This window comes from Ictidomys tridecemlineatus, chromosome 4 (assembly GCF_052094955.1).
Source record: "Ictidomys tridecemlineatus isolate mIctTri1 chromosome 4, mIctTri1.hap1, whole genome shotgun sequence".
NCBI lineage: Eukaryota > Metazoa > Chordata > Mammalia > Rodentia > Sciuridae > Ictidomys > Ictidomys tridecemlineatus.
Genome location: NC_135480.1, coordinates 13,321,595 through 13,393,683, shown reverse-complemented (window position 1 = coordinate 13,393,683; position 72,089 = coordinate 13,321,595). Strand labels below are relative to the sequence as shown.

The 72,089-nt window shown below is 38.9% G+C and overlaps 3 protein-coding genes across 3 annotated transcripts; all 3 read right to left on the bottom strand.

Moving 5' to 3' along the window:
- Window positions 1-16,128: 16,128 nt before the first annotated feature.
- LOC101961074 (glycine N-acyltransferase-like protein Keg1) lies at window positions 16,129-37,599 on the bottom strand. Its single transcript, XM_005331561.4, has 6 exons — window positions 37,358-37,599; window positions 30,425-30,535; window positions 27,075-27,182; window positions 25,122-25,248; window positions 23,133-23,304; window positions 16,129-20,757 (listed from the first exon to the last, which is right to left on the bottom strand). The coding sequence occupies exons 2-6, from the start codon at window positions 30,500-30,502 to the stop codon at window positions 20,355-20,357; spliced, it is 888 nt and encodes a 295-aa protein (XP_005331618.1). The 5' UTR covers window positions 30,503-30,535; window positions 37,358-37,599; the 3' UTR covers window positions 16,129-20,354.
- A 13,568-nt stretch (window positions 37,600-51,167) lies between these two features.
- On the bottom strand, window positions 51,168-52,110 carry LOC101967783 (olfactory receptor 5B3). The gene has a single exon (XM_005331658.2). The coding sequence runs from the start codon at window positions 52,104-52,106 to the stop codon at window positions 51,168-51,170; it is 939 nt and encodes a 312-aa protein (XP_005331715.2). The 5' UTR covers window positions 52,107-52,110.
- Window positions 52,111-67,543: 15,433 nt separating this feature from the next.
- LOC101960792 (olfactory receptor 5B3) lies at window positions 67,544-68,482 on the bottom strand. Its single transcript, XM_005331560.2, has one exon. It carries the CDS (start codon window positions 68,480-68,482, stop codon window positions 67,544-67,546), a length of 939 nt encoding a protein of 312 aa, XP_005331617.2.
- Window positions 68,483-72,089: the final 3,607 nt, after the last annotated feature.

The following is a 72,089-nucleotide window of genomic DNA, read 5'->3' as shown; positions in this document are numbered from 1 at the left end:
TTCATCTTGTGCTCTGATGATGTGCTTTTTTTTCTGCAGGGGGCCCAGGGAAGAGCCTAGAACAGCAGCATCCCTGCAGCATCTACAGAGCAAGTCCCACTCTCTGAACAGTGAGCCTGCCCAGGCATTTACAGCACAAGAATCTGCAGCATTTCTGAAGCAAGTCACCCCAGAGGGATGATGAGCCAACTGGAGAGTCCGCCAGATGAGGAAATGTTTGAGTAATTAGGAGAAAATGGAGTAAGGAGCAGGTTGGGAACAAGGTTCTCCTCTGGTGGAAGGTTGAGAGCAGAGTCCAGCCCTCAGGGCAGGTGTAGGGGATAGTCAGTTGATGAGGATGCCAGGGTGTAAGATTTGGGCCAGAGGAGGATATACCTGAGTCCTCACCCCACCCTCGGCCTCTCAATGGAGCATTCATCAGACACTCAGATATGTCTAAATGATATGTTGTTATCACATAAAGCAATGGACAAGGGGTCCCACCTGATGACCTTTGTTTAATTTGAGATTGAATTTGAGAGAGACTGAAACGGAGACTTATGTCTGAAGAACAATTGAAGAATAAAGTAACATTTGATGGACAGAGAACAGAGATTTAATTTAAGATTAATGAATGCTTTGGGGCTGGGGATATAACGTAGTGGTAGGGCACTTGCCTAGTATGTGCAAGGCCCTGGGTTCATTTTTCAGCACAGGAAAAAGAAGAGAGTGAGGCAGGGCGGTGGGGGTGGGAGAGAGAATAATGCATGCTTTAAAATAACACAAGTTGGTGCAACCACTTTGGAAAACAGTAAGGAGATTCCTCAAAAAACTAGGAATGGAACCACCATTGGATTCAACTCTCCTACTTCTTGGTTTATATCCAAAAGATTGAAAATCAACACGCTACAGTGAAGCAACCACATCAATGTTTATAGCAGTTCAATTCACAATAGCTAAGCTATGGAACCAACCTAGATGCCCTTCAAGAGATGAACAGGTAAAGAAATTGTGGTGCATATACACCATGAAGTATTACTTAGCCATAAAAAAGAATGACTTTATGACATTTGCAAGTAAATGGATGGACCTGGAGACTATCATGCAAAATGAAATAAGTCAGTCCCAAGAAACCAAAGATTGGATGTTTTTGCTGAAATGTGGAAGCTAACCTACAGTAAGTGGGTGTGGGGAGAGGGAAAGAATAGATATTCAGTAGATTAGACAAAAGGGAATGAAGGAAGGGAGGGGAATAGGAAAAGAAAAGACAGTGGAATGAATCTGAAATAATTTTCCCTGTGTACATATATGAATACACCACAGTGAATCTCACCATCATTACATCCATAAGAACGGGGTCCTAACTAAAATAAGATATATTCCATGCTTGTACAATTATATCAAAGTGAATTCTACTATCTTGTATAACTAAAGAGAACCAATTAAAAATAGGATTCTCTTCTGCCTTCATTCAATCTAATAAAGTCTAATGCAGAGGTATTATGAAAATTTAAAAAAAGGAGGTTGAAAGAAGAATGACACAAATGTGCAGGCAATGTCTGTAAATCAGAAAATATTAACGAGAGATACTGACATCTAGTTATTTCCTACTGAAAAATTTTAGTTTCAGGGACAAAACTATCCTCAAACCATCTGGGCAGAGTATTATCTGCAAAGAGACCAAAACATGTAGCTTTCTTGGACATCACTTATAAAATAAATATTAGACGTGAAGGAAGCTACATGCAAAGTTTTGAGAAGAAAGGAAGTGATATAAAAATGTCATAGAGCTAAGATGCTGTTGGTGTGTGATGGCTTCCAAAAGACTTTCTACATATGTACAGAATTCAGGAAGTGGATCACTTAGTTATCCTAATTGAACAACTGAGTGAAAGCATGCTCTAGTTAAATGAGAAATAAGTCAAAACACAGAGATGAAAAAGAGACAAATTATGGAAAAAAGATGAGCATTAAAACCAACAAAATACAGAATTAAGTCTAGTTAAGTATCACAGATGGTAGTGAGAAAAGGACCAGGTCAAAATTCAGGCTTGGGGCTGGGCATGGCGGCACAGGCCTGTAATCCTAGGGACCTTGGAGGCTGAGGCAGCAGGATTTTGAGTTCAAAGCCAACCTCAGCCACCTAGCAGGCCCTAAACAACATAGCAAGACTCTGTCTCAAAATTAGAAAACAAATGAACAGACAAGACAAACACACACACAAAATACGGGTGAGGGATGTGGTTCAGTTGTGAAGCATTCCTGGGTTCAATCCCTGGTACCAAAAAGTAAAATCTTTTTGGCTGGGGATACAGCTCAGTTGGTGGAGTGCTTGCCTAGCATGCACAAGACCCTGGGTTCAATCCCCAGCACCACCACCAACAACAACAAACAAAACAAAACAAAAAAAAAACAAAAAAAAAAGAAAGAAAAATAACATTTTTAGAAAAAGCCAGGCTTGGTGGCACGTGCCTGTAATCCCATCAACTCTGAGGGCCAAAGCAGGAGGCTCTCAAGTCCAAGGCCAGTCTCAGCAACCTAGTGAGGCCCTGTCTCAAAATAAAAAAAATAAAAAGGGCTGGGGTATAGCTCAATGGTAAGAGTGCCTGTGAGTTCAATCCTCAGTAGAGAAAACGAAAAGAAAGAGGAAGAAAACTTATATTCAGGATTTCACGAAGTGCAATGTACAGGGGAACTTTCTGACAAAAATGTGGCCCAGATAACATCAAGATCAAGTGGATCTCCCTGATTTGGATCAGAAGGAGAGTCATATATACTTCAAAAATAAGAGCTGTAGTGTACAGAGCACTGACTCCAGTCATTTCATAGTGTGACCTACATATGGGTCAAGCTGTAATAAACCTGGCTTATCTCAAGCTAATATTAGGCACAAAGTCTCACCTCCCACTTGAATGGACCCCACATACCACTTGAAGGGACATTTTTATTCATAGAATGCTGGGAAAACTGAGCAGAGTTACTCAGGAGCAATCAGAGATTATGACTCAGGATGACTGTGGTCAGGTAAAGCTGTATACCTACAGAGTGCTAATTAAATCCAAAATAGAATCTGTAACTTCCAAACTGCTTTGATGACAAAAAAAAAAAAAATCTAGGGAGAGATTATACTGGGGTCTTTTTCTTTTCACTTTCTGCCGTTGCTAAGTTTTTTTCCTTCCAAAGACATTCTCTACATAATTAAAAGCTGGTCATGAGTAGCTTACTGAGCCCCTCTCCACCTGAAGCATCGCTTTTAAACTTAACGGGGCCCTTGACAGTCTGGGGAAGCCTCAGATGTCTTCTCGGGATCATAAGTCATGAATTATCAAATAAATAAAGTAAACCACATGGATTATGGAGAAAACAAAATTATATTGAAATACAGTTATTCAAATTAAAAATGGCGATTAAGTTAAATAAGATGTAGCGGCAAAGTCTAATAATGAATGTAAATGTTCATTACATAATTATCAATTATGTCATCATTTTTAATATAAGAGTGAATGATCTTTCAGTTATCATCAGCAACTGAAATCAGATAGAAAATAATTTCATCACCATTCACGACAGTCAGAGGTAATATAAACTTACTGTAGTTTGGTGCATATATTCATAATTGAAAGAAATGCTGATGTATGGGTAGAAGTTAATCAACACAAAGATGCAATTTTTTTTTTCCTCTTCAATTTCAGAGATTCCCTGAATTTAAATGAACGCCTAGGAAGTCTGTGAATCCAGATCAAAAGTCTCTAACTAAAAAGCCCCATTTCTCATCAGCAAAATTTCTTTTCATCAAAACATGACTTCTAAAACTGGCCCCCACAAGGTTGAACACTCCTTCCAATATTGTAGAGGGGACCTGATTCTCTATCTCTTCTCAACAGCAGATCCGACCAAATGCAGTCACCCTTTATCAGTCTAAAAGAAAGCAGAGGTAAAAGATAATTCCATTATAGTTGTATTTTGCCTTTCCATAATTCTCATTCTGATTCCTTTGTTTCCAATAATTTCTTTTTTAAAATTATCTTTTAGGTATAGTACCTTTATTTTATTTATTTTTATGTGGTGCTGAGGGTTGAACCCAGGGCCTCGCATGTGCTAGGTGAGCACTCTACCACTGAGTTACAGCCCCCCAATAATTTCTTTTATTTTTAATTTTTTAAATTTATTTTTTAGGTGTAGATAGACACAACACAATGCCTTTTATGTAGTGCTGAGGATCGAACCTGGGTCCCGCCCGTGTTAGGCGAGTGCTCTACCGCTGAGCCACAATCCAAGCCTCCAATAATTTCTTAATCACAGAAAAACCTTATTACAACATGTGTCATTGAAAGCTCTCACATTCCACAGATACTAAGTTTTTTTATGTACTAAATACATTTTCATACAAAATGTTTTAACAAACCCCAGAAAATCAAAAGAATACTTCATATTAATTTCATGCATTTGTTTCTTTCGTAAATATTCATCTTTGCTCAGTGATTACTGAATACTCTTGTCTGCATGAAAAACAAAAGCAAAACAAAACAAACAAAACAAAACAAAAAACAACCTCTCTCAAAGCTTCTACACAGAAAATGACACACATTACTCCTGAATGCATTTCATAGGCCAACTTGAGTCTCTCAGCCACTCCCAACTTCTAAAGAGCCAGGAAAGTGCAATCTTATGATGGCAGAGAAAGGGAACTACAACTATATGTTAGAAATGTTTGCAGCCTACCAACATCTGGCCTCTAATCCTTGAATGTTGATTCCTAGTCTTGCCTGCAAGAAGACATACAAAACTCCACCCCAGGGGTGACAACCTGAAAGTCTCACCCAGTTGCTATCCAGCCCTAACATGCCATCCCCAGTCTCCAATCAGAAAGCTTGGTAGTTGCAAGATGGGAACAGCGACCCCAAGCTATAATTTTCATGCATTTCCATTTTCTGCATTAGCATACATTTCCACTCCCCAGCAGACTCATTATCAAAACCTCCTCTTTAGTCCCTGGGTTGTCAGGGTTGTCAGTCCTTGGTTAGAGATGTCTGTGGCACAAGGAGCTCATCTTTAAGGAAGGACAGTTTTACTTTCTTGCCGTGCCCACTTTGAGACCTCTTCCTTGGACAGGATGTCACCTCTCCTTATAATTCTCTCATGTCTGTCGTCACAGCTTTTCAGAATTTAGTTGTAATAAGTGATAGGAGAGATCTATTAGGTACTATGTAGTAGGTTAAGGTCACTTGATACTTTGACAACTCAAGCTGGGAGGTGCTCAACATCTTTCAACAATCTGATGCCTGGGAGCCTGTCTACCAGCCATGGCTTCCTCTGCTGCCCCCTGCTGGCTGACCCGACTCCTCAACGTCCAGCAAGGGACTGCCTCCGTATATGCAAGCCTTCTGCCCTGAAGATGTGAAGGGCTTTCTATAAAGACTGGTTTAAAAATGGACTGTGAGGGCTGGGGATGTGGCTCAAGCGATAGCGCTCACCTGGCATGTGTGTGACCCAGGTTCGATCCTCAGCACCACATACAAACAAAGGTGTTGTGTCCACTGAAAACTAAAAAATAAATATTAAAAAAGATTCTCTCTTTGAAAAAAAAATACACTGTGATTTGTATGAATTTTAAAGTGACCATTTTTTTCTACTTAAGATGTAGCCAAAGAGAATAGCAGAAAAGAAAAAGAGCTGTGGATGTTGAAGTTACTTCTAAGTCAGGGTCATATCAAGGAAATATTCCTCACCCTCAGAGCAGGGGGCCTGTGCAATGCCTGCCCTAGGTAGAACCAGCGCTTCCACATCTGCAACTTCCCCCTTCTTAATTATAGGCTTTTATTATGGTTATTTTATTCCTCTATAATATATTAGGTTCGTGAGAACAAATAGCTTGTTTTTCTCAGTTCATGGGAAGGCCAAGAGAAGCCATATAAAGACTTGAAAGAAACTTTCTAAGGTGTCCAAGATTAGAGAGGCTAATCAGTCATGGCTCTCCAGAGAGACAGAACCAATGGATTGATCTTTGTCTACATATAGATATAAAATATAAATATGTAATTATATACAGTTTAAATATATGTGTGTATGTGTGTGTGTGTGTGTGTGTGTGTGTGTGTGTAGTTTTAAGTAACTGGCTTACATAATTGGAGGGTTAGTGAGTCTGGTATGCTAAGACCAACCAGCAGGCTATAGCAACTCAGAAATTAATGATACAGTTTTGAAGCAGAACCTCTTACTTTCTAGGAAACCTCTTTTTTTTTTCCCTCTTAAGGACTTTAGTTGATTGAATGAGATCCCCAACCACATTATCAAGGATGTGGGTAACGTCTACAGTTAGTAACAACGTCTGTAAAGTACTCTCACAGCAACAGCTGAATTAGTGTCTGATTAAGTAACAGGTCACGATAGCCTAGTCAAATTGGCAGATAGCTCCTCATCTCAAGTAGCAACTGGGTGAGACTTTCAGGTTGTCACCCCTGGGCTGGGGTTGTGTGTGGTCCTCATGCAGGCAAGAATGGGGATCAAAATCTGATGACCAGAAGGCAGACTTTAGTAGACTCCAAACATTGCTAACAGTTCTCTTTCTCTGCTACGATGGGATTGCACTTTCCTGCCTCGTTTGAAGTAGGGTGTGGCTGTGTGACTCACTTTGGTCCACAAAACACCTTCAGGAGGAATATGTGCCACTTCCGGGTAGAAGCCTGCAGGATCTGTGTACAATGCAGGCCAGCTGCAGGTGAAACCCGCCCAGTTTGGGGAGACTTAGGATAGACTCTCCATCTAAACCTCAGAAGTCATTAAGTGAGAGATCCTGTTTGTCATTTGGAGACCCTAGGATTTTGGTGTTACTGCAACACAGTCCAGACTGTCCTGATGAAAATACTTTCCATGATGACTTTCTACAGCCTCCCTCAGCTTTAAAATTCATACAAATCAAGTATCACTTGTAGCCTTTGCGCGATTTGTCCCCTGGGTAGCTGTCAGCCTCCCCTCTCACCATTCTCTTCTCTTTATTTGTACTCCAAGTTATTGTTCTTTGTTCTTTTTTCATATCCTGAATGCTCTTTTGCCTCAGGCCAAAAAGAATACTTCCTATTCCCTTTGCTTTCAGTATTCTCTCCTTGTTCCTTTCTCTGACTTCAAGACCTTAGCGCAGTTCCATCCATTTTCCCACAAATGACATGATTTTGTTCTTTTGTTGTGGCTCAATAATATTTCACGGTGTATACGTACCACATTTTTTTTTTTTGGTAGGTGTAGGTGGACAGAATGCCTTTATTTTATTTGTTTATTTTTATGTGGTGCTGAGGATCAAACCCAGTGCCTCACACATGCTAGGCAAGAGCTCTGTCACTAAGCTACAGCCCCACCTCAGTAGCACATTTTATTTATCCATTCGCCTGTTGATGGGCGCTTAGACTGATTCCTCAAGTTGGCTATTGTGAATTGTGCTTCAATGAACAAGGGTATGCAGGTGTCTCTATAGTGTGCTGACTTTAGTCCTGTCATATACATGGAAAAGTGGTAGAGCTGGATCATACAGTAGTTCTACTTTTAGGTTTCTGAGGAAACTCAGGACTGACTTCCATGGGGGCTTTGCTAATTTACACTTTTAGATTATGTAAGTGTTCCCTGTCCCCACATACTCACCAGTATTTACTGTTTTTTGTATTCCTTATGATGCTAACCATCCTGACTAGAGTGAGATGGAATCTAAATGTAGTTTTGACTTGTATTTCCCTGATGGCTGAAGATATTGAACCATTTTTTAAAATATAAAAAATGGTCATTTATACTTCCTCTTTTGTGCAGTGTCTGTTCAGTTCATTTACTCATTTATATATTGGGTTATTTGTTTGGGGTGCTTTTTTGGTGTTTTTTAACTGCTTTATATATTCTGGATATTAATCTTCTATTAGAAAAGCGGCTGACAAAGATATCTCCAATTCTGTAGGCTCTCTCTTCACTCTGTTACTTGTTTCCTTGGCTGGGCAGAAGATTTTAATTTGATGCAGCCTCATTTTTTGATTGTTGATATTATTTACTCAGCTATAGGAGTCATATTTAGGAATTCATTGCCCGTACCCATGTCTTGAAGTGTTTCCCCTATTTTCTTTTAGTAGTTTCAAAGTTTCAGGTCTTATATTTAGGTCTCTGATCAATTTTGAATTGATTTTTGTGCAGGATAAGAGGTAAGAATTGAGTTTGATTCTTCTCCATATGGCTATCTAGTTTTTCCAGCTCCATTTGCTAAAGAGACTGTCTTCCCCAACATTTGTTCTTGGCACCTTTGTCAAGAATCATATGGCTGTAGCTGCCTGGGTTTATTTCTGTGCCCTCTATTCTATTCCGTTGGTCTACATGTCTGTTTTTATGCCAATACCTTGCTGATGTTATTATTATGGCTCTGAAATATATTTGGACAGTGGGTAATGGAATCCCTCCAGCAATGCTCTTTTGCTCAGCATTGTTTGGGCTATTGAGAGTAGCCTTGGGATTTTTTTTTCCTAGTGCTGTAAAGAATGTTGTGGTGAGCCGTTTCTGCCGCTTATGCAGACTATGGTCGCCATTACAAGATGGCGCTGGCTCCGCTGTGGCATGTGACAAACAACTCCTTATTTGGGAGTTGTTTGTCACATGCCACATGGTTTTTGAGCACCCTATGAAAAAGTTCCACGTGGCAGCTTCGCATTGGGCCTTGAGATGCTCTATTAAGGCTGGGAGGGGCATCCGAGGAGTAGTAGAAGAAATATCAAGGGCCTGAATAAACCGCTGAAAGAAGATTCCCGAGTTGCGTCTTCCTTGTGGGCAAGGGGTCGCGACAAGTGGTGCCGAAACCCGGGAACCAGAACTTTCAGTGGTCAGGGGTGGTGCACCAGTTAGTCCCAGGTAAGTGGGATCCGTGATCAAAGCGGGGCAGCTCCTCTGTAAAGAAAGAGAGAGCGGGGAAAAAATAATAAATAAGACGCTCCTCTGTAGATAAAGAGAGAGCGGGGGAAAAATAATAAAATAAGATGCTCCTCTGTAAATAAGCAGAGAGCGGGGTTTTGTACTTTCACTTTCTTTACACTGCTTGGAACAGTATGGGTGCTACTACTTCCTCAAGCCCAATTTTGCTGGCCTTGGACGGGTTACTGCGTTCTAAGGGACTTAAAGTGAAGCGGAGCACATTACAGAGGTTTTTAGAAGAGACTGACTCTGTAGCTCCTTGGTTTGCTTTTTCAGGGAGTCTCACAATTCCCAGTTGGGACAAATTAGGGAAAGATCTGGATTTCGCTTACAAACAAGGAACTTTAAAGGGCGGTACCATTCCGCTTTGGAAATTAGTGAGGGGGTGTATAATGGATGGTAAATGCCAGAAAGCTGTGAGCGAGGGTCAGGCCGTTCTTGAGCAATTGCATGAAGAAAAATCGGAGGGGTCACATAGCGAGGTAGCAGAAAGTATTAGGAGTAAGAGTGGTGAACAGACAAGGGAGTCTGAAGTTAAACAGAGGAGAAGGCTCTATCCGGACTTGACTGAGTTAAAAACTCCCAAGGACACAAGTAGCTCGGACAGTTCTGAGGAATTGGACAAGTTATTACAACAATTACGTAAGACTAAGATAAAAAAGAAAAAACGGGAAACAACAGATGTAAAAGCCTGCTGTGAGAAGGGTAATAAATCCAGTTCTGGGGAGGAAGTTGAGAACCTAGAGGAGGGCTCTATACCTGATGTTCCACCCATAGATCCACCCATTGCTCTGCCCCCGTACGTGGGAGGAATTCAAAGCTCTGGGAGGACTTTCCATACCCAAGTGTGGAGAACAGTTAATACAGACATGGGACTAGCATACCCAGTTTTTCAGGACAATAATAGGGGAAGGTACCATGAGCTTTTAGATTTTAAAATAATTAAAACCTTGGCAGAATCCGTTCGTACTTATGGCATAGATGCTGCTTTCACCCTTACTCAGGTGGAAGGACTGACTAGATTCTGCATGACCCCCTCAGATTGGGCTGGCTTAGTCCAAGCTTGTGTATCCCCAGGAAAATATCTAGATTGGAGAGCATTCATGTTAGAGGGTGCAGTAGAACAGGCTGCTTAAAATCACAGCAGCTATAGTGACAGCCGTAGCAGTGTCTGTTGCTGCAGCAGTTACGGCCGGAGTAGCCATGGCCAGCCAGGTGCAAACTGCTGCCACTATTAATGAAGTTATTCAACAAACTTCCACCATACTCGAATCTCAAAATAAAGTTAACCAACATATTTTGTCAGGAATTTTAGCTGCCAACCAAAGAATAGATTTACTCCAAGCTCAGGTAAAAGAATTGTCTGACCTGGTACTTTTGGGTTGCATTGACCAACGTGCGCATTTGTGTATAACCTCTGTCAGATTTAATGATTCCAGGAATGCTTCCCGCATCATTGGCGAATATTTGGCCGGAAATTGGTCCATGGCGGCGGAAGACATGATCCAGTCTCAGCTGACTCAGATAGCTGTCTTGAATAGTACCCGTGTTGATCCTGTGACTTTGGGTCAATTCACTAATTGGATATCTTCTGCTTTTTCCTTTTTTAAAGAGTGGGTGGGAATAAGCATTTTTGGTAGTATGTGTTGCTTTGGTGTGATTCTTTGTATGTGGTTTCTCTGTCGCCTCAAGGCCTGCAGTGCTCACGATAAGGCTATGATCATACAAGCTCTTGCAGCTTTAGAAAATGGCAACTCACCTCAAGTCTGGCTTGCGCATCTTAAACAGTAAATCTTTGACATGGACATTGCACCCCAAGTTATTATAACATTGCACTGGGATTGACATGTCTTTCCTCGTTATTCTCTTAGTGTTGGAAAGCCCTTGCACTCTGCAGGCCTTGCTGCCATTGTACACAGATGGGTTTCCACACTAGTGCCTTTGACATGGTCGTTGCACCCCAAGTTATTTTAACATTGCACTGGGTTCGACATGTCCTCTTTTTACCTTCTTTCCAGTGTTGGAAAGCCCTTGCACTCTGCAGGTCTTCATACCATTGCACGAAGACGGGTTTCCACACTAGTGCTTATCTATCGCCTTAAAGTCCGTGCCTTTCTTTCAGGGTGCTGCCAACTTGTTTGTAGCTGTATTTCTAGACAGCCACAGTTCAACCTCAGTTATCCCCTCTTGTTCACCATTCACGATACAGGATGCGAGGCAAGGCACTGCACTTGAGTGATCCATTGAGAAGAGGGACCTCAAGGGGAGCATGTCCTATTCCATGCGGGTTTGACGTCCATGCCCCGCCCCACGAAAAAAGGCGTCGGCTGAAATGGAGTCAGATCTGGGGAAGGCGCCTCCTTAGGACTGAGCCATACTATGCAGCCATTCTGCACAGTGGGATAGGACCTCTACTCTCGCCTGTATTGTTTTAAGAAAACAGAAAGGGGGAACTGTGGTGAGCCGTTTCTGCCGCTTATGCAGACTATGGTCGCCATTACAAGATGGCACTGGCTCCGCTGTGGCATGTGACAAACAACTCCTTATTTGGGAGAGTTGGCGCATGGTTTTTCAGCACCCTATGAAAAAGTTCCACGTGGCAGCTTCGCATTGGGGCTTGAGATGCTCTATTAAGGCTGGGAGGGGCATCCGAGGAGTAGTAGAAGAAATATCAAGGGCCTGAATAAACCGCTGAAAGAAGATTCCCGAGTTGCGTCTTCCTTGCGGGCAAGGGGTCGCGACAGAATGTCATTGGTAGTTTGATGGAGAATGATTAAATCCATAGATCACTCTATAGAGATATGGCCATTTTCACTATATTAATTCTGCCAATCTATGAGCATAGAAGGTCTTTCCCTCCTCTGGTGTCTTTTTAATTTCTTTTTTCAGTGCTCTATGTTTTTTATTGTTTTTTTAATTTTGATTTTATTTTTTATCTCTTTGGTTATTTTTATTCCTAGGAAATTTTAAACCTATAGTAAATGAAATTGTTTTCCTAATTTCTTTCTCAGTGGGCTCACTGTTAGTGTCTAGAAAAATGATTGATTTTTGTGTTGATTTTGTTTCCTGCTACTTTGCTGAACTTGTCCATTAGATCTCAGTGTCTTCCTGCGAAATTTTTAGGGTCTTCTAGTATAGGATCTTGTCCTCTGCCAACAGGGCTAATTTGACTTCTTCCTTTCTGACTCATACCCCTTTTATCTCTCCCTCTTGCCTAACTGATCTGGTTAAAACTTCAAATACCATAGTGAGTAGGAGTGGTAAGGATGAACGACCTTTTCTCCTCTCTGATTCCACAGGGAATGCTTTCAGTTTTTCTCACTAACTAAAGAGAAGAAAGGGGGACGATTAATATAGAATTGGCTAAAAAAATTAAAGACCAATGAAAGTGATATTAATACTAAAATATAAAAATGGGGCAGGGGGAGAGACAGAATATGACAAGGGAAAGAAAAAAGAGAAAGGAATAAAAATGAGAAAGAAGATATATCTATATATAAACATCCAATTAAAGAATTAAAAAAACACAAAATGAGATAAAGCACAAACACACACATCATGGAAAACAAAACAACATATAATAAAAACAAAATCAAAATCTAACAAACACATCAAAAAGTCTAAGATTCCTCCTTTCTAAGAAGATTAAAATGAAGTTGCTTCTTTTAAGGATTCTAATTTAGGAATCCACCAGGTATGGGTGATGGGGGTTGTAAATATGGTCCAGTGTGTTTTTTCTCAGCTCCAGGTAAATAGGCCACTCTAGTTAGGACTGAGCTCTTCCCTGCTTGTTCACTGAGATTGCTACGGAAAACTGTCCACTGCAAGGCTGGATTCATACCTAGGACCTCTGTTCTTGGTACCCCAGGATGGGGGGGGGGGTGCTGGCTATAGTAGGAGCCACCTGCCAACCCTCTTATCCATGGAGGCTTTGAACTGGTCTACACTGAGGAGGGTCCTGAGACCATCAGTCAGTGCACTTTTCTCAGTATGGCAAGTGTCCAAGCCACTGTAATGTATCCTCCAAATGCCTCTGAGCATGGAAGAGGCAACCAGGTCTGTAGAATCAGCACTGGGGCAGGGAACTGCGGGCACCACACTTTAGTTCAGTGCCAGGCCACGGTGCTCTCAGCTCCAGCCCCACTGTGAACCTCCCCACAGCTGGCCTTGCTCCCTATTGCAAAGTTCCAACTATCAATTTTAGATGAAGTACGCTTCCATTTCCATCCACCTGGCAGATTGTCAGAGGCTGCCTCCCACACCCCAGAGTTCTCAGCAGATTGGTATCACTGTCACGCTTTTGGGCCCAGTTGACTCTCAGGGTGGGCACCTGCTGACCCAGTGAAGTAGAGTGGCTGTTAGTCTTGGAGACATAAAAAAAAAGTGCAGGAGTTTTTGATCTTCCATTCTTCAAGCCAGGACAATGAAACCCTTCTTAAGATGACTTCCTTCACTTCAGTGTCTGAATCCACAGAGGAACACAGGGAACATCTTTTCCTGCACTGCCTTGCTATTTGGAATCCTGATAATGGAGTGTGCCTTCCTATCAACCTGTAGAAAGGAAGCCTCCCTTTCCCCACTCTGTTGCCAAGAGTTTAGTGCTAGTGAGCTCTATTTCTCTTATTATTCTAAAAAAAAAAACCACACTATTTCTGAGTTTTACCTGGTCATTGACTCTCTGGTCAAGTTGCCCTCTAGTGCTTTCCTGGGCCCCATCCTACTTACTCATGCAGCCACCAACCTGTTATTTTGGTTCAATCTTTGGAAGGAACCAGTAAATGCTGAGTGCTCTTGTCCACCAACTTTTCTCTCCCCAACCTTGCAAATCTTAAATCTTGAAACCATCTCAGTAACTTTGATCTTGGCATCTTCATCTTTGAAGGGGAAGAGAGAGATTCGATAAGTTTAGAGGTAATTGATCTTGTATTGCCAGTTTCAAACACCTGTAAATGATTAACATGTCTGTGTGCACTGTCCGTAGAGCGGAGATCTGACTCAACGGGTAGCTACAGAATGCTCAGCTGTATGCCCTCCAAAATTAGTAATTTTTAAGTCAGTTGAGAGCAAGTGAAGCTAGAGGATATATTTGTTTTCCCTCGGCTATGTGATTGTTCTCTTATTTGGAAAGAGCCCATCCTCCTGCGAAAATTTGTGTTAGGGTTGGAGTGAAAAATATTCCTATTTGTGCAGACCTCCCAGCATTCAAAGTCCATGCCTTTTCTTTTTCCAACCAATCCAAAGGATGGCAGATGACTGTGACCACTCACTAACCCTTACCAAATCTATTCCCAGAATGCAGGAAATTAACAAGAGGTCCTTGACTTACCAGGGATCGTGGAGGGAAAGTGCTGGGCCTATCACAAATACACCCTCACTACCTAATGAGAGGTAGTGAAATTCTGGTATCAAGCTGGCCTTTGTGTGGTATTTACCCAAGTCAACAATGATCAAGTGCAGACATTATACAAAAATACAAGATGTGACCTTCCTTAACCAGGGAGAAGTAAAACTACTGGCTTAGTTCAAGGACAGATTCTATTTTTTTTTTCTTTTAGATATCATTTAATGGGAAACAAATAATTTTACATAAGATTGATGATGATTGCACAATTATACTTTACGTGAGCTTCTTGACCACTGATAGCCTCCTGTGAATTACCTATCATACCTTTGCCCGTTTTGCCGTACCTTATGTTATGTACCTTATGACATTAGTTTTTAATGTTCAGTTTCTATTGTGGCATAATCCACATTACAAATATTGCCCTTGTAAAGTATAAAATTTGGTGGTTTGAGTTTGTCACCTGTGGCCACTGACGTCTCTGATTGGTTAGCTCATCGATCAACTGCATGGCTTCCTTAAATGCCTAGGACCACCGTCTCCCAGCCTTTGCTGAGGGGTTTTGTTTGTTTTAGATCCTGCCAAGGCATAAGGAAGTGGTTTAAGTGAAGCCTTAACCTTTACTTCCCGTGTGAAGCTTGGAGTCTCAAGGTCAGCCAGAGGAGAGAGCTGAGAGTATTCTTTGCTCTTTCCTGAGCATGTCCACAATGCTAGGGAGTGTATGAAAACATGGAGCTTTCTAGAGTCCTAGAAATAGTCAGAGCTTAAAAAGCCCCCTTTGAACTATCCCATTTTTCCTTTTAATTGTTTTGTACACTTCTGGTTTGCTCCAAAGGCTATGTTACTTCAGGCAGTTATGTTATCTATGCGCCTATCTGGCTGAGCTGAGACATCAATTGCCTCTTGATTGTGGACTGGAACTCAGTCGGAGTCCTGGGTGTGACTCCAGTTTGCAGACTACAGATCTTGGGACTTTTCAGCCTCTATAATCATGTGAACCAATTCCTCATAATCCATCTATGTATTGATGTCATCTACTTCTGCCTCTTACTGATTTTGTTTCTTTGGAAAACCTTGACTAATCCAATAGGTGATCAGGAAATAATTATGACTCATTTAAAAAACAGAAAAGAAAAGGGGTTGAGGAGAAATATATTTGCTGTTAAGATATATATTAGGTCAGGCACAGTGGTGCATGCCTGTATTCCTGGCAATTCAGGAGATTGAGGCAGGAGGTTCCTAAGTTCAAGCCAATCTGGACAATTTAGTGAGATCCTGTCTCAAAATAAAAAGAGTTGGGGATGTAGCTCAGTGGTACAGCATCCTTGAGTTCAATCCCCAGTACCCTCACCCGTCAACAGAGATATATTTCAGGAATATAAATCTCAGGGAAAAAAAAGTTCAGAAAAGAGTATATTTTGCTCCATTTTAAAAAATGGAAGGATAAGCCAAAAATGAATAAATATGCTAATCATGGGCTTGGGGTGTGAAAGAATATAGAAAATAGAAATGAAGGCTAGACATCTTTGAATGTGCCTATCTTGTGTATTTGACTTTGAACTCATGTAAGTAGTTTTCTTAAATACAATATAAGCAAATTAAAAATCGATCCTTTAATATCAAAATGAAATGTTTTTTTAAGTTGGTAGCTGAAACAAATGGAAATAAATTATTGCAATTGACTTTACAGTAATTTAGTGTATGTTCCTACTGTGTATGGATTTGAGGGAAACCGTATGTGGGGCCCAAATTGCTTGGTGGCCACATGGTCTACCTAGCCCAGACCCAGACTTTGACTTGGAGAAGTGATTCTTAAAGTTTGGTTCTCCAAACAACCTCTTTAACAGTACTGGGGAATTTTTAGGCTCCACCTAAGATTGCTCTAAAAATTGAATTTATTAATCTAGAACCAGTGAACATTTTACAATTCAATGCATGTAGGTAAATTTCATCGGTGGCTGCTAAAACAAAAAGGTGAATAGCTGACAAGGAAATTCATAATGATTGGAAAAGTATGACAACAGCTGGACCAAACATAGAAGTCTGAACATGCTCAAAAGAATTTATGCGGCTCACTGATGTGATGCAGTAGGAAGTCACAGTTATGAAATATTCTTCCTAAAAAATTAAATCTGAATGCAAACTTTTACACCTAGAATGTAAAAAATCTAAGCAACATCTATGATGCATAAAAACAGGTTAAACAAATATAGAAGGTTTGTCTAGAAGACAAGCAACATGATACCTTCAACAAATAAACTGAACGGTGATAAAAACAAAAGAGTAAGTTAGAACACTTATTCAAATTTTGGTTCAAACGAGTCAATTATAAAGAGACATGGGTGGGGAAATTAAACACTGACTGGACAGTCTATAATATTAAAGAGTAATTACTCCTTTTAACTGTGTTAATTATATTGGGTATACTTTTTAAAGTCATCTTTTAAAGATACTAATGAAGTATCGACAGGCAAAATGATGTGCTACCTAGGATTCATTTCAATATAATAATTTGTGGTGTTTGTTAGGTGGTGGGAGGTTGGGGGAGTGAGGATAAGGAATGCTGTCTCCTAGAATTTATAATTCTTTTCTAGATATTCAATATTTGAAGGACCTGTTTATATTTGGAGAGTCTCTGCCTTACCATGCCAAGGTGGTTTCCCATATTGAAGTAGTTGAAAATATTGGCTACAGGCCCTCCTAACACCATTTGCAGTTAGGGTATAGGAACAAGACATAGACTACCTCAAACATAGATAAGCACATTCTGGTCTTTAGCTAAGCAGACTGGTGGCAGTGGGGGCAGGAGCTGTGGTTCTAGTAGCAGTACCTGATAGTACCCATCAGAGATGTTGGGGTGTGGCCTCTGGTGTCTGAGCACAGAAGTGGTCAAGGAGTTCAAGTGGACACCTGCAGCTGGGTCATCACTCTGGCTAAGCAAATTTAGGCTATGTCCTCTGGGAGACCCTGGCTCCTCTGGATATTTTATCTGCAAGTCATTTCTTTCTCATCCCTTAAAAAGAACTTCCACGGATTCCCATCAGACGTCTACCTAACCCCCAGCATCTGTCCCTTGCCTCCGCCATCCCCTTCAATTAATATAAGTGAAATTTATTTACTTTATGTACTTAGGAAAGCCAGTCCCCCCTCCACCCTTGTATCCACACCTGCCACAACCATCCCCACTTGTCTTTTCAGTCTCACGTCTCCCTTTTTCCATAATCACCCCTTGTTCATGCTGCCTCTTGAGCTTCAACCAGAATCGTGAACCAAAATGATCTCTTCTCTTTATAATCTAGTTTATAGTATTGTATTATCAGCAACACAAAACAGACTAATACAGAAAATTGGTTCAGAGGAGTGAAGTCCTTACCATAACTCTTCAAGAACATGAAGGCAGCTTTGGAATTGGATAATAGAAGTTGGAAGAATTTGGAGTAGTAGGCTAGAAAAGGCTCGTAAGGCTGGATGCAGAATATTACAGGCAATTCTATGGAGAAGTCAGAAGATGAGGAGACGAAGGAACTTGTCTCAGATGGAAATGAGGATCAATTGGTAGTTAGAAAGTAGGTCATCCCAGTTACACCATTACAAAGAACACAGCTGCATCATTTCCATGCTCTAGAGCTTCATGGAAGGCCACATTTAAAGGATATGACCTAAGATATGTGTGAAAGAAATGTCTGAATGGCAAAGCCTTCAGGCTGTGGCATGGGTATATTTGCTATTAATGGCATTTACAGAGAGACTTGAGAGTGAATACAGAGCAGAAAGATTCAGAAACTTCGCAGCCTGGTAAAGATGCACATAAGAGGATGGCGTGGCCATGCATCAGCCTCCTAAGGAGATCAACAGGAATGCTGAGAATCAGGACCATCTGGAAAAGCCCTTGAGGGTATCTTAGAAATCTTTAAGGCTGCCCGTTCCATCAGACACCCAGAGGCCTTCTTGGACAAAGCTGTTCAGGAATTGAGTCCAGGCCACTTTCCATGGACTTGGGATTTGTTTCTCAGCTCACAGTCATGGTTCAAGTGGGCCCAGGTACAGCTCATGCCTGAAGTCCACCTTGGCAGCCACGGGATGCTGGTTTTGCAGGTATGCAGAAGGCAAGAGCTGTGGGGTCGCGGCAGCTTTCACTGAAATTTCAAAGGAAAGTCTGGAAGGTCAGAAAGAGGTTTGACAAAGGACAGTGGTGGCTTCAGACTGGCGATGCCTAGAGGAGCCATGGTGGTGGAGTTGCAGTGGAGATTCTCGAAAGAATTCCCAGCTCCCACCATTATTGGAATCTTGATTTATTTTTATTTGCTTATTAGACTTTTAAGAATTATTTGTCTTTTAGGATGGTGCTGTTTATGACCAGAGAATCAAAATCTTTATAAGGAAAACAAAATCTATAAATACAATTCGGAACATTTAAAATTACTTAATGAAAACTAAATTTATAAGTGAATCTACACACAACCTACAGGTTCTTAAAAGAAATTGTTAAAAGTTTCAGATTTGGGAATAGAATAAGAAAGCCTCTATCAAAATGAACTTTTGAAAATGAATTTAAAGGAGTAGAAAGCATCCTTGTATTTTTATCCTCCTCTGGCAGCTTTAGCCTGGGGGAGAAAGTAGATAATTCTGTCATTCACAGCAAACTGAGTGCAGACTTTGAAGAAATTCTTAAATAATTGCTTGGAGCCACAGGACCAATAGCCTCAGGCTTTAAGTTTTGGACTGGAGGAACTAATGGCCTACTCCCTGCTACAGGAGGCTTCCAATGCCTATATTTGCAGTGTTTTCAGATCACTTTATTTGACTGTTAACTGACGGATAATGCAAAGCCAACATTCCCTACTGAGATTAAAGATATGGTTTCTGTAGGCTGGGGGTGATGGGATCTCTCTCTCTCTAGTATTGTAAATTCTGTTGCTCCACATCAGGAGTCTCTCCTCTCTTTACACCCATATCACAAAGCCCTTCTTCTCTCAAGGACTCCAGGACAGTTCTGGGGTGGGTTTTAGCTGGTGTTCAAGTGTGGAGGAATTGGGCTGTGATGACTCAAGTCCCAACTTGGTGAGGGTCTCTCTCTTTTCTCCTTTCAGTGGGTGTTATTTCTCTAGCACTGTTGGGCAGTCTTCTAGGGAGACTCAGAGATGACTTTCCTGGTGGCCTCCTTTATTCACCAGATTCCTACATGGCCCTCACTTGTACTGCACAGGGTTCAGGTATCTCAAAGCAGTGTGCTGCTACCAGGTGGAACCCGGTCTCAATCCTATACAAAGCCTCCCACAGGCTTGTGCCTGATAATAAATATCCCTCTCCCTGGTCTGAGTCTTCTCACTTTCTCCTCTCCCTACATCCATATCCCCTCACGAACCATGTAGATTAAGCTTCCACAACCAAAGAATCAAATAATCTTTCTGTTTTTAGAATCTCTTGATTATGACAGGATCATGGAGGGTGGGGGATTAAGGAAGCTCAGCCTCTAGAAGCAATGCCAGATTACCCTTCCCGGGGTATGAATTGCAAAAGATAACTCATGGCAAAAGATATTAAGACTCGTTGCAAAAATATTCTGAGTGTCTTCTTACTTATTCTCATTATTGCTTTGTGTATATCGTGCCTGTGTGTAATATATTTCATGTGTAATGTATTTGTGTAGATTGTGCATGTCTGTAATATATTTCAAGGCCTAGGAAGCCTGGAAAAAAAATGATTTTTCAAAAGACCTGTTCAGGAAACAGGCTATTCTCCAGCCAATAAAAGAAAAGCTATAGGAAGCCAGAGGGGGAAATCATAGAACCCACTTCCTGGCGAATGCACAACGGTCCATGAGTTAGGAGAGCAACATAGAAACACCTGCAGGGACCCTGAGAATGTGGGAGCTGAGCTAGCCTGGGAGTAGGGTACTGGTTCAATTTCATGCTGAGGAAGCAAAGCAAAGTTCATTAGGCATTTGAGGGCAGGGACCCCGGTTCTGCTGTTCACCACTCATCCCCATTTCCTCGAACTCACAGGCTACTCCATTACAATGTATTCCTTCCCCCCGTTTACCCATCCTCTTCTCCAGCCACATGCAAAGTCACTGAATACTGACTTATGTCCAGGGCCACTTTCACAGAGGCACATAGTTCCACTGGTTCCAGTCAAAGGGCATGGGGATATTACCCAGCCTGAGGGTCACTCGTTGTGTGATGTGGTTGGCCTTATCCACATGAGCATACATGGGGAAGCCAAGTTTTCCCAGAGTCTGGATCTGGCATCGGGCGATGTGATAAAGGAGACTTTGGCCTCGGTACTCAGGCACAGTAGCTCCTATTCGCAGCTCTCCAGTCTGGTCCATCATGGTCCAGCTCACAGGGGTCCCCTCAGGCCCCAGCAGACAGAAGCTGGGGAAGGTCCGGATACAGCGCTCAATGAATCTCTGACTTCTTTCATTGCCACCAAAATGCCAGAATTTGTTCACCAAGGCAGCATGGGTAATATCCAGGGATGAGTGTTTAAACAGCTCTTGGTTGCTATTGGGAACAAGGGAAAAGACCAATCCTTATTATCACACACATTGTGAAATATTTCATTTTCCCCCAAACTGTCCTGAGAGGCAAACAGAAGCCTATCTAAAGTCATAGCCAGACTGCTGGTTCCTATCAACACTGCTTGTGTGGCCTGGCTTGATAAATGAATCTCTCACTTTCTCCTTTTCCTCCTCTGTTGACTAGAGATGATAAACACACCTCCTTAGGAAATCACCGTTAGGCTTCAATGAGCCAATGTTTATTGGTGTTTAGATCCAGCACCAGGCAGATAGAAATTATTTCCAATGTTTCATTTGGTTTTGTCTATAACCCTGCAAGGTAGTTAGCTCAGGTGTGATTATCCCCATTTGACATAGAGAAGTTGCATAGAAAATTTGCTAGCAAGCAGGAAAGTCCCTGTTTAGAACTGTGGAACCTTAGAATGTTGGTGTCTGAGGACCCGGGCCATTGTGTTGAACGAATGAGAAAGTGTAGTCCAGAGAAGGACACCATGTGACAGAACATGTAAGTCTGAAGATTTCTACAGTGTGTAAAGGGGCCAGGGGAACATGCTGGAAAGAGCCCTGGATGAGGGACTAGAAGATCTATTCTCAAGCTCCAGTTATGTCCTTCACGGTCCACATGGTGAGCAACCACTCCATCATCAGCACCTGCTTTCCATGGAGAAAATGAAAGTTATGCCTCTTTCCTGTCTGTCTCAAAGGGTCACGAGGAGCCTTTGAGACTTTAGACATGGAGGTGCTTCCTAGGTTATAATGTCCTTTACTACGTGAATAAAACTTTTCCTGACACAAGAGCTCAGAAGGCCATAGAGGGCTGAGCATCTCGAGATCAAATCTCCACTCAAAACTTTTAATTCTATTCTCAATTACATGAAAAATTCAGTGGGAAAGAATAGATAATTTGTTCAAATGATTCTTATTGGAACCCATTTGTTTCATGATGTGAATTCATTAAACACACTAAGCACCCACCATGTGCCAGGTGACTACATGAGCTGTTGAGAATCTATCAGTGAACAACAGAGGGAGGATCCCTGCTCCTATAGGATTTGCAATATTGTTGGGGTAGGATTTAAACAGCAAATAAGTAAACTAGCCAATATTAGATAATCATAAGCACAACGAAGAAAACAAAACTGGGTCACGTGTGCAGAATAACTGGGAAGTGACTTGACTAACGGGGATGGGGAGAGCGGTGAATAGTCTTGGATAATGAAAGAAATCCTGGGTGCAAATACTGGGTGGGTGAGAGACATTTTAGACAGAAGAGCTAATTCAAAGGGCCTGAGCTTGTGATGATCAAGTAGGAAGAGTTCAATAAAAATTACAGGAGATCATTATTATGAATTAAGTTTTGCACTGGGCTCCACAGATCAGATTAAAAACCAAAAATATGATCGCTAGTACTAAAGTTCCAGGTCACTAAACCTAGAACAAATTGTTATCTGCTTTCTTGAAATCTTCTCTGTCTAGAAAACCAAGCTCTTCAGTCTACCCCCTTGGAACACTTACTCTGTTTTGTGGAACAAGAGGTTGCTCGATTCCAGAACCACAAATAAAGGTCAGTTAATATCTTTAAACTAAATGTGTTGCAATTTTGTTTTTTGACTTAGAGGAAGGCCAGGGTTGATGGAGGAAATAAACAAGAGGCGATCTCTGAAAGGAAATGGATAGTGGCTCTTACAGGGCTGAGAAAGAGTTCAGAAGTATTTCAAGGTGAGATGGAAAGTATTGGGAATCTTTTAAGCAGGAGAGGCACGTGGTTTTATTTAAATTTTAAAAAAGATCACTTAGGCTACTTTGCAGAAAACAGATCCCAAGGGGGTCAGAACAAAAGCTGGGAGAGAAGTTGGAAAGGATAGCAGGTGAAATGGTAGTCCCTCAAAAAGGTACCTTCCCCTGGCACCTGTTCATGTGATCTTGTTTAGAAAAGTCATCTTTGAAGATATAAGGATCCTTAAGTTGAGAATCTCAATATGAAATCGCCCTGATTATTCTGTGGATTATCAATCCAATGGCAAGTGTCCTTAGACAAAAGAGGAGAAGACACACAGAGGAGAATGCCAAGCGACAGTGATTGTTTCGTGACCACAGCGATGCAGCATCTAGACAGAGGCATCAGAAGTTGGTGGAGGAAAGGAAGGACTCTCTTCTGTGGACCTGAGAGGGGGAATGGCCCTGCTCACACCTTGATTTGGGACTTCTGGATTTCATAGCCACGAGAGAATGAAATTCTGTTGTTTGAAGCCCCCTTCCAGTTTGTGTTAATATTTTTGACAGTCCTGGAACCCTAACACAGGAGACAACTTCAGTGGTGACAACTGAATGGTGCAGCTTGGCTCCTCTCAGACTTACAGGGACTTGGGTTTGTCACCATCGGGAGATGCGTTCTTTCCATCCAGCATCGAAGGAGCCAGTTTCTTTGCTGTGTCATGTACCATGTAGAGAAAGCATTGTGTATGCTTGACTTGGCCCGAATGAATGGCTACAAGGTTTTTTATCACCTTATCCAGGCTGGCCTGTAAGCCTAGATGGGGGAAAGCAAGGCATCATATGAGATTTCATCCTCCATTAACGTTTGGGAAAAACTGCCCAAAGGAGTCGGAAGGTATGTGGACAGAAGTAACAAATCACCTGTTCAGTCATGATATAGGCGTTAGATGAAAACAGTTACATCACTCCCATATATTTTAAAATTTAAAATTAGCATAATATCACAGGTCTTGAATACATCACGGGACAATAAAGGTGACCAAAGGAGATGAGGTGTAGGGATATTAACTAAAATTTACTGGTCAATTTCTAGGCACAGTGCAATCAATTGTTGCTATAATGGTCCCAGATTATTCCTACCTAACTAACTAATCTAATTTTCTCTCTGAAATGACTTCGGACATAGCCAGTTAATACGGCTTGGCCAATGGAATGAGAGCAAATGTGATTTAGTAAGAAGCTTTACAATGTTGTCTTTTGGCCCCTCAGTACCTGTAAGGGTTAATTTGAATTGTCAAATTGATTAAGAGATGCCAAGGATGAAGAGGATTATGGGTGTGTGGATGAGGGTGTGTCCAGGAATGACTGGCATGTGGGATACCCAACTGAAATGGAGACCCTCTCTAAGTGTGGGCAGCACCAACCAATAGGATGTCTTGGATGGAATAAAAGTTGGAAAAACAAGGAAGCAGAAGCAGATGCAAGCTCCCTTCTTCTTCAACGGGTTCTTGATTACTGCTGGGATTCTCTGAGGATGTCGGACTCTCACTTTTTCACTCTGGCAAAGTGGATTCTCCAGAAACCTTTGGTCTCAGACTAAGATCCCTCTTTTCTGGAGCTTCAGCCTCTTGGACTGTGCAGCCACTGATTCTTCCCATTATGGACTATCCAGCTTCTGGGCATGAAGCCAACTTAATAAGTCTGCTTTTTATACTTCTTGTTGATTCGGTTCCCCTAGAAAACCCTGACTAATACAGTACCCTTTTAACTTTACATGTTGCCCAGCCTATTTCTATCACTGTAGTAAAAACAAAACAAACAAACAACAACAACAAAAAACAGTGCAAACAAAGCTAGTGTCACAGGCAGGCTTGGGACCATGACTAACCTGGTCCTACCAGCTCATGGATGACCGTCCAGCTGACTACGGTCACACAGTGACTCTAGGTGAGACTAACGAACAACCTAGTTGAACCTAGCCCAAAGTGCTAACTCCCACAATTGTGAGCTAATAAATGATGGCGGCCTTAAATTGCTACTTTGAGAAGGTCTGAAAAATCTAACTGCTAAGCATTTCCCAGTCAAGGTCTCATTTAACCCTCAAGGACTCTATTTTTCAGTTTTATTTTATACTCAATAAATATTTTGTGTTAATATTTTATGCATAAGGAAACTGACTCACAGAGAGGTTGTTACTTACCTTACATCATTCAGCTAATAACAGCACCAGCAAGGTTGCAGTCTTGATAATCTCACTCCAGAGAGCATATTCTTACTTACCAAGATACTCCTTTGTGAATTTGACAGTGTGAAAAAACAGACACGGAACAGAAAGAAGTTTTGCTCCCATCCCCATGTTCTTTAATAGGTCCTGGACACTCCGGAGAGTAAATCATGAGTCCTTAGCTCCTAGGAAAATGTATTACTCAAAATTTCCTTTTTAAACCTTATATACTGCATCAACACGTTTCACTAAGGAGGGAGTGGCTTCAGGAATGGACAGAAGAATGAGTGTCTGGATCCTAGAGGAAAGATATTGTGGTGTGCAAGGTGCTTATTCAAAATAGAAAGTGACCCCACAAGTGTATTCAGGCAGGAGATTCCAGCAGCCAGCACAATGCCAGTTCTTACTTTGAATCTGCAAGTGTTGCTTCCAGTTGATGACTTCCGGTGAGCTAAGGAATTCCTGACAGTTCTTGGGATCCTTGGAATAGATCTGGTAAGTATTAGTGTAGTGATCCAGGTCATCTGTCATTTCCTGTTGGGGTTAAGAAAAGAAGAATCAGCCAAAATGTTTGTAGTTGATGATTGTCAGTACTCCCTTATATTATGATATTTTAAAATATAAAAATTAGCATTTTATGGTTTTTTTTTGCCTTTACTTATAAATTTTTTTGGATCAAGTCAAGGACTCCCTTATTCAGTTAAAAATGAAAAATATCCTAACTCTACTGTTGCTTTGAAATTTAAAAGTAATCCAATCAAAAATATTTTTCTATACCTCCATAAAACTCATGTAGAAGAGCTAAAATAACAGCCGAGAAGAAAGAAAAATCTCTAGTTGAAAGAATAAGTTTTGCTTTGGACTATGTACATATCCTTATTATAATTCATACAGGTAACAGGATAGATTAGCCATCTATAAATGATGAAACCAAATAAAAAGATATTGAACTCAATAGGCCTTCTTTAAAAAAAGAAAAGACATTGTTAAACAAACTCCAAGTCCATCAAGCAAATGAACGACTGCATTCATAAACATAGATATTCAAACATGTCTAGCAAATTTATTGAAACCAGGATAGGATTACTTGAATATGAAGGAACAGAAAAAAGAAAAAAAATTACTTCAACCAGTGTAGCCTCATTTATAAGTCCTTTTAATCTTCCAATATCAAGAAATATTAAATAAAAATACACTTACTATTCAGCTATAACACCATGGATCACACTAGCGATTTTCCTGCCTTCCCTTAAAAGTTTTTAAAAATGTGTGTTCAACACTGTGTTTTAGTAAAAATTTCACTAGGAAGCAACTCTGACTCTCTCCCTGTAACATCTACCACAGGTAGTACTTTTTCTTTTGTTTCACTGACTTCACTGTGGACACTTGGTTACAAGGCAGTCCTGCATCTCAGTAGGAAGAGCCTTTCAGTGAGAGTTTGTGATTTAGTATGAATGAGTTGGTATGACTCCAGGACCGGTGGTTTTCAAAGACAAGAAATATTTTTTCATCTTAGGCTCACAGTTGAAAATGAAATCACGATCTGATTTATTACAATATAGAAATCTAGCCTAGGAAATGCTCTCTCTCTCTCTCTTTTTTAATCATACAATGTATTTTAATAAAAAGCTTTACTTCTCAAATCATCAGTAGCAGCAGCTTCTCCAACTGATTAAATTTACTACATCTTTTTGAAAATTTATTTTTTAAAGTTTTAATTTGTTAGATATGACAGCAGCAGAATGTATTGCAATTCATATTACACATTCAGAGCACAACTTTCATATCTCTGGTTGTACACAAAGTAGAGTCACATCATTTGTGTCTTCATACATGTACTTAGGATAATGATGTCCATCTCATTCCACGTCTTTTCTACCCCATGCCCATTCTCTTCGTCTCCCTCCCCTTTGCCCTATCTAGAGTTCATCTAGTCTTCCCATGCCCTTTTATCCTCCCCACCCCATTATGAATCAGCATCCTTAAATCAGAGAAAACATTTGGCATTCCGTTCTTTGGGATTGGCTAACTTAGCATTACCATCCATTTACTTGCAAATGCCATGATTTTATTCTCTTTGGGGGACTGGCTTGTAAACAAAATAAAATAATGAAGAAGGATGAAAGTGAATCACAGACTTTCTCCCTGTGCTACTACTGAGTTTTGTTTATTACCTCTGCCCATTTCACACCAGGGTGAATTCATTTAGGAGCTTCTGTTCTCCAGCGTGTGAGCTTCTTGAGTTGGCACCACTGTAGTTCCTTTCAGTTTCCCTGGGGTCTACCCTATTGCCAGGCTCCTGATACACATATGGCAGACATGAACACAGAGCCATATGCATTTCTCACTGGGCAACTTACCTGCTCCTCAGGACGAATAACCAGAGTATTAAAATCAGGCCATTTGTCCACCAGGGCCTTAAGCTTGAATGGGTTCCCCTGGTTTATGTGGAAGACAGTTCCATAGACCTACACATTTCAACAAAATAGGAGTATCAGCACGTTACACAGAGATAGTGAAGAGCATGTGTTTGACCAGAAGGAGGCTTGCTTCTCCTATGAAATCATGAATTTTCTTAATATTGGAAGGTACCTAACATATGCCTCTGTCAAATGGCTCTTTGGTTCTGCTTGTTTGCTGGAATAAAAATATCTTTAAAAGATATCCATATAGTAAAATACGACCAATACATATGTGATCACTGTAACTCCACACCATGTACAACCACAAAAATGTTAGGTTTTACTCTATGTATGTATGGTATGTCAAAATATCTATCTACAAAATACTATGTGTCAAAATACATGCTCACAAAATACATTAGTGAGACAAGGACTCACTATTTCCCTGGATCAAGGAAATTTTGATCCAATTTCCACAAGGATCCTTCCTGTGGCCCTTTTATGATCAATTCTGTTACTTCTCTACTCCTCACCTACTCCTCACCCACTGGCGACCATTAACCTATGCTCCATTTCTGCAATTTTTTCACTTCAAGAATTTTATATAAGTGGAATCAGTACAAACTTTTGGAACTGACTTTTCCCATAAGCTTTTGGGATTGGCTTAATTCATCTAGAGAATTATGCAAGTATCAACAGTGGGGGATTTCTATTTATTGCTCTGTATTTGTGCAGAGTCTGGATGTATCATAGTTTGTTTAATCCTCCACCTCCTGGAGAACATCTGGGTTGTTTCCAGTTTTTGCTATTTCAAATCAAGCTCTTATAGACATTCATGTATTTATGTTTGTGTGAATATTAACTTGCATTTCTCTGGGGCAAAGGCTCGGGAGTGTAATTGCTGGCTGCAGAATAGTTACGTGTTTAGTTTTTAAAGAAACTTGCAAACCCTTTTTCTGGTACGGCTGTACCATTTCAAATTTCCATTAGCAACAAATTAGTGATCCATTTTCTCTGAATTCTTGGCCAGAATTTGGGATTTGGACTCCTGTTTTGCTCAAATGAGAGTTGAAGTGGGCTAAGGGGAGTTGAAATGGACTGTGTGAATTCTATTTCTAGCCCCAGCTGGGCAAGTGATTCAAGTTCTCGCTGCCTTAAACCCATCCTGTTCAACACAGGGAGAACAGCAATATCCTTTTCCTGGGAGTGTTTTTAAGTTCATATGAATTAATAAATAAAGCCCAGTGGATGGTATATGGTAATGCCAAGTAAGAGCTTGCTGTTGTTACCACTGCTTCTGTCCCTGGAGTCCCAGTTGGCTCTGGTGCTGGCCTCTTCTGAATAAATTTAGCTCCAATTTTAATTGGAAGAAAGAGATTTTTTTTAATAAGTTACTACTTTCATAATTGACCAAATGTTAGAAAATGTAAAATAAGTAAAAGGTGCATAATCAAACCCTTTTGCAACAAATTTGTTGCATTGTATAATCATTTCTAGGTCTCCCTCTTTTATTTATTTATTTTTATTTTTTCATTTTAATGAAATAAGATGTGACCTATTCCAAGAAAATACATGGTAGTTAGCTTCTCATCTGACACAAATCTCTAAAAATTATTATGTACTTAAGTCAACCTTTTAAAGAAGAATCAGGAAATTTCCAGTGTCGTTGTGAAAGATTCTTTGAAAGTAAACAGTGACATTTGGGGGGTGCGGCAGTGAGTGAACCCAGGGCCCTGTGCAAGCACTCTTCCAACTGAGCTATATCTCCAGCCTAACAGTGAAATTTTTTTGGTGTTGCTTTTTTTGTTTTGTTTTGTTTGTTATTGTTGTTGTTTGTGTTTTGTTACTGGGGATTGAATTCAGGGGCGTTTAACCACTGAGCCACATTCCCAGCCCTTTTTAATATTTTATTTAGAGATAGGGTCTCACTAAGTTGCTTAAGGCCTCACTAACTTGCAAAGGCTGGCTTTGAACTTCCATCTTCCTGCCTCAGCCTCCTCAGCTGCTGTAATTACAGGTGTGCGCTACTGAACCCCAGTAATTTTAGTTAGCAAAGATATATACGTATATATATATATATTGTGTTTAATATATATATAAATGGAAAGACTTTGACAAAATTGCAAAATATTAAATATGAAAAGAATAAATAGAATTTTTAAAACCATATTTCCAACCAATAAATGTTAATTAGAATAATAGCAAACTTCTCTGTCAGAAAACAATTGAAATAATATCATCATAACGCAAGGGTAAAGACCTTTCATTCAAAGGTCTACTAGCACATATATTTAAACCAGATAAACCTTTTGATTAGCTAAGAATGAGAGAAAATTGATAGCTTTTTAAAATTAATAAAATTAAAAACCTTTCCAAAATATGATCTGAAGGTGTATTTTTTATTGACATACCCTCTGTTACTGTAGAATATAGTTTTGAATTTTCTGTTTACCTCACTACATTTTATGACCACAGGGACTTCAAATGATTGAAATTATTCAATATGGCTATATTATATGGGTAACAGTTTTGATCAATAGGCCTATTCTTTTTAAAATTCTAATTTGTTATGTATGACAGCAGAATGCATTACAATTCATAGTACACATATAGAGCACAAATTTTCATATCTCTGGTTGTATACAAAGTAGAGTCACACCATTTGTGTCTTCATACTTGTACTTAGGGTAATCTGTCCATCTCATTCTACTATCTTTTCTACCCCTATACACCCTTCCTTCCTCTTCCACCCCTTTGCCTTATCTATAGTTCATCTAATCCTCCAATGCTCCTCTCCCCCACTATGAATCAGCATTCTTAAATCAGAGAAAACATTTGGCATTTGGTTTTTTGGGGATTGGCTAACTTCACTTAGCATTATATTCTCCAACTCCAGCCATTTACCTGCAAATGCCCTGATTTTATTCTCTTTTAATGCTGAATAGTATTCCATTGTATATATATGCACATTTTCATTAATTATTCATCAACTGAAGGGCATCTAGGTTGGTTTCACCATTTAGCTATTGAGAACTGTGCTGCTGTAAACACTGATGTGGCTGTGTCCCTGTAGTATGCTGAGCAATATATATATTTTTTTATATTGACTTCACCTTAGTGAAACCTGTTTCCTCTTCTTGGATATGAGTGTAATGCGGATCCCTTCAAAGGGGTGATATGAACTTCCTGAGGTACAGCACAAGTGCATTCCTGACACTGCATAGGTGCTCAGTAAAAGCTGTGTTCTTTCCCACCTCTGTCATCGTAAGATGCAGCTCTCTGTTTCCCAGAGAATGTCCCACTCTCACCTTTAAGGACTCAGGGAGGTGCTTCAGCAAGGACTTCTCCAGCAGCTGCAGCATCTGTGGACCCTGCAAGTGGAGCATCTTGGCAGGAATCTTAGCCTCAAGAGACAGCAACTACAACAAGAAAAGTCACAAATGGGAAAATGCTTGTTGTCATCTGTCCGGACTACACAACAGAGCACCACAAACGGGATGGCTTATAAACAACAGGAACTCATTTCTTACACTTCAGGATCCCTGGAAGCCAAAGACAAAGACACAAATGGATTCAGTGTCTGGTGAGTACCTGCTTTCTGGCACCTTCTAGCTGTGTCATGCCATGGCTAAAGGAACAAATTCGCTCTCAGGGGTTTCTCTTAAAAGGACACTAATCCCTTAAAAGAGACACAATTCATGTTCACGAGGGCCTTACCGAAAGGTCCCCAATTCCTAATATTATAAACTTGGAGGCTAGCTTTCAACATATGAATGTGGTGGATACACAGACTTTCAGACCGTGGCCATGCTAAACCAACAGGTTCTAGATCCACACAACTTTACCTGAAACTTAGTAAGTCACAGTAAGATGAATCTTGCCATTTTTAAAATGACTGCCTTGAGAGAAGTGACAGTCACTTTATTTATTTATTTATATTTGTTCTAACTAGTTATACACGACAGCAGATGATTTCAAATCATTGTACACATATGGAGCACAACTTCTCATTTCTCTGGTTGTATACAATGTACAGTCACATCGTTCGTGTGCAATCATATACATACATAGGGTAATGATGTCCTTCTCATTCCACCATATTTCCGACTCCCCTGCCCCTCCCCTTCCCTTATTCCCCTCCACCCAATCCAAAGTCTCTCTATTCTTCCCTTCCCTTGTAGCTCCCAACCCCCAATCTGGATCAGCATCCACATATCAGAGAAAAAATTCGGCCTTTGGTCTTTTGGGATTGGTTTACTTCATTTAGTATGATGTTCTCGAACTCCATCCATTTACCTGGAAATACCATAATTTTATTCTCTTTTAATGCTGAGTGATATTCCATTGTGTCTATGTACCACAGTTTCTTTATCCATTCATCTATTAAGAGCATCTAGGTTGTTTCCAGTTTAGCTATTGTGAATTGAGCTGCTATACACACTGATATGACTGTATCATGGTACAGTCACTTCGGATTCCTAGCTTTGCTGTGAAGCACAGGAGTTTGAAAAAGCACCATGAAGGTTCTGAGGTTCCAATTCTTAGAAGGCCGATGAGACAAGAATATCAAGTTCTGGGCTCCTATCGAACCTAAGACCTTGTTCAGGGCCTTTTATTGGTGTTATTTAACCAAAATCCTCATCAACCCACAAGGAAGGATGAGATTGGCCAAAAGCTAAGGGCTCTCTTCCTGAAATTTTTTTCCTTTTCTCTTTTATATGCTATTGTAAATTTCATCCATTAAAGGTACATTTACTTTAACTAACATTTAAAAAAATATTCAGGTGAATCTTTTGGGATTAAGTTGCTTTTCTCCAATATGTGTTCTTGGCATCTTTGTCAAGGATCAGATGATTGTAGGGTGTGGGTTTGTCTTTGTGCCTTATATTCTGTAGCACTCATCTATGTGTCTGTTTTTATGTCAATATCATGCAGTTTTTGTTACTATAGCTATGTAGTATAATTTGAGGTCAGGTATTGTGAAGCCTTCAGCTTTACTTTCTTAACTTAGAATTGCTTTTGGCTGTTCTGGGTCTTTAATTCTTTCAAATGAATTTTAGGACTGATCTTTTCCCTAGTTCTATGAAGAAGGTCATTGTTACTTTGATGGGGTAAGCAAATATTTTGAGATAGGATTTTGCCAAATTTGTCCAGGTTGCCCTCAACTTGCAATCCTCAATCTTTGGAATCCTTGGCTTCCTTCTCTATATAAGCTGAGAGAAATTCCAATTAATGTTCAATCAAAAATCAGTGCCACCAGTCACCTGGAAAGCACCACAACAGAAAAAACTGGGGGTTGAGTCACCTCTAGCCTTTGCTCTGTCCATGGGCAACACAGCGTAGGAAGACACAGAGAGAATCTTTTATCAGGATAGATGGTTATTATTCATTCTCCTCCTCCCCCACCTCAATCAAGCACTCTGGTGGGGAGGAAATTATTATTTATACCTTTTTCTTTTTTCCTCTTTGTAATTTTTTTCTCTTTTTATCCATTTCCCCTTTTCATGTTTCTACTTTCTTTTATTTCTCGTTCAATTTCAATTTTAAATGTTTTATCTTTTCATTTAATTTCATTCCCCCTTTCTTTACTGTTGTTAGTCTTTTGTTGTTCTTCATCTTATTTTTCAACGCTTTTTTTTAAAGTGCCAGAAACTGAGCTCGAGTTTCACAAATATCGGATGGGTGCTCTGCCACTGAGCGACGCGCCCAGTACCCTTTGCTCCAGTCATGACCTACCCCTGCACACACTTCAACTGAAACGCAGAAAGCCCAAGGGGCCAAATCTTGTCTTCAGTGGGCACAGCTAGGGGAGTTTGACCGCCCCCATAACTGTTTTTGAGGGCAGTCACACCCACAAAACCCTCAAAAAACCTCAGGCAGAAATAACACGACTGTTGTGACCACCATGCCTATAAGGGTCTTCCTCACGGGTCAGTTTCACACCTTGTAGATTGTACATCACTGACCACTTTAGGTGAGTCATGATAAAGAGCAGGAGCTGTGGACCTGCCCTCACCTTCCCACATGGAACACAAGGAATTTCACCAGTATCTAAATAGAGCATAAGAGCTTCAGGCCCTTAACTATATTTGGAATCTCTTTCAAGTAACAGAGTCAATATCAATAGAAAGAACAAAAACAATCAATACATGAATGGCCAGAACATATAAGATCTCTGGGAAACTATTAGAAGATCAAATGTCTGCATCATTGGCATATTTGATAGAGAAAAGCTACAGTCTGAGAGTACTGAAAACCTATCCAACTAAATCATATCAGAACATTTTTTTCAAATCTTGGGAAAGACATAAATATCCAAGTAAAAATGGCATTTGAACCCCAAATAGACATGACTAGAAAAGAAACTCTCCACAGCATGTTATAGTGAAGTTGCCAAAAGTACAGGATACAGAAAAAGATATTAAAATTTGTAAGGGAGAAGCAACAATTCACATTTAAAATCAAAACAATTAGACTAACAGCAAATTACTCAGCAGAAAATCTAAAGATCAGAAGGGAAGGGAATGATGTATTTTGAGTCCTGAAAGAAAATAACCCCAGCCAAAATTGCTATATCATAATTGGAGGAGAAACAATGACCTTGCAAGATAAGCATAAACTAAGGAAATTCAAGAACCCCTGACTAGCATGACAAAAGATACTTGAAGGAAATTCATAAGGAGAGAAAGATTAACACAATCAGAAGAGCACATGAAAAAATAAATTCCACAAGAAGTGTAGACATACAATAAGAAATAGGAAAGAATCCAACTTGCCAATGTAAATCAAACTTTTAAGATGAATAAGAAAGTAAGAAATGAACATGAAAATATACAAAAAGGAAATGCAATAACAATAATATGCAAATAACAATAATAAGTACATACCTTCAATAATAACCCTGAATGTAAATGGTCTTAATCTCTACTTACACAGACTGGCTAAATTAATCTAGAAAATATGGTCCAAACAATGTGCTGCCTATAAGAAACTAACCCCAAATGCAATGACAAACAGACATCATTTTTATGTCATTGTGACCAAATGCCTGAAAAGAAAAATTTAGGGGAGAGAAAGTTTATTTTGGCTCATGGTTTGAAAGACTGAGTTCATAGTACGTTAACTCCACTGCTCTGGGCTCAAGGTGAAGGAGCACATTATGGTGGAAGGACATGGGCGAGGCAAGCTGATCAGGACAGGGCGGCTGGAAACCACAGGGAGAAAGGGGAAGAGACACAGATGAACCCCTCTAGGGCACACCCCTAATGTGTGAGCATGACTCACCTCCTCCAGTCACACCCCAACTGCTTAAAGTTACCACTCAGCCCTTTCAAACTAGGATAAACTGATTAGGTTCCAGCTCCCACAATCCAATCATTTCACCTCCAAACTTTTCTCATTAACACAGGAGCTCTGGGGGGTTGCCTGATATCCAAACCATAACACAAGAGTGCAAGTGAGAGGACTGAAATCAGTATTCCAAGCAAGTGGAATTCAAAGCAAGCAGGGGAGGTTATTATTTCTGACAAAATAGACTTTCAGGCAAAAATCAGAAGAGACAAAGAAGGTACCATGTATTCATTGAGAGAACAATTTATCAAGAAATACAGTGATCATAAATATATATGCACAAACCACTGTATGTGCACACACATATATTCATGTACATCTATATTTGCACGTGTGTATGTATCCAATTTTATAAAACAAATACTATTAGATATGAAGGGAGATAGGCCCCTGCCGCAGTCCGGCTGCAGCAAAATAGCCGGGGGGTGACGAACAACTTGTGTAGATTGATACAGCAGGAGTAGGAGCCGTTTATTATAGGACGGGAGTGATATTTATACATTCCACACAGCTTATCTTAATTAACATAAAATAGATAAAGCAGTCAACCAATAAGGAATCTCCACACTTAATGGCTTGCTGGAGTTACTTCACAAAACACTCCCTCTAGCATTTTGCAAGGCGCCATCCAGACTTGTTTACAGACTCTAACATTTGCCAGGCGCCATCCAGACTTGTTTGCAGACTCTAACAGGCCCCAATACACTAACAGTGTAAAACTTCAATACCCTACTATTACCAATAAATAGCATCAGAACAAAAAGTCAACCAAGAAATATATGAGTTAAATTACATGGTAGATTAGATCACTCAATAGACATCTACAGAACATCCCATCTAACAGCTGCAGATACACATTCTTTTCATCAGTACATGGAGTTTTTGCCCCAAAAGACCATATATTAGGCCACAAAACAAGTTTTATCAAATTGAAAACTATGAAGTAATTTCTTTTATCTGATCACAGTGGAATGAAACTATGAATCTACAGCAAGAATAAATCTCAGAATTTACATAGACACATGGGTATGGATCAAGACACTACTGAATGAACAATGGGTCACTGAGGAAATCAGAAGGGAAACAAAAATTCCTTGAGTCAAACTGCAGGACACAGCAAAAGTAGTACTGTAGCAATGATGGCTACACCAGAGAGAGAGAGAGAGAGAGAGAGAGAGAGAGAGAGAGAGGGGTGGGGGGTCAGGCAGGCAGGAGAGAGGGAGAGAGAAAGACATCTCAAGTAAATAATCTAATTACGCATCTCAAGATCTTAGAAAAACAAGAAATCAGTAGAACCTGAGCCAAAATCTGCAGAAGGAAAGACATAATAATAGAGCATAAATTTAAAAAAATAGTGATTAAAAGAATAACATAAAGAGTCAATGAAACAAAGAGTTGGTTCTTTGAAAGATAAAATTGACAGACTCTTAGCTAAATGCCACAGTCTGGCTGGGCACAAATAACCGGGGAGGTTGAGCCACTTGTAGATTCAAGCAGGAACGAACTTTATTTTCGAACTCACAGGACAGCCACCCACTCGAACTTTCCAGGTACTCCTAGAGAGCTCAACCGGAACTCAAAAATAGCAGGCACCGGAGGCAGCAGGAACAGCCCCTTCTGGCAAAATGCCAGGCACCATCTTGACCTGGCCGTGGCTCTCAACAGCTAAACGAGCTTGAAGAGAGAGTAGAGTCAGATAAATAAAATAATAGATGAAGAGAGAAATAGAAACCACTGAAATCCAAAGGATAATTAGGGAATATTTTGACAAACCATATGCCAATGAATTGTAAAATTTGGAAGAAATGAACAAATTTCTGGACATATAGGACCTACCAAAATTTAACCAAAAGGATACGAAAAACCTAAATTTGTCAACAAGTCATGAGATTGAAACAGTAAAAAAAAAAAAAGTGTCCAAACAATTAAAAATTGAGGTCTGAATGGATTCACTGCTAATTTTACCAGACTTTAAAAGAATTAACACCAATCCTTTTGGGGCTATTAAAAAGAAATTAAAGGAACCCTTCGAAACTCATTCAAACCCAGCATTAAGTTACCAAAATCTGTTCAAGATACAACAAAAAACAGTAGGCCAATGTCCCTGAGGAACAGTGATGCGAAAACTCTCAATAAAATACTTGCAGGTGAATTCAACAACACAATAAAAAGATCATACACCATGATCAAGTTGCTTTCATGCCGGGAATGCAAAGATGTTAGACAAATGCGAATCAATAAACATAACCCTGCAGATAAATAGAAACAAGGATAAAAAGTTGCATAATCATCTCAATACATGTAGAAATGGTCTTTGGTAAAATTCAACACCTCTTTATGATAAAAGCCCTGCATAAATTAAGTATAGAAGGATTAGGTATAGTGAATGCTATAGAAGACAAACCCATAGCCTATATCATACTGAGTGGAAGAAAACAGCATTTCTTCTAAGATCAGAACTGAGACAAAGCTGTCTACTCTCACTACTCTTATTCAATATAGTTCTAGAAATTCTAACCAGAGCAATTAGGCAAGAGAAAGAAAGAAAAGGGATATAAAGAAGAAGGTCACCAAAGTATCCCAGTTTGTTAATTACTTGATTCTATGCATAGAAAATCCTAAAGATTCCATGAAAATAAATAAATAACTTAGAACTGATAAGCAAATTCAGTAAAGTAGCAGGATACAAAAATCAACATTCAAAACTCAGTAGCTTTTCTATGCACCAGTACTGAACTCTCGAGAAAGAAATCAGGAAAGTCATCCCAATCATGGTAGTCACACAAGTGTAAAAGACCTAGAAATAAGCCTAACTTAGGAAGTAAAAGTTGCACAACCCTGAAGTAAGAAACTGGAGAGCAGCAGCTTTTCCTTGTTAGATGAATCCTTACCTGGAAAGCAGAGTCTACACAGCACAATTCTCAGGAACAAACTAGAAGCCCCAGACTTCTCCAGACTGTGACATAAAATCAGCTCCTGCAGGGTGTGTTTTGGTAAAATTTCTACAGAAATCGCTAACCTGAAGATTTTTTTGTGGACTTTGTTTTTCTAAGTTGAAAAAACAAAATGTTGGTTGGTGTGGGATTCAGGAGCATTGGCTCTTCCCGGTAGGTCTTCTGTTCAGGGAGCTGATTATGCAAATTTAGTAGGCTGACTGTATGTCTCTCAGCCTCTCTTTCCAGAACATCAGTTTTCTCTGTTCTGCTTCCCAAAGACCAGCAGGCCAGAGACTGGAAGAAAGATGGGATTGTAAGGTGACACACCTTTTCTCATTCCTCCCTTTTCTTTTACCAGCCACAGAAGCAAGATGGGAACCAGAGGCATTGGGGGAAATTATTTGCATAAAACCAAAGCTCCTTATTTATACATATGTAGAGCAGGAAACCTGCTAATATGGACTGCCTGAAGGTTTTTCCATCATTTCCAAAAACTATGCTCTCCCTGGGCCTTTTGGTTATTCAATTAAATATCACAACAGTGATTCACCATAGGCAATTTTTAGTCACATGTTAATACCAAGGAAAGTGCAGCTCAGAGAGGTCCAGTGCCTCCCTGTTGGACACATCAAGTACTGAATGGTAGAGAGAAGACTTGATCTCAGAGCACTTTCATCCAAAGCACTCCCTACACTCACACTATCCTGAAACAAGAATGCACTTTTTTTACCTGGAATAGATGAGTTCATGGAACAGGATTTCAATTCCAAATCTATTGCTCAAAAACAAACAAGAGGGGAGGTTTGTCACTGTCGTTATCTTTCAATGTGCCACTTCTTTTTTTGTTTTGTTTTCTAAAGCAGTTAATAATCTCTTTTGGGATTAAAGAGATATAATTTTTTTTAAAGCCACCAAGTCTGTATACTTTTTTCTTAAATTGGGAGGTCAGATTACTAAATTAGTATTGCTTTCAGTGACCCACAGCCTGACAGATGAGAAATTATATTCTTTTTTTTTTTTTTGAGAGAGAGAGAGAGAGAGAGAGAGAGAGAGAGAGAGAAAGTTTTAATATTTATTTATTTATTTTAGTTTTCGGCGGACACCATCTTTGTTTGTATGTGGTGCTAAGGATCAAACCCGGGCCGCACGCATGCCAGGCGAGCATGCCACCGCTTGAGCCACATCCCCAGCCCCCAAAGAGATATTTTATTAGAAGAAGAGAGACCTAGCAAGCTCCATTGTGCCCACATACAATAGCTGGGCACAATGTTCCAGAGGGTTTTTTCCATAGTCCCATGCAGCCCGAGTTCTGTAACAGTGGTCAGCAAAAGGGCAGTATATTTCCACAAATGAAAGTTTCCTGGAAAACAGCCACACTACTTAGTGACATATTGTAGATGTGGTTGCTTCTCACCGAGACGCTTTGATATATTTATAAGCCTAAAATATTTACCACCTAAATCTTAAAAAATTGTTTTCCTACTCCGGCTCTGAAACATTAACTCTTAAACTTAGTTTGTTAGAAATTAACTTTTTTTTTTTTCCCTAAGAAAAAGAACTGTGAGACAGTGCTTTCACTAGAATTCACTTGCTTTGTCAGAGCTTCTGCCACACAAAGGGCTGATTCTCTGCAAAGGGCTGAGATTCTCTTATTTTCCTGATCTGGGACATCTGACCACTGCTTCTTCACTAATCCTCCCCACACTTGCCATGCTCCATTATAAATTGGAGGAAACTCCTCTGGGCTTGCCGTATGAAGAGCTGGATTCAGGAGTCTACTTCCCTTTTGTGTTGAACAAATCATTTAACTTCTCCAGGGTGGCTCCCCATCTCTGAGAAGAGATTTTTGTGTCTGACAACGTCTCAATCTTTAAAATGTTTTTCTCGCTCTGACATGCTTTGATTCTATGATTATTTTTGTTCCTATGGAAAATGAGATAAATAATGAAAGGAGAACTTCCATCACTATTTGGTTTTAGACACAAGCAGGTATAGGTATCTCAGGGAAGCTTCAACTTCTCTGCTGTAAGAGCTCTCAGTCTCAGAAAAACCATTGTCCTCAGGCAGAGCTGTGGTGCAGACAGGAATTGATAGAGGTGGCTCAGCAGAGTACCCTGCCCATGGACTCTCAGATCAAATTCTCAGCCTTACATGCAGAACTACCACACCTAATCTCTCTGTACTGCAGTTTTCTCCTCTGTCGTTGGGTAAATAATGGTATCAACTATTGCTAGTATGAATCTGAAATTCCCTGAAGGAGCCACAACTGTATTAAAAATCCTGCAGACTATTTGATCTTAGTCAAGAAAAAAGAACATTGCAATCATAGAGACCCAGAATATGACATGTCCAGAGCCAAAATGAACTTGGGATATCCTAGGTCTTTCAGAAAAATAGCCATTTATTTTTAACCTTTGTATGTGATCTAAAATTTTCATGATAATTAAATCAACCTTGCAGAATATATTACAATGCTTATTTACATCTGCCAGATCACTGGACTCCACCAACCCTAAAGCTAAGAATGCGAAGACCACGTCTGAAACCCATAGAAGAGATTTCCCCACCTTTCTATAACCTGCCTACCTCACACACCCACCATTGTGTTTATTGAATATATTGATTTGACTTACTTTGTTCTTTGGCTATAAAAATTTATATAATCTGTAGAACACATCATTCAGGGTAACTCGAGTCTGTGTTCCTGGGATGTGATCACTCATATTTGGTTCAGAATAAATTGTTTCTTTTTCCTTTAAAGCTAGGTTGTTATTTTATGTTAATATTAAGATTTTTTTTTAAGGTTAGACAGGTTAACATATGTGGAATACTTTGTTTAGTACCTGAAAAATATAGAAAGTATATATCAATGTTTCTTAAATGAGACAAAACAAACATGACCCTGATTTAGGAAAGTTTCATACATGTGAATATGTCTGTTATGGTCTAGATATGAGGTGTGCCAAAAAAGCTCATGTTTGAGACAATGCAAGAAGGTTTAGAGATGAAATGATTGTATTGAGAGAGCCTTAACTTAATCAGTGCACTAATCCACTGACAGGGATTAACTAGGTGGTAAGTGTAGGCAGATAGTGTGCAGCTGGAGCGGGTGGGTTGCTGGAGGCTTGCCTTTGGGGAATATACACTTGTCCCCCGTGAACCTAACTTAGTCTCTCTCTGCTCCCTGGTTGTCATGTCCTGAGCTGCTCTCCTCTGCCACACTCTTCTGCCCTGATGTTTTGCCCCACTTGGGAACAGAACAATGGATTTGGCCCTCTGTGGACTGAGACCTTTGGAACTATGAGCCTTAAATACACTTTTCCTCTTACACAGTGTTCTTTTCAGTTGTTTTGGTCTCAGCAATGAAATAAAGCTGACCAAAACAGAGTCTCTCAATACTATTTCCTTATTGATCTGGATCAAGCCCATTCGGATGCTCATAAGACACAACAGATGGAACAATGTCAAAAAGAAGACACATTGTCCTACTCAACAGGCCTCTACCAATCCACGCGCACGGTTCCTGTAAACACCCTCATGAAATTTCTCATTTATGTTGGCTCAAGGTGGTCACCCTAACTAGCTTATTACACATTATTGGATATTGCTTCAGCGACAGTCATAAACAAGATTTTGACTTGACTTGAATATCTTATTCAAGAAAGAAAATTATGTTATAACATTACCAAAATATAGCCAGATGGTTTAACATATGTAATGTACCTTACAAGCATAGATTAAAATATTGCAATATTTTACCTCTATCTTAATAAGTTACCTCTATCTTACCAGGGAACTAAATTAGGAGAGGAAGAAATAGTTTTCCTGTTTTTAAAAGTATAGGTCCCATTTTGAATTTTACTGATTTTAAATGGTGTTAACCCATGTATATTATTATTATTATTATTATTATTATTATTATTATTATTATTTTGGCAGTGCTGGGCACCAAACCCAAGTGACCCATGTACATTTTGATGTGGTTGCAATGGTACAAATTTCCATCAGTTGACTGAAGAAAATGTAAGACTGTTTCATTAACCTCAGCTCTATTAAAGAAGATGAGTTTATGTGATAAGGCTGCAAGCTTGAAGTGTGTTATTTTACATGACAGTCAATACAATGGTACAATGATGGATGACCACCCTGAGACAGCCAATTCCAATATGTCCCACTGACTACCACTTACTACACTCCCCTATTTCTTAAAATATCTGCATTTTGTATTCCATTTTTGATACTTTATTATATGTATTTATGATTTACAATGTGATGTTACAGGATATATATATATAAATAGCCAAATGGTTATCATGTGAGGATTAACAGTTACATTTACCTAATGTTCTTTACCTTTACCATCACATATTTTTCACTGTTGTATTATTGGCTAGAAGTGTCCCCAGCTCTTGTCAGTTTGTCAAGAATTATTTATTCAAAATCCGGTTTTGGGGAAACCTACTGGAAAGATTCTCTGATTTTCTTTCCATTCTCTGACATCTCTAGAAAGAGTCTCTGATTTTCCTTCCATTCTTTGACATCGCTAGCTTTAACCATCTCCCTGCCAGTGCCCTTTCTGTTACCTTAAAGCAAAATCTATAAAATGAGAACATGCATTCTCTTCAAATAAGAACCACCACTTAAAACATAAATGTGTTTGTATATTCTTGCACATTTTTACACCCTGTTGGGACCTATTTGCCAGTCTGGGTTCTCCTCCAGACAGAGCTTCTTAAGGACAGAGACTTGTCATCACTGATTAATTTGTTTCCCTGGGTCTTTCCTGTTTCCAGACACATACTAGGCACCTGGAAGATATGAATACAGAAGCATATCCATTCCACATTTGGAATGATACCTGCTTCTAGGGGACCGACAATCATACCTTGATTAAAATCAAGGTACTTATCTACCTTGTGACCTGATTCAAGCCTTGAACTTGATCAGGCTTCTGTGAAAGGCAGTCGATGAACCTATGGCACTTAAACAAAGTGGGAAGTTCAGCTCAAAGCAAAGGGATGGCAAAATGCCTTGTGTTCAACCAAGACAAGGCTTGTTTCTACTAAATGAGGGCAAATAACTAGTAGGGCATCTAGTTCAGTCTTCGGGTTCTATTTCATTACACCAGATGGAAGTAGATTTTGGGGATCTAACCATGAAAATATTATATATATGGTTAAATATCCAGATAAATAAAATTTAATGAATTAAAAATTATCTACTCTCACTTGTAGAATTTAGCATTATATTGTTTTGTTCCATTTTCTCTCTTTATATATGCATTTTTATAAACAATGAAATTAACTAATATTATATTAGTGTAACATCTATTTTTCTCATATTCTCTATAGTATGGGCATTATGTGTTTGGCAACAAGTCCAAATCTATATAATCATGCTTCATGACTGCATTATCTGGAAAGGCCTATTCACTTTTCCTGCCTCTTATTATTGGTCATTTCAGGTTTTTTTTTTTCAGACTTTCTAACTTAAGGTGATCCTTGAAGAAACTTTATTTTTATAAATATTTGAATAGTGACTTATAAATTTTAGAAGGAAAATTTCTGGGTCAAAAGTCAACGGCCACAGAAAGATTTTTCTATCATATACCCATGCATATATATATTTTTCTATCATATATACATGCCACTATAAATCGAATGAAGTAGTAGTGATGTGGATAACCCTGTATTCAGTACCCCATAAGTGGGGATGTTCATGGGCTCTCCTTCAGGTCATGATGTACAAATCTTTATTTCACCTGAGACATTAGTGGGGATTGAATGGGATTGTATACCAAAATGTTGACTTTTCTGGTTTTATTCATTTTACATGCAAGAATGCCGAGAATGAGAGTCATTGGACTTTTGCTATGTTACCCAACAAACAGGGAATCTGTTGGGTCAGAGAAGTCTGTCTCCGCACCCTACTTCCTTCACAGCTGGGCCACAACACCTCACTCAGAAGGATCAGTAACTAGGGTTACATGAATCTCCTATGGCTTGATCCATGAAGGATCCTCGTACAGGGTGTCAGAAAACCAGGAAAAATAACAAAAGTTAGAATACGATCCATTCCTACCAGATTTCCCATCAGTGTGATCAGTGTAACAACTACTAGTTACACCGTCCTCATGTTGCCCCGAGGAGTCCAGATGAATCACTAACAAGGGAAAACACTAGCTGACAGGATTCTAACCCTAAAGAGGCAGTTTTTGTTGGGGGAAGAGAACTATGCTCAGTGGTACTGTTTTGTTTTTGTGTTTTTTTTTTTTCAATTTGAGTTCCAAGTTCATTACTGTTTATATAAATACAATTAGGTTTTGTACTTTGGATATTTACCTTGAATTCTGTTACCTTTCTAAACTTACTTTATTGCATCTGGAAGACTTTTCTATAGATTTATGAATTTCCATGTTAGACAATCTGCCATCTGTGAATAAACTCCATTTTTTTTCTTTCTTTCTAGTATATATTTCTTTTTCTTGCTTTTTGTACAGATAAGGACATGGATTACCATATTGAATAGGAATGATAAGTGTGAATACCTTGCCTTGATGTCCATCATGCAGGGCAAATTCAGTCTTTGCTCTTTAGTGTGATGTTAGGTGTAGACATTTCCAATAAACTTTCCAACTGGTTAAAGATATTCCCTTCTGTTGCTAGCTTGCTGAGAGTTTTATGTTTATCAGAAATATTATGTTTTGTCAAGCACATTTTCTTCACCAATGTAGAAGAGATCAGATAGTTTTTCTTCTTTAAATTGTTGACATATGAGGAATTATTTCGATGAATGTGTGAATGTTATCCTGCCTTGCATTTGCAAGATAAATCCTTCTTGCTTATACTGTATCATTCTTTTTACATATTACTGGATTTGACTTGATAGTGTTTTTCTGAGAATTTTTTGGATCTGCATCCATGTAAGGTATAGTTCTATAGTTTTTGACAGGTAGGATAGATGGGGTGAGCAGGAATGATGAGAGGGGAGGTCACAGGGAAATAATCACAGCAGGGAATAAAATCAGCTTTCTTAAGAAAGTAGGATGTGGAGTCAGCTGTATCAAGAGAACAGGATGTCTTACCCTTGATCACAGGGCAGCCTACAAACCACAAGGGCAGCACAAGATCCACTACTCCCATCCTCTCCACCTGCAGAACATACCTTAAAACATAAACCCATCAGCAGATACCCCCATGCCAATGGAGTGTGCAGAAAGGGACCCATCAACACACCACAACACTTTGGTTGTTCTCAATTAGGTCATCAGGCCTAATAAAATCAAGAACTAATGGGGTATACAGACAGGACTCCCAGGGAAGACAGGGGTGTTCAGGACATAGAGATGGGTGTCCATTCCCAAGGTACTTTTGTTTTCCATAAACCTTGATGTGTGTAGCAGTTTGTGTGTGTGTGTGTGTGTGTGTGTGTGTGTGTGTGTGCATGAGCGTGTGTAGGCGCGCATGCATACATGTGCATGAGTGAACCAACAGTAATCCTGCCTGATGGGAACACAAGAACTGAAGGACCTGTTTCCTCCTGTGACATTCCTGTGTCTTCCCATGACATCCTTCGTGTAATGTCTACATCTAGTTTTGATATCAGTGTCATTCTGATCTCATAAATAAGCTAGGGAGTGTTACCTCTTCCTCTCAATTCTGAAGGAGTTGGTGTAAAATTGTTAATATTTCTTCCTTCCGTGTGTTGTAGAAAAGGTTAGTGAAGCCATCTGGGTAAGGAGTTTCTCTCGTTGGAAAGCTTTATGTTAAAAAAATCAATTTCTTTGAAATTGGACAATTTCATTGAAAAAGGACAACGCAGGTTGCAAACTCTTCTTTAGGGTCCTTTGGTTACTAAGACTTGTCACAGGATGAATTGTGAAATTTATGAGTTCAGTGTTGACGATAGTTTGTTCTTTTCATGCTTTTAGTGCCTACTGGCTTTGCAGTAATGTCCTCTCTTTCCTTCCTGGTATGGTAAACTAGGTCTTCTCTTTTTATTTCATGGCCAATTTGGTTACAAGTTTATTGATGTTGTTGATTTTTCTTTTCAAAGAACCAGATTTTTCATACATTGATTTTCTTTATTTTTCTCTACTCACATTTATTGAGGGCCACAGCCGAGTCGGGATGACACATGGCATTTTTGCCAGAAGTAGTGGTTGAGAGGTGACGCCAGGGAGCCATTAAGATGATGACTTTTGAGTTCCCCATGAGTTCCAGTTGAGCTCTCGCGGGGGATTCCTGAAGAGTTCGAATTGGTTGGGGAAGTGCTGGAGGAGGGATTTTCCGGTTGGTGGTTCCTGGAGGAGCCGCGTGTCGTTCGGAAGGGTTCCCGGGGAGCGTGTGTGGAGTGTGCTGGTGGAGTTCAGAAATACAGTTTGTTCCTGCTTGAGTGGCTCGTGATTTGTGCCCAGCCAGACTGCGGCACACATTCATTGATTTCTTCTCTTTTTAAGGGTTTCTTTTATTGTGTTCACTTTGGGAATAAGTTACTGTGGCTTTCCTAATTCCTAAGCAGAAACAAAGAGCATTGATCTGAGACTGTTCCTTTTTTCTGGTATAAGCACTCAATGCTATGAATTTCCAGATTAACCCTGTGTTAGTTTCATCCCACGTATTTGGATAGTTTGCATTTTCATTGTCATATCATTCAAACATTGTTTAAGTTTTCCTTTTGGCTTTGAAGCATGGCGGCTTTGGGGAGTTTCCAGATACATTTGGAGTTTTAAAGATTAATTTCATTCTTGTTTAAGAACACACCTCATGTGATTCCAGTTCCTTAAAAATTTGAAGATTATGGCCTGTCTTAGCTATGTTCCATCTGCACTTCAGCAGAATCTGTGTTCTGCTGTTGTTAAGGAAAATACTCTTCAAATGTTAGTCAAGTTGATTCACGGTCTTGCTTGGGTCTCCAACTACTCGTTTTTCCAACTACTCTCTAAGTTAGAAGAGTACAGAAGTCTTTAACTATACATATGGGTTTATCTATTTTTTTCTTTTGAATTCCATAGTTTATATCTCATGTAACTTGATTCTGTATTGGTATGTGTATACATCAGAGCAGTTTTTCTTTCTTCTTGATGAATTAACATCAAAAAAAGAACGTTCTCTATCCCTGATGATTTTCTACTCCCTTTGCAACAAATACTATTATGAAAAAAATGAATACTTCAATGATAAAAGATCATTTATCCCTTTCTAAAACAAAATTTCTGTATCAACTAAAATTATACATAATCCTTTGAGGTTTGACATACTAAGAGTTGATCTATTATTAATTTCAAACAAGAATCATATGCCTAATATTTGTTTTTTTTTAAATAAGGCACATACTTATTCAGGAAAACAAACATTCATGGTTAGTTTCATTCAATCTGCAATTCTGGTCAAAAGTTCAGTTTTACATAACACAATTCTTGGAAGGATTCAAGAGGGTACTCTTGAATCATCTCACAGCAAATATACAAAAAAATTCATCAACTTTAGGTGGTCAGTTTTATGAGTATTGATAAATGTGTAATATCTATGTGGCTGGTACCATAATAATGATGCAGACCATTATCAACCCTCCCCCAAAGTCCACGTGTTCCTCTGCCATTGCCTTCTCTGACTTTCAGTGTCAAGCAAATACTAATCTGATTACTGATTCTGTAGTTTTCCTCTGACAGATGTCAAATAAATGGAATTATTTAGCATGTAACTTTTTGAGACTGGTTTCTTACATTTTGCAAATCTAAGTTGTATAACTCATTCCTTTTTTATTGCTGAATAATAGTTTGTTGAGTGAGTGCATGAGTTTATCCATTAACCTATTAAAGGACACTTGGGTTGTTTCTGGTTTCAAGTAATTCTGAACAAAGTCACCCTTAACAGGAATCCTTGATGCAATAGATAAAATCCTCAAACAACATCCTTTATATCATTATGAAAGAATATCCACAGAGCCAAGTCCAAGGCAGGCCAACAGGTTAAGATCAAAGTATATTTCAACAGATGTGATTCTCTGAGAGACTCACAGTGTTGAACTTTACTCAAGCCCTATGATTCAGCAAAGCTCTAGTGGTTAAAGAGATTCCACTATGACCTTTGTGTTCTGGAAATGGCCCACTGAGAGAACCCATCCTTCCCTGTGTGACTTGGAGAGGACTCCAGATGTCCTGTACCAAGGACAGGCTAAACAGGAACACTTTGCCTTATAAATGATGTATTGACCTGCTAGTCCTCAATGACAGAGGAGAAGAAATGTACTTAATAACCAGACTTTGGCCAATTTTATCTCCTTCTCCCTGGCTGAGTCAGTATACAACCTTCTCTAACAGCTCCTGCCAAGAATAGGTTCAACTTCAACTGGAGGTAAAACGTCCTCTGATACTGTTCACACTGCCACCCTAACCCTCATACATGGTTAACTGAGCTGCTCATCCTCGCTGATCCATCCAGAACAAAGTGTTTGTGAGCCAAATTGACCTAAGTTCAGTTCAGCTAAACTTTGACACACCCTCACCCTGAACCAGCAGTGACTTGCACAAATTCTTAATTTGAAGAGGCCTATCCATAAACGTGTGTATTCCTTTCTGTGTACGAAATGACCTTTTCTTCCTCCCCTTTCAGACGTTATACAGATGTCCTGTTCTGAGACATCTTATAGGAACGGTCTCCCTCTCCCTGTTATAATTGTTCCTTGATCCTTCTTTCAATAATCCTTTAAATGAAACTTCTCCTTTTCCAAATCTGGAGTTGGTTTTTCTTTAAAAATATTTTGGAAGCGCTTCGTTAGAATTAAATTTGGCTGTGTGACTAGCCTGGAAACATGAGTATTAATCCATTTGTTCATTCAATAAATCTTTTTTTTTTCTACAAATCATTTTTTCTCTTTTCATTTTTTTTAATTTAAAATTTTTCTAATTCATCTGGAATGGGAACTCACTGGAGTGGTTTTGTAAGTCCGCTCAGCTCACAGTGACATTTCCTGGGTTTCCTTTTGTCCATGTTTCTGTTGGGGAGGGCTACAAAATTTTTATGGGAGGTTTGGAGGGAGAATTAAAGTAGCAATCATTTTTGTATCTCACCTCTTGACACAAGACAGCACCTGAGCTGGGTTTACTCTCCCCCAGACCTACCATTCGCTTCTCTGTTATCCTGGTCAAGTTCATTTCATATTCAGTTACAAGGCTGCCCCTGCTACAAGAGCAGAGCAACAAAAACTGGCAGTTTTCCTCTGTCCTGGGAAGCTCTTGCTGTGCCCTCTCCCATTTTAAATCCCACTCCCTCCCAACGGCTTCCCCATGTGTGCTTCCATCTCCAACACCAGACAGGGAGAAATTGTGTAAGCAACAAACACAATTCCATGATATCAAACCCATTTTTTATTATTTCTGCTCTCTGTTTTGATTCTACAAAACTAACCTTGGTCAATTCTTTGGGCAATTGTGAGCTTACACTAAACTTTAGTAGATATAAAAGCTCATAATTTAATCATGGAAATAAAGCCTGTATATAACTAAAAAATAGCACCTAGAAAGAACTAAATTATTTTATGTATGTGCAAAACAGTGGTATAGATTTCATATGATTTTGAAGTTTCCTTTCTGATGTAGTCATTTCAATGACTTCAAATATTTTGATAGATTAAAACGTCATTATTCTTTTGTTTTTTTACCAATTGATAGTTAAAAGAGATTCAGTCGCCCTTTCCCCATCTCTAAACCTAAGCACACGCAGGCGCTGTGTCTGAGAGAGGGTGCTACACTCCTTCCCAGGGCTGTCCACCAATGGCCCTGAGGGAGGGTATCACAGGCTCCACCAGTGATGCTCCCCACATGGCCAGCTACTCATGGGTGACGCTTCACACCCACTTGCACTTGGGCTGCTGGAGCCCTCACTCCTGATGGCATTGAATTCTCCAAACTTACTACCAGTGCACTGCACCCAAATCCAACAGCTATAGCTGAGGAAAAATATACATTCCTACCATCAGTACACAAAGGCCAACCTTTCTTCACTTCCTCTCAAGAACTTGTTATCTTTTGTCTTTTTGCACAAAGCCATTTTAAAGGAGTAAGGTGGTATCTCACTATGATTTTGGACTTGTATTTCCCTGATAGCTACTTATGTTGAGCATATTTTATGCACCTATTGATCATTTCTCTTCTCGTGAGAAGTTTGTAGTTAATTTTTTACCCACTTTTTAACTGGGTTGTTTTCTTGCTATTGAATTACATTATTAAAGTATACTTTCATCCCTATGTATCTGTGGGTTCCATATCTACAGATTTAAAAAACTGGATCAAAAATATTTGGAAAAATGTCAAAGAAGGCATACAAGGACCACCCAGGACCCACTGGCATCTCTACAAGAAAGACCTAAAACAGCTGAAATGTAGTTGCTCACTGAAATGAGTGACCATGGGAGAAGGTTGGGGTTCAATGGTGGACAGAGAGAGACTTTGGACAAACCCAGAGATGTTGAATAATGGAACAGAGAGGGATAGAGAATGCCTGTTAAGAAATGCCTCCATCTCAACTAGCTTGGCAAGAATAATTTAAGGCTCCCTAACATCAATTTTGCTATAATATCCATGGCATCATGGCATTATCCTCTGTGTTGATTGGATAGGTTACCACCATCATTTGATATCACATTCCAATTACATGTATTTCTTTTAAGGTTTCAATGCCACAAATGAATTTATTATTTCTATATTTTTTCTTCTTGCTTATTTTTATACCCTTACCTCTTATGTGTTTCATTCTCCTTGAATTATATGCTTCTGCTTCTACAATAGAAAAGTGTGGTGTGGGACTAGGAAGAATAATGCAGGAATTAGGCAGAGACCCAAATGTAGTGAAGGGAACTTCACTACAGTGGAAAGAGCAAGCCCAAGTACCCTGAGGTGAGCATGCCAGGGGTGGTAGAACAATATCAAGAAGACTCTGTAAATGACCTGGGGACAAAGAGTGAGAGTGACAGGCATTGATGTGACTTCACTGAATTAAGAGTTAATGAGCAGCATCCCAAAGCACTTACAGAGAGAAAAAGTACCTCAAAGCATTTATAAAACAATGTGGATGCTGGGAGTCATATTATAAATTTTAAATACTTGTATTTTTTCTACTTTTATTTTATACTCTGAATACTTTATCCCTTTGAAAGGTGTAATGAAAAACTATAGGTTCTATAAGATGACTCAGTCAAGGCAGAAATATTAATTCATTTAAGATATTTTAGCTCTGTGTCTCTCAATAAAATATAAGATGAGCACATATTTACATTTAAACAGTTACTCAACTAATCAAGAAAATAATATTAGTCATATGTTGATATTTTAATATCCCAAGTAATTAAATTATTTGAAGTAAACACTAGCAACCAGTTACCTCTAGATACCAGTTCACTCTCATGTGTATCTGCCAAGATGAGTTGCATAAGGCACTTGTGTTATTGGGTTTTTTTGCCCTGTTGTATATGTATTTTAGTAGAGGAATATGACAGAGGAGATGAATATGGAAAGTAAATAAGTCAATTCTCCTTAATCATCATTTTAACAAGCATAACAAAAACATTGTATATTTCTTTTTAGCCAACCTCATTCAGGTATTATATTTCCAACATTTGTTTCCTTTCTCTTAAAAACAAAGGATTGAGAGTGAAGGGTGCCAGATCTGGAATTTAACTTGAGTGTGGGCCTTAAAAACTCACTGGGTGCCTGGAGAACATCAGAGAGGATTGGAGCTAGGTTACCATGCATGCTACCAGGTTCAGCTCACAGTCCTAGGGAATATTTCACCTTCTCCATGACTTTCTTGAATGCACTCTTCACTTCTTTGTTCCTGAGGCTGTAGACCACAGGGTTCAACATGGGGATGACCATGGTATAAAACACAGATACGATTTTGTCTGTGTCCAGAGAGTGACTGGAGCTGGGCTGCAAGTACATGAAGACAAGAGTCCCATAGAAGATGGAGACAGCAGTGAAGTGAGAGGCGCAGGTGGACAGAGCCTTCTGGTATCCTGCGCCTGAGCGCATCTTTAGGATGGTGAGAAAAATGAACATGTAAGATATCAAGATAACAAGGAGAGCAGAACAGATCACCAGGCTGGCTCCATAAACAAGTACCATCTCACTAATGTGTCTATCAGAGCAAGAGAGAACCATGACTGCTGGAACATCACAGAAAAAATCATGGACCACATTGGACTTACAGAAGGAGAGACTGAACGTGTCCCCAGTGTGGATGGAGGAATTCAGGAAACCTCCAAGGTAGCAGGCTGTAGTCAGACACACACACACACTTGTCGTCATGGTGGTGGTGTAGTGCAGGGGCTTGCACACTGCTGCATAGCGGTCATAGGCCATCGAGGCCAAGAGGAAATTTTCTGCAGTGACAAAGGCAGCAAACAAGAACATCTGAGCAGCACAGGCATTGTAGGAGATGACCTTGTCTCCTAGAAGGAGCCCAGCCAAGACCGTGGGAGTGACAGCTGAAGAGTAGCAGATGTCCACCAGAGACAAGTTGCCCAGGAAAAAGTACATGGGAGTGTGGAGACGGGAGTCCAGGAGGATCAACAGGATCATGCCCAGGTTCCCAGCCACATTGATGAGGTAGATGAGGGTGAACATGATAAAGAGGGGCACTTGTAGTCCTGGGGCATTGGTGAGTCCTAGGAGGATGAACTCGGTCACTTCTGTTCTGTTCTCCATCAGAGTTGTGTGAGAATCAGGAGACGCCCTGTAGCAAGAAGAATGAAGGAACAGAGCATAAAATGCAGTAGAGATTTCAGTGAGATTGACATGTTTTTGTACCATAAGAATTATTTATCACAATAATATTTTTTACAATATTCTCCATATCTAAAGCATGAACTTTACAATTAAATTTATTAGTTGTTTTAAAATACATTATGTGTATTCACTATCTATAGAGCTTCCAGATGTTGAATGAAGGGTCACCAGAAATCATCTTTCCATTTAAAACATCTTATGTATGTGTAAACTGAAGTTTTGAAAATTCAATGAATTAGCCAACATGACAATTCTGAAATTATTAAATTAACCAGTTTATCTTTTCCTGTCCTAGTAAATTCATAGACTGCGGTGTAGCTAATGTGCCAGGAATTGCTCCAGATGCTTTTACATCTATATTCCCTGATTTCTCCACAAGTTTATTAAGTTGAATAGTTGTTACTTTTATTTAGATTGTGACACACCAGAGATAGCGTAATACCTTCATATTTATAGAAGTGTTAATTTTCAAACCAATTTTAGACTCTGACAGAATGTTTATCCAGTTAATTCATATAAAATTAAGTTGCAATTTACGATTATTCTATGTTTCCATTGCTGCAAGCTTAGAATTTGGAATTTCACTATGAATTAAATAAGAAATATATGTAGTGGATGTCATGAGATATCTGGGGCCACAGAGGTGTGTATAAACATCATAGATGATTCTGGCAGGGGAGGATAAAGCATCAGGTACAGAGCCTGGGCTCTGGACAGAGGCAAGTGTCCCACCTACATTTACAAGCTCAGAATCCTGGTACTAACCTAACTTCCCTGAGACAGATTTTCATTATCTACACACACACACACACACACACACACACACACACACAAATATTAGTCCTCCTTCAAGATATTATTGTTGAATAATCCATTTTTTTTTAAATGAGTGAAATGTGATGTGTTTGGCACAGCTGGCCAGCTGCTAGCTGTACTATTCTTGTGCAGAAGGAACACTGGCCTGTATGTGGTTTGAGAAATGAGGGTGGCAACACACGGGGCCTCAGCTTTGGATGCAGTCTGAAGTCTCAAAACCTCCCTCTTTGGCTTTCACACACTAGTCACATGGATTTTATGTAACAGGCACTCCCTTGGTGGTCTGGCTTTCTGATTGGCTGCTCTGTTGATTCCACGTGAGCTGTTCTTTTTCCTAATGTTTTCCTTGAAATCTGTATTCCAGCCTGAGTTGAGTCTTTCTCTTTCTCACTTCTGCCATGTCATGATTAAACTGCACATTTTGAGAGTCAAAAATTCATAGTTTTTGGATTACCTTTAGCCTGAAGTCCTGTTTTGGTGGAAAGTCTATGCTTGAAGATTTTTATTTGAATATTTTATAAAATAGCAACAGTACTTTTAAATCTTTTTATTTGAATTTTGAGGCTTTAGAAGTATCTCCATCCTCTGCCAACTTCTATTTCCTATTATTCTCCTCCTGCTTCATGCACAACTACACCTGACAAACCTAGACCATAAGGGCTAATGTTTGCCAAACCACTTCTAGTATCACAACATATGAAAAGATCTTTGTATATAAATATGTATGTGACTCGTGTGTGTGTGTTTGTGTGTGTAAAGTAGGTATTTTTATCATTTACTATTTGCCATGAAAGCAATGGATTATTTATGAAATTCAATGATATTCTATAATTTCAAAGCTAGTCTGAAGAAGATTCAAGATTTGATATTTAAACCCTGTTTCATTCCTAATCAGAAGCCATTCCTTTTACCTGCATCACTGTCTACATGGGCAGATGGGCCAATAATATAAAAATCAGATTATGAAATTGGGGGATGTTAAAATGAAATTCTAATCTTGCTAAAAGTCTTACAATTTTTATCTTGGAGGTTTTCCTCGACCATGGTTGTGATTCCTATCAAATCTTCATGTTAGAAAAAGACCTGCATACATGAAAAATATTAACACTGGTGACCAAAGATGCCCATTTAGTTTAAAGAAAGGTCATTTTACTCTGTTCATTTATTGTCTTATATAAGAGGCTACCTGATGATAAACAAATTTAAAGGCCCACCTATCCAAAGCCTCATCTATATAATTTATTGTTAATATTTTTAGATGGGAGCATGCTAATGTTTCATAAATCTCATTAAACTCTCCAGTAATGGAATTTTAATATATAGAATATTTTCAGTAGAGTGCTTTAGAAAAACATTCAAAACCCTTATCTTTGTGCTCAAAAAATTCAGGATTTATGTTACTATTACTTTTGTATGGACTATAGTTTTCACTAAAAGTATATATTGAATATAGAAGCTTACCTTGCTCCTTGAATATGAGAGGCAGTCAATCCTGAATAGTATGTTTGAAATCAGAAATTCTTCCTTTGAGTAATGCACAGATACTGTTGGAGAAGCTCTATTGCAAATAGCAATCAAAAGGTTCCAAAGTTTTTCAAGACAGCAAAAAAACAGGAAAAAGACATATGTATGGTTTCAGGCCATCGATTTACCACACATTCTCTTTATGTTCTTAGAGGACTCAATTGCTTTCTCCTTATTTGTAAAATAAGATTATAAAATGTCGTCTCCCACATAGTCCACAGAGTTGTGTTTGCAAGTAGCAAATAAAGAAAAGGACACAAAACAACGTGCTAACAGGTTATTATTTTGAGGTCACTCAGTGCAATTTTTATCTTGGACATTTTCTTTGATGATGTGGCAGATTCCCACTGAATCTTCAGGTCAAAAGAAGACCTGCCTGCACTAACAAATATTAACATTCATATGAATAAGTGATGACCAAAGCTGACCAGTGTGCAGCCTGATCCTTTTAAAAGGAAATCACCAGGATTCCTGCTGGACTTCAGAGGGCAATGCTCCTGACCCAGAGGGGATTACAGAGATCTGAGCTCCCTGGGGGTGCTCCCAGGAGGCATCCTCATCCCACTGTCCTCAGGAAGAAGCAATTACACTTCCTGTTGGGACTCAGCTGGATATTTTGAGTGTACCCATATCTATTTGTGTCACTTGTCATTTCTTTTTTCACTTCTAATTAATATGCAATTTACAAATAATAATGTGTGCATTGTTTAGTACATGGCTCTAAAAGTGTAGTCCAATGCACATCCATGTTACCACTACCCTGATCCCCTGTAATAAATTTTTCTCAAGTTTATTTGTGATCACGCCCATCTCCCAGCCTTGGCACCTAGCAAGCACTAAGCTCTCAGCTCTTTTTGTCCATATAATTTTAGATTTGCAGTAACTTTTTATAACTAGAATCTCAGAATATGTCTTTTGTTCTGGCATCTTGAATTTAGAAAAAAAATTCATTTGAGATTTATTTTCATTGATACCTGTATCCGTGTGATATCTTTTTATTGTGAAGTTATATTCTATCACATGCACTTTATATCTTCTGTTTTCATTTTTCTGTTAATGAATATTTGTGTCCTTTCCGCTGTTTGGTGATTTCAAATAAAACTGACTTTATATTTCCCTAAAGACATTTTTGTGAGCATATGTAATACCAAGAAACACTTTCTAACTCATTCTGTGAAGCCAGCATTACCACCATTAAGAAAACATCCAAAAATTGCACTGAGTAACCTCAAAATCGTAACCTGTTAGCAAGTTGTTTTATGTACTTTTCTTTATTTGCTACTTAAAAGTAAAATTCTGTGGACTATGTGGGAGACGACATTTTATAATCTTTATTTTACACAAGAAGGAGGAAGAAAAGACAGACAAAAACATCAAGAAAGGAAACCAGACTACTATCCCCTCTTGAATATTACCTATAGCAAAAGTAATAAAATGCTAACAAACCAGATCTATAAGCATATTAACCTGATTATAAGCTATTACCATAGAGGACTTATTCCAGGATTGGAAAGAGGTTTCAATATATGAAAATCAATCAATATAAAAAATCAAATTAATATAATGAAGAGAAAAATCCCATGAGCATCTTATTAATCCAGAATAAGTATTTACCAATATTTTGCATTCTTTCATGGTAAAAGCACTCAGAAAACTAGAAATGAAATGAACTGCCACAAGCTATAAAGAATATTTATAAAGAATACTTATAAAGCTGATGTTATATTCAAATGTGAAAAGCTGAGAAAATTCTACATAAGATTGGATACAAAGCAAATATTCCTGTTTTTACCCCTTCTATTAAAAACTGTACTACTAGTTCTATCCAGAGTGATAGGTCAAGAAAAAATAGGTAAAAGGCATCTAATTGGAAAGAGATAAAATTAAAGCTATTTTTAGGTGATATAATCTTATATAAAAAACTATTAAAGAATGCACAAAAGTTTATTAGTTGTTAAATTTATTCATAAATATTGCAGTGTTCAAGACTCACAAATAAAAATCAGTTGTTTCTAAGTATTGGAACTAATTCAAATTCCCCAATTCAACAAGGAAATAATTCCATTTGCAGCAGCAAATGAATTAAATTCACTTAAAGAAGACATTTAAAGGTGTCTTACTCCAAACAATAATCTAGTCAGCCTGCTCAAAGGACACTCAAATAAACTCACCAATAACTAGAAGGTTTTTTTTCTCATAAAATAACTTATTGTATTCTTTAATGATGACACAGGTTACTCCTTTTAAGGAACTCCGTAGTAGTATTTTTCAGCATGAGCATCATAAGATGAACAAGTTGGCTGGAAGCTCCAGTTCAAGGCATACTAAATATTGATAAAAGATGTGAGAGGAGTTGGAAGGGGAAAATGAGTGCTTGGATGAGTGCACTCAGCCTTCTCTAAAGTAACTCAATTGACCACAGATCAGTGAATTCTTCACTCATTATAGAATAAGGATCAGAAGAATCAGAGAATCTAATTCCTATTTTTCCCTTATATTGATAATAATAATTATTATTAATAATGATGATAATAGAAAACATTTATTAAGTTCTTATTGTGACCAGACCTTATGCCACGTGTATATATAAAGAAGTTCATGTAATATTTTGAATTCAATGCAAAAGTTTCTATTATTTTTGTCATTCCATATATGACCATTTTAAGCCACAAGCTTAAAACTACTTTCTAATACATTTTTTTTTATAGAAAACGTAAACAAGACTGGTGAATAACTGATTAGTTCCATATTTTCTAAAGAGAGAGGCAAGTCAAAGTAGAATCACTTCATGTGCCAGAAATCAAGGAAGCTTTCCAAGATTAAAAAAATTAAAAAAAAACTTATTTTGGCCAAAGTTGCAACAATGAGTTAAGACTGGAGTTGAAATATAGTTAGTTTATGAAAGTCGTGATTGCATAATGATGCACAGGTGTTCTAAAAATGTAACAAGAAAATCTCAAAAATGACAACATATTATTACTGACTTGCTTATGATATCATTTAAAAATATAAAAATCAAAGAATTCTAACTGTAACAGAAGGCTTTCTTTAGTTATTTGAATCTTTATTTGGAAAAGTTATAATTAAGATCATAGGAAAACTGCAAAATTGCATTGAAAATTGTCATTCTCTTTACCTAAAACTGCCAACTATAGTTTTCCACATTTAATTTCTACATATATATGCAATATTTAAGTTCTTTGTGGGTTTCAAATATTATAATAATTTTCTTTAACTATTTCTACATGCATCACTGAAGTCCAAGAATTCTCTTTTATAGCCACAACACAACAGATTCAGATTTAACCTTGCTGTACTACTAGGAACCAATACAGAGGACGTAATTTGTAATTTGGACGTAAATTTTGTCAATAATAGCAATACCGCCTTTTATAGCATTTTCCCCTGAGAACCTTAATTTAATTTACCTATCATTTTTTATTAATTTTATCTGGAACAGTTCAATTTTTCTTGTTCTTTCACATTCACAACTTTTAATATGTTCACATCAAAATTGTAGACTGCTCCCACCCCAATTCTGGGTCATTATAATTCTTTTCATTTAATTTTTTCCCAGTGACTAGATTCAAGTTATGGATTTGGAGTAGAAATAGTACATTGATTATGCTTCTTTGTCAATAAACCACATGCACAGAGGCATGATGTGTCCTGTTATTGATGGAGCTAATTTCGAACACCCTATTGCAGAGGCATTTATTAAAGTCATAGCCTGTACCACCCAAAAGCTACAAAGTCATATGAACTCTCCAAATTGTCATTGAGTATCATTGGGAGTTATAACATCCTAAGTATATGAAGGCATACAAATGTTACCTTAGTTGCCAAAGTTTTAGAATCCCAATGAGTTCAAATGTCTCCAGATGCAAAGTTTTGCATCTGAAAACTCTAAAACCAAACCAATTGAGCAACCAGGATAGAAGCTATAGACTTCTATGAATAGACAGATATGCCAAGCACATATGAGTCTATATTTAGAAGATCCAAAAAACTCCACCAGAAAATTTCTAGACCTCATAAATAAATTCAACAAAGTAGCAGATACAAAATTAACACCCATAAATCAATTGCATTCCTATACATCAATGATGAATCAACTGAGAGAGAAATTAGAAAATTATTCCATTCATAATAGCATCATCATCATCAACAACAACAACAATACCTGGGAATCAATCTAACAAGAGAGGTGAAAAAAACCTCTATAGTGTAAACAACAGAACACTGAAGAAATAAATTGAAGGAGACCTTAGAAGATAAAAGATCTCCCATGTTCTTGGGTGAATGACGATACCACCAAGAGTGCTATAAAGATTTAATGCAATTCCTATTAAGGTTCTGATGACATTCTTCATAGAAATAGAAAAAGCAGTAGGAAATTCATTTGGAAAAAATCAGAGGCCCAGAATAGCCAAAGCAATTCTTAGCGAGAAAAGTGAAGCAAAAGGCATCACAGTACCAGACCTTACATTATGTTACAAAGGTGTAGTGACAAAAACGGCATGGTATTGGCACAAAAACAGACATGAAGACTATACTACAGAATAGTAGACACAGAGACATACCCACATACATACAGTGATCTCATCCTAGACAAAGGCACCTTAAACAGACGGTGGAGAAAAGATAGCCTCTTCAACAAATGGTGCTGGGAAAACTGGAACTACATTTGTAGTAGAATGAAACTGAACCCCTCTATCTCATTTTGCACAAAACTCAACTCAAAGTGGATCAAGGACTTAGACATTAGACCAAAGACCCTGTGCCTACTAGAAGAAAATGTAGGCCCAACTTTCTCCATCATGTTGGCATAGAAACCAACTTCATCAGTAAGGAAGTACAAGAAGTAAATTCAAGAATCAATCAACCAGATGGTATCAAACTAAAAGGCTTCTTCACAGCAAAGGAAACAATGAAGAATCTCAAGAAAGAGCCTAAAGATTGCATAGATTGTATCTTCATAGAGGAAGATTTTTATAAGGGAACCATAGAACAGTTCTAGATGTCATTAGTTTGAAAATGACTCAACGCACTGAGATATAACATTGGTTTTGTTCTCCGAAACGTCTATACCGTAGGTACCATTTTGATTTCAGCTGACTCATGAGTGCAGAGTGTGCCTTCTTCTCTGCTATGTTCCAACCCTCTTGAATTCACTAGTGTCATGAGGTCTGTTTCCATGTACCGGTTAGAATGGTGTGTTTCCGTTTTTTAAAAAAAGAAATTATTGAATTTTTTAGCAAATGTCAGCAGAATGCATTACAATTCTTATTACACATATAGAGCACGATTTTTCATATCTCTGGTTGCATACAAAGTATGTTCACACCAATTCGTGTCTTTATTCACATACTTTGGATAACGATGTCCATCACATTCCACCATCCTTGTGAACTCCCTGCCCCCTCACTTCGCCTCCCACCCCTCTGCCCTATCCTCTCATTTTCCCCCTCCCTACCCCAGTATGAGCCAGTCACCTTATATCAGAGAAAACATTCGGCATTTGGTTTTTTTGGATTAGCTAACTTCACTTAGCATTATTTTCTGCCGCATTCTGGCTAGACACAAATCACGAGCCACTCAAGAGAAACAAATTTTATTTCTGAACTCCACCAGCACACTCCACACACGCTCCCCAGGATGATAATCTGAATTTAAAGACAGCATAGCCCAATCTACACCTGTAGAGCCTAATCCCCTGGAACCTCTTTCTATAGTACTACTGGAAAATTTATCATGCAGGCTGGGTATTATTAATAACTGTGCTATTCTATCTCCTCGTGAAATTACTGATATACTGCTTGGAGAACTGGCTACATTTTTATTTCACCTTCATAATCAGGATCAATTACCCCAGGACTTATCATAAGTCCTTTTAGAGTAGAAGAACCATGTCCCAATAATAAGCCTGCTGTTTCTTGGGGAAGAGGCCCCTTTACCCCTGTGAGAATGATTTGAACTCCCATCTCTGGAGTTAGTACTGCTCTGGCGGAGGCACAGATGTCCAATCCTGCACTTTCTCTGGTTTGTCTGATGAGGGATTTAATGGACAATGTGCCTCGTATATTTGTGGTCATGGGCCCCAGAGCATTGGGCCGCCCTGTCCGTTTTTTGGCAATGGAGCCTGATGCCTTTCTCCACGATATTGTGGGTAAACACCTGGTCCTTGTCCGTTTTTTGATAACGAAATACCCTCTATGGTGGTTTGAGAACAGCATTCATTAGCGCAATGTCTCCCTCTACGGCATCGTGGGCAAATACCCGGTATTCTACTCCTTTGATACCTAGCTTTGTTAAACCCTCCTCCTATGGGGCAATTCCTTTTAAAATGTCCTGTTTGTTGACAATTGTAGCATGATTTTGGCCTGGCATCTAAAGTCTGTTGTACTGTAGCTGCCAAGATTTGCCCTTGTTCATTAATGTCTCTACATAATTTAATATATGTGTTTAAATATCCATGTTTCCATGGTCTAATGGCCTCCTTGCACCATCTGTTTGCTTGCTCAAAGGCTAGTTGTTTAATTAATGGCATTGCTTGTTATGTGTCCCCCAAAACTCTGGTAGCTGTTTGAATAAGCCTATCTACAAATTCAGCGTAAGGTTCATTAGCTCCTTGTATTATCTTAGATAATTGACCTTGTAAATCTCCATGTCCTTGTAAAGTCTTCCATGCCCTAACTGCATCTGCAGCAATTTGTGAATATATAGCAGGATCATATTCAATTTGTTGCTGTTGACCCTCATAAGGTCCTTTTCCTAACAACATATCTAAATTTCTCTGATGGTAACTGGCTGCTGCATTTAGCCTAGCTGTCTCCATGCAAAATTCCTCATTGGCAACCTTCCATAACAAATATTGTCCTCCATTTAGCACAGATTTACACATGCTAGCCCAATCTGCTGGCGTCATGTCCAAGTTGGTAATGGATTCGACCATGCTTATAGTGAAGGGAGCTTGGGGACCATAGGTTGTTACAGCCTCCTTTAACTGCTTTACTGTTTTGAAATCTAAAGCATGGTTAATTCGCAGCCCTCCTTCCTGCTTAAGTACAGGGCATGTTAATCTTTGAGGTGCTGTCTCAGGATCCCATCTATCAACTACAGGGGTTGGGGGCCCCATAGGATATGTTGTCTTTATATGTGAAGCAGTTGGTTGAACACTTACGCCTTCTGGTGTTAGAAAGGTGTTAGTAGCAGACTCCTGTTGTAACTTTTTCTCTGATAGTTCTTCCTCCTTTAAATTTTCTTCCTCTGTCTGATTAGCTCGAGAGACCGTCTCTTTTACTTGATCTAAAATGTCTTTCTCCATGGTCTGAACCTCTAACAATTTACTTAACACTCTTTCAGTTTGTTTTTTACTAATTTCTAATCTACTATAAAGATAATGCAACCCAACAAGATAAACACAATACAAAACTGAAACAGAATGAAACAAAAACGGAACAAAAAAACGTTGTATCAATTTTTTCTATTTTCTTGAAATGTATTTTCGTGGTCTATCTCTATCTCTTCCTCAGGGCCGAACAACTTCAAACCTTGAGCCAACTGTTTTTCCCAGTTTGCCTGAGAAAGTTCTAGGGATAGGCAGCTTGAAACAAAAACAAAACAAATCAAAACAAGAACACATTGTTTTTTGAAATGGTCACCCATTCTCTCCTCTTCCCTCAGGGGCGAGCAATTTCACTTACATCTGAGCTTCAGGCGTTTCCCGCACGGGCCACCAATTGCCGCAGTCTTGCTGGGCACAAATCACGAGCCACTCAAGAGGATCAAACTTTATTTCTGAACTCCACTAGCACACTCCACACACACTCCCCAGGAACTCTTCCGAACGCCACGCGGCTCCTCCAGGAACCACCAACCGGAAATCCCTCCTCCGGCACCTCCCCAACCAATTCGAACTCTTCAGGAATCCCCACAAGAGCTCAACCAGAACTCAACGGGAACTCCTTGAGAACTCAAAAGTCATCATCTTAATGGCTGGCTGGCGTAACCTCTCAATGACTACTTCTGGCAGAAATGCCATGCGTCATCCCGACTCGGCTGTGGCCCTCAACAATTTTCTCCAGCGCCATCCATTTACATGCAAATGTCATGATTTTATTCTCTTTTATTGCTGAGTAATATTCCATTGCATATATTTGCCACATTTTTAATCGATTTATCTACTGAGAGGCATCTAGGTTGGATCCACATTTTAGCTACTGTGAATTGTGCAAGGAACAGTCATTTTTGTATCTCACCTCTTGACACAAGACAGCACCTGAGCTACCTTCACTCTCCCCCAGATCTACCATTCACTTCTCTGTTATCCTGGTCAAGTTCATTTCATATTCAGTTACAAGGCTGTTCCTACTACAAGAGCAGAGCAACAAAAATTGGCAGTTTTCCTCTGTCCTGGGCAGCTCTTGCTGTGCTCTCTCCCATTTTAAATCCCACTCCCTCCCAACGGCTTCCCCATGTGTGCTTCCATCTCCAACACCAGACAGGGAGAAATTGTGTAAGTGGCACATACAATTCCATGATATCAAACCCCAACAATCAAATACACTTACCTTGGTCAATTCTTAGGGAAACTGTAAATTCAAGAATCAATCAATGGGATGGTATCAAGCTAAAAGGCTTCTTCACAGCAATGATTACACTAAACTTTAGTAGACATAAAAGTTCATAATTTAATCATGGAAATAAGCATGTATATAACTAAAAAAAAAGGCACCTAGAAAGAACTAAATTATTTTATGTGTGTGCAAAACAGTGGTATAGATTTCATGAGATTTTGAAATTTCCTTTCTAATATAGTCATTTCAATGCCTTAAAATAATTTAGATTAAATTGATTAAAACGTCATTATCCTTGGACTAGGATTGTGGCTCAGTGGTAGAGCATTCGCCTAGCATGAGCGAGGCCCTGGGTTCAATCCTCAGCAGCACATAAAAATAAATAAAGGTATAAAAACTTATATGAAATTAATTTTTAACAAATTCCATTATTCTTTTAATGGATTTTTATCAAGTGATAGTTAAAAGAGATTCACTCGCCCTTTCCCCATCTCTAAACCTAAGCACATGCAGGTGCTGTGAATGAGAGAGGGTGCTGCACTCCTCCCAGTGGCTGTCCACCTGTGGGTGTATCCATACCACCAATGGCACTGAGGGTGGGTATCACAGGCTCCCCCAGTGATGCCTCCCCACGTGGCCATCTGCTCATGAGTGATGAATCACACACACTTGGTCTGCTGGAGTCCTCATTCTTGATGGCATTGAATTCTCCAACCTATTGCCACTACACTGCATCCAAATCCAACAGCTATAGCTGAGGAAAACTATAGGGAGACCATACCATGGCATTCACCTGAGCAAGCCCATGAGCCTTCCAAACTGACAGACACCCTAAGACACATCTTCAGGAGAAAGCCTGCTACCAAGGCCACTGTGTAAAACTGGTAAGAGACTGATGATCTGCCATGTGTGCAAATAGCAATATAAGGGCACAAAAAGTATTTTAAAAAGCAAGGTGACATGATGCCTTCCAAGGAATATGATAGCTTTCCATCCACAGCCCCAAAGGAAAGGACATTGGTGAAGTATCCGATAAAGGATTAAAAGAACGACTTTAAGGAAATTCAATGACATACAAGAGAGTACAGAGGAAATGTGACCAAACTAGGAAAGCAATTCATGATCTGAATAGGAAATTTAAGAGAGATTGAGGTTCATGAAAATGAATCAAACAAAATCTTGGAAATGAGGAACTCAATAAATCAAATTTAAAATACAGTTGAGAACCTCATAATAGGTTAGGTCAAGCAGAAGAAAGAATTTCTACATTTGAAGATAGAAGTATCACGGTCAGACCAAAAAGGAGAAAAGGGGGACAAAATAAAATAAAAAGAAAACAGATTTTAAGGCAGATTATGGTGTTAAAAGCAAATATTTAAAAATTTCAGATCTTGGAAGGCAAGGAGAAAGGGGAAAGCCAGTTTTCTCATATGTGACTTGATCTTTATACATTGTATACACATGTTGAATTATCATAGTGTTTCCTGTAATGTACAGTTAAAATTATAATTTAAAATATTCCTACTTGTCTTTTCCTTTTTGAGTTTGTAAATTCCAATTCACATTTTAAAAAAACCTTTATATTATATTTGATTGACACATAATAATTATACACTTTTTATGGTGTAAAACGTAATATTACAGTAATGTGTAATGATCAAATCAGTACAAACACTGATCATTTCTTTGTGGCAAAAACACTCATCTAGCTTTTTTGAAAAAATATGCTATATTGCTGTTAATTATAGTCACCTAGCTGTGCAGTAGAAACTAGAACTTACTCCTCTTATCTAACTGTTGACTTGTTTACCCCCAACCTGTCCTTTGCCCCATGCTTCCAAATCCCCAGGAGCTACTACTCAAGTCTCAACTTCTGTGGAATTAACTGTCTGCTATTTGACAGGTGAGCAAATCTCGCAGTATTTGCTTTTCTGGGTCTGACTCATTTCACTTACCATCATGTTCTCCAGGTTCATCCATGTCACAAAAGACAAGTTTTCCTTCTATTTTGTGGCTTAATAGGATACCATCATGTATATACAACATTCTAAAATCATGTGGTAGTTCTATTTGTAGTTTTATGAGGACTTATTTATACTGTTTTCCATAATGACTTGCTAAGCTACATTCCTACCATCAGTACACAAAGGCCAACCTTTCTTCACTTCCTCTCAAGAACTTGTTATCTTTTGTCTTTTTTCACAAAGCCATTTTAACAGGACTAAGGTGGTATCTCACTATGATTTTGGACTTGTATTTCCCCGATAACTATTTATGTTGAGCATATTTTATGCACCTATTGATCATTTGTCTTCTTATGAGAAGTTTGTACTTAATATTTTTAGCCTCCTTTTAAATTGGATTGTTTTCTAGATATTGAATTAAATTATTAAAGTATACTTTCAGCCCTATGTATCTTGTAAAGGTAAAATTTCTAAGCTGATTCTAAGCTGCAAAAGTCTGAGTTAAAGTGTAAAAGACTGGGCATTGTAAAGTTTCTAAATGGCAAGGCCTGGGCTAAAAAGTAAAGACTAGGTATTGTTAAAATTCTTCTGCTACCCCCGGAACCTGTAATCCCTGTAGCTGTTAGGACAATACCTGAACTGCCCAGTAAATATTTCTCCTGGTTTCCTGGTTGTTTAATAGCTAAGGGCTCCAAGTAGCTTGGCACGTAAGCATCTAGGCTCCAAAACCAATCAGTTTAAATGTGTACCCCGCTTAGAAATGACCAATCACCCCTGCCCAGACTGTTCCCGTCAATGAATGTACTAATCCTGTCTCAGAGTTGTTGTTCAATGTTCCCTCGCCTCATGATGATTTGTTCTGATGTATGCAAAGCCCCCTGCCCTCTACAAAAAGTGTACTTAAGCTCTGCTTGACCTCTGCTCTGGGCTCTGGGCTGCTCTCCCTTCCTGAGTGAGCCTTGAGCCCCAGCATGCTGGTTCAATAAACTCCCTCCTGCCAATTGCATGAAGTCAGTCTCTTGTGTGGTCTCTTTCTCCGACGCTCCACCGGACCCTTACAATCTGTGGATTTTATAACAACAGATTTAAAAAACTGGATCAAAAATATTTGAAAAAAAGAAGGCATACAAAGAGCACTCAGGACTCACGGGCATCTCTACAAGAAGGACCTAAAACAGATGAAATGTAGCTGCTCATTGAAATGAGTGACCATGGGAGACAGTTGGGGTTCAATGGTGGACAGAGAGAGACTTTGGACAAACCCAGAGATGTGAATAATGGAACAGAGAGGGATAGAGAATGCTTGTTAAGAAATAGCACCATCTCAACTAGCTTGGCAAGAATAATTTAATTTAATAATTTAAGGCTCATCAATTTTGCTATAATATCAGTGGCATTATCCTCTGTGTTTATTGGATAGTTTACCACCATCATTTGATATCACATTCCAATTACATGTATTTCTTTTAAAGTTTCAATGCCTCAAATGAATTTATCATTTCTATATTTTTTCTTCTTGCTTATTTTTATACCCTTACCTCTTATGTGTTTCATTCTCCTTGAATTTTATGCTTCTGCTTCTACAATAGGAAAGGGTGGTGAGGACTAGGAAGAATAAGGCAGGAATTAGGGAGAGACCCAAATGTAGTGAAGGGAACTTCTACACAGTGGAAAGAGCAAGCCCAAGTACCCAGAGGTGAGCATGCCAGGGGTGGTGGAGAAATATCAAGAAGACTCTGTAAATGACCTGGGGACAAAGAGTGAGAGTGACAGGCATTGATGTGACTCCACTGAATTAAGAGTTAATGAGCAGCATCCCAAAGCACTTACAGAGAGAAAAAGACCTAATATCATCAATACCTCAAAGCATTTATAAAACAATGTGGATGTTGGGAATCATATTATAAATTTTAGAATACTTGTTTTTTTTCTACACTTTTATTTTATAGTCTGATTATTGTATCCTTTTGAAAGGTTTAATGCAAAACTATAAGATGACTATATAAGATGACTCAGTCAAGGCAGAAATATTAATTCATTTAAGATATTTCAGCTCTGTGTTGCTTAATAACATATGCCAATAATATGAGCACATATTTACACTGAAACAGTTACTAATCAAAAAACTAACACTAGTCATAAATGATATTTTAATATCCCAATAATTTAAATTATTTTAAGTAAACACTAGCAACCAGTTACCTCTAGATAACATTCCACTCTCATGAGTTGCATGAGGCACTTGTGTTATTGGGTTGTTTTGCCATGTTTTATATGTATTTTAGTAGAAGAATATGACAGAGGAGATTAATATGGAAAGTAAATAAGTCATTCTCCTTAATCATCATTTTAACAAGCATAACAAAAACATTGTATATTTCCTTTTAGCCAACCTCATTCAGGTATTATATTTCCAACATTTGTTTCCTTTTTCTTAAAAACAAAGGTTACCATGCATGCTACCAGGTTCACCTCATAGTCCTAGGGAATATTTCACCTTCTCCACGACTTTCTTGAATGCACTCTTCACTTCTTTGTTCCTGAGGCTGTAGACCACAGGGTTCAACATGGGGATGACCATGGTATAAAACACAGATACGATTTTGTCTGTGTCCAGAGAGTGACTGGAGCTGGGCTGCAAATACATGAAGATAAGAGTCCCATAGAAAATGGAGACTGCAGTGAAGTGAGAAACACAGGTGGACAGAGCCTTCTGGTATCCTGCGCCTGAGCGCATCTTTAGGATGGTGAGGAAAATGAACATGTAAGATATCAAGATAACAAGGAGAGCAGAACAGATAACAAGGCTTGCTGCACAAATAAGAACCATCTCACTACTGTGTCTATCAGAACAAGAGAGAACCATGACTGCTAGAACATCACAGAAAAAGTGATGCACCACATTGGACTTACAGAAGGAGAGACTGAACGTGTCCCCAGTATGGATGGAGGAATTCAGGAAACTTACAATGTAGCAGGCTGTAGTTAGACACACACACACACTAGTTGTCATGGTGGTGGTGTAGTGCAGGGGCTTGCACACTGCTGCATAGCGGTCATAGGCCATTGAGGCCAAGAGGAAATTTTCTGCAGTGACAAAGGCAGCAAACAAGAACATCTGAGCAGCACATGCATTGTAGGGGATGACTGTGTCTCCTAGAAGGAGCCCAGCCAAGACCGTGGGAGTGACAGCTGAAGAGTAGCAGATGTCCACCAGAGACAGGTTACCCAGGAAAAAGTACATGGGAGTGTGGAGACGGAAGTCCAGGAGGATCAACAGGATCATGCCCAGGTTCCCAGCCACATTGATGAGGTAGATGAGGGTGATCATGATAAAGAGGGGCACTTGTAGTCCTGGGGCATTGGTGAGTCCTAGGAGGATGAACTCTGTCACTTCTGTCCTGTTCTCCATCTGAGTTTTTTGAGAATCAGGGGACACCCTGAAGCAAGAAGAATGAAGGAACAGAGCATAAAATGCATTAGAGATTTCAGTGAGATTGACATATTTTTGTACCATAGGAATTACACATCACAATAATATTTCTTTTTTAATATATATTTTTTGTTTGGACACAATAGATTTATTTTGTTTACTTTTATATGGTGCTGAGGATTGAGCCCAGGGTCTTGAATGTGCTAGGGAAGTGCTCTACTGCTGAGCCACAACCCCTTCCCTCACAATAATATTTCTTAGAATATTCTCCATAGCTAAAGCATGAATTTTACCACAAAATTTATTAGTTGTTTTAAAGTATATTACATATATTCACTATCTATAGAGCTTCAAGATGTTGAATTAAGGGTCACCAGAAATCATCTCTCCAACTAAAAAATCTTATATATGTGGAAACTGAAGTTTTGAAAATTTAATGAATTAGCCAACATGACAATTCTGAAATTATTAAATTAACCAGTTTATCTTTTTCTGTCCTAGTAAATTCATAGACTGCTGTGTAGCTAATGTGCTAGAAATTGCTCTTTTACATCTATATTCCCTGATTTCTCCACAAATTTCTTAAGTTAAATAGTTGTTACTTTCATTTAGATTGTGAGAAACCAGAGGTTGAGTAATACACATTCATGTTCATAGAAGTATTCATTGGTGAACCAAGCTTTAGGCTCTGACAGAATGTTTATCAAGTTCATTGATCTAAAATTAAGTTGCAATTTCCAATTATTCAATGTTTCCATTGGTCCAAGCTTAGAATTTGGAATTTCATAGTGAATTAACTGATATATGTAGATATATATAGTGAATTTTATGAGATACCTGGGGCCACCGAGGTGTGTATAAGCAGCATAGATGATTCTGGCAGAGGAGGACATAGCTCAGGTACAGAGCCTGGGCTCTGGACAGAGGCACATGTCCCACCTACATTTACAAGCTCAAAATCCTGGTACTAACCTAACTTCCCTGAGCCAGATTTTCATTATCTACACACACACACACACACACACACACACACACAAATTATAATTAGTTCTACTTCAAGATGTTATTGTGAGACAATCCATTGTTGTTGTTTTTTTTTTTAATGAGTGAAATGTGATGTGTTTGGCACAGCTGGCCAGCACCTAGCTGTACTATTCTTGTGCAGAAGGAACCCTGGCCTGTATGTGGTTTGAGAAATGAGGGTGGCAACATATGGGGCTTCAGCTTTGGACACAGTCTGAAGTCTCAAAACCTCATGGATTTTATGCACCCTCCAGTATAGGCACTCCCTTGGTGGTCTAGCTTTCTGATTGGCTGATCTGTTGATTCCACGTGAGCTGTTCTTTTTCCTAATGTCTTCCTTGAAATCTGTATTCCAGCCTGAGTTGAGTCTTTCTCTTTCTCATTTCTGCCATCACATGATTAAATTACACATGTTGAGAGTTGAAAATTCATAGTTTTTGTATTACCTTTAGCCTGAATTCCTGTTTTGGTGGAAATTCTATGCTTGAAAATTTTTATTTGAATGTTTCATAAAATAGCAACAGTACTTTTATTTGAATTTTGAGAAGTACCTCCATCCTCTGCCAACTTCTATTTCCTATTATTCTCCTCCTGCTTCATTCACAACTACACCTGACAAGCCTGGACCATAGGACTGATGTTCGCCAAACCACAACATATGAAAAGAGCTTTGTGACTCTGTGAGTGTGTGTGTGTGTGTGTGTGTGTGTGTGTGTGTGTGTGTGTAAAGTGGGTATTTTTATCATTTACTATTTGCCATAAAAGCAATGGATTATTTATAAAGTTCAGTGATATTCTATAATTTCAAAGCTAGTCTGAAGAAGATTCAAGATTTGATATTTAAACCCTGTTTCATTCCTAATCAGAAGCCATTGCTTTTACCGCCATCACCGTCTACATGGGCAGATGGGCCAATAATGTAAAGATCAGATTATGGGATTTGCGGGGTAAGGGGGATGTTAAAATGAAATTCTAATCTTACTAAAAGCCTTACAATTTTTATCTTGGAGGTTTTCCTCGACCATGGTTGCAAATTCCTATCAAATCTTCAGGACAGAAAGACCTGCATACACGAAAAATATTAACACTGGTGACCAAAGATGCCCATTTAGTTTAAAGAAAGTTCATTTTACTCTGTTTATTTATTGCCTTCAATGAGAGGCTCCCTGATGGTAAACAAATCCAAAGGCCCACCTAATCGAAGCCTCATCTGTATAATTTATGGTTAATAGTTTTAGTTGGCAGCATACTAATGTTTCATAAATCTCATTAAACTCTCCAGTAATGGAATTTTAATATGGATAACTTTTTCACTAGAGTGCTTTAGAAAAACATTCAAAACCCTTTGTGCTCAAAAAAAAAAATCAGGATTTACGTTACTATTACTTTTGTATGGACTATAGTTTTCACTAAAAGTATATATTGAATACAGAAGCTTACCTTGCTCCTTGAATATGAGAGGCAGTCAATTCTGAATAGTGTGTTTGAAATCAGAAATTCTTCCTTTGAGTAATGCATAGATACTGTTGGAGAAGCTCTATTGCAAATAGCAATCAAAAGGTTCCCAAGTTTTTCAAGACAGCCAAAAAACAGGACAAAGACATACGGATGGTTTCAGGCCTCAATTTACCACACATTCTCTTTGTGTTCTTAGAGAATGCTTTCTCCTTATTTGTAAAATGAAGATTATAAAATGTCGTCACCCACATAGTCCACAGAGTGGTGTTTCTAAGTAGCAAATAAAGGAAAGGACACAAAACAACTTGCTAACAGATTACTATTTTGAGGTCATTCAGTGCGATTTTTATCTTGGACATTTTCTTTGATGATGTGGCAGATTCCCACTGAATCTTCAGGTCAAAAGAAGACCTGCCTGCACTAACAAATATTAACATTCATATGAATAAGTGATGACCAAAGCTGACCAGTGTGCAGCCTGATCCTTTTAAAATGAAATCACCAGGACTCCTGCTGGACTTCAGAGGGCAATGCTCCTGACCCAGAGGGGAATTACAGAGATCTGAGCTCCCTGGGGGTGCTCCCAGGAGGCATCCTCATCCCACTGTCCTCAGGAAGAAGCAATTACACTTCCTGTTGGGACTCAGCTGGATATTTTGAGTGTACCCATATCTATTTGTGTCACTTGTCATTTCCATTTTTGCTTCTAATTGCAATTTACAAATAGTAATGTGTGCTCGGTTAAGTACATGGCTCTAAAAGTGTAATCCAATGCACATCCATGTTACCACTACCCTGATCCCCTGTAATAAATTTTTCTCAAGTTTATTTGTGATCAAGCCCATCTCCCAGCCTTGGCATCTAGCAAACACTAAACTCTCAGCTCTTTTTGTCCATATAATTTTAAATTTGCAGTTCACATCAGAATTGTAGACTGCTCCCACCCCAATTCTGGATCATTTAAATTTTTTTCTAATGAGTTCATTTAAGTTTTTCCCAGTGACTGGATTCAAGTATGGGTTTGGAGTACAAATAGTATATTGATTATGTTTCTTTGCCAATAAACCACATGTACAGAGGCATGATGTGTCCCATTATTGATGGA

What these genes read in the sequence shown, in the direction of transcription:
- LOC101961074 (XM_005331561.4), bottom strand. Translation starts at nt 30,502, where the DNA reads ATGCTCCACTTGCAGGGTCCACAGATGCTGCAGCTGCTGGAGAAGTCC. An exon ending in GCAACACTTGCAGATTCAAA is followed by an intron (nt 23,305 to 25,121) that starts GTAAGAACTGGC and finishes TCCCCCATCTAG; the next exon opens with GCTTACAGGCCAGCCTGGAT. An exon ending in GGTGACAAACCCAAGTCCCT is followed by an intron (nt 20,758 to 23,132) that starts GTAAGTCTGAGA and finishes TGTTCCCAATAG; the next exon opens with CAACCAAGAGCTGTTTAAAC.
- LOC101967783 (XM_005331658.2), bottom strand. Translation starts at nt 52,106, where the DNA reads ATGGAGAACAGAACAGAAGTGACCGAGTTCATCCTCCTAGGACTCACC.
- LOC101960792 (XM_005331560.2), bottom strand. Translation starts at nt 68,482, where the DNA reads ATGGAGAACAGGACAGAAGTGACAGAGTTCATCCTCCTAGGACTCACC.